Below are 72,089 nucleotides of genomic sequence, written 5' to 3' on the forward strand. Positions count from 1 at the left end.
GCTCTCTTCAAAGGACAATTGTGCTTCCACCATTTTCTCTGACTGCCCAGCCTGTCACACGGTGATGCTAGCTTTCATTTATTTGATTAACACCATCTTTTCAGAAACATTATAATACCCACTGCTATGGTAATTCAATTCAACTTTCTAAAGTAATATACGGATAACATCTCTTAAAATGTGTATACATTTGGGGGGGGGCACCCCTGGTATACTTTGTTGTAAGCTATCAATAGCTCAAAAGAAGGAAGAAGGTTTTCTTGAGTTACAGAAAACAAAACAAAAAGAATCAGTACTGTTTCAAACAAAAAGTCATTAAAATCAGTTCAGTCCCATGTAATTGATTTCTGTTCTGTTCGAAGTTAAGTTAGCAATACTCATAGAAACATCAGGTTTTTAATTAAAGTCCTAGAAGTTTGCTTTGTTTTAGTCTAATGGCATATAATCTCAAAAGTTATCAGAAATCTGTATTCAAGAGAACTTGTCAGTCCTTTCCGTGACTTTCCTTGAAGACGCAACCTTTGGAGTTGTTTTAAAAAAACACTTTTTGATAAGAATCAAAATAAAATATTAACTGCCTATGGATGACAAAAGTTTTAGAATAGCCATAGTTAAAGAGACAATTGACAAAGTTCGTTCTTTTCATTGTTTATAGTTTGGAGGGTCTTTTAAGTGGCTGAGGAGACATTTGGGTTCCTAAGCCTGCAGAGTCTGAGAGAACAGCTGAGGCCTCCAGGCTCCATCTCAAATAGCTGTAGTAATATTGCAATCAACATCTCATACCTCAGAAGATCACCTGTTACCCAGACAATATTCAGCAGGATATATATACTGTTTGGTTGTTTGGTTTGGGTTTGTTTGTTTTTTTCCTTCTTCTTAATGTCAACATTTTTCCTTGACTTTTTAAAAATTTTTTCCCTTTTTGCTCTTTTTTCTTCCTTTTCCCCACTATTCTAGTTTAAATACAATCTTCCATTTTTGCCTTCTTTAACAATTAGAATTTCATTTTTGTCAGTGCTTCTGCCCCTATTATTTTTTTTCCCCACAATTTTATCCCTTAAGGGTTTTTGCTTGTTTGTTTTAGTTTGATTTATAGTATTTTTGTCTTTCCTCTATACCTGGTGGAGGTGGGGTACTGTGTTTGATCCGGTTGGCAAAGAGCTGTTGACCTCAAGGGAACCATCCATCCCAGCACCCAGTTTTTAAGGTTGGGTCACGGTACCCTACTATACACCTATATTACTCCTGTTTCCTTCTTTCAGTTCCTTTCTTCTTCTTGTCGATATTTCCTTTTATTCACCCCCTCTTCTTTCTCTTTTTTTCTTTCTGTTTAAAATCTTTTTTCCCTTCTTGCTCTTCAATCTTCTCATCCTTCTGGTCCTGTACCAAAAGGACTCATTAAAACTTTAGGCTAGAGGCACAGTAACTTAAAGACCAAGAAGAAGTGAAAGGAAAATTAGGCTAAGGAAACAGATACAAGAAAGCCCTCATGAAGAAGAATCAGCAGAAAAATCCTGGCAACCTGAAATATCAGTCCAGAGTAACCCCTTCTAGGGATTGTGAGGTAGCTACAGCAGAGGATTCCACCTATAAATGTTAGAAATGACAGAAGGGGAATTTAAAATACAGATGATGAAAACAATGAAGGAAATCATTGAGAAAGTGGAAAATAACCAAAAGGAAATCCAAAAACAGAATCAAATGAGAGATGAGCGATATGAAGAATATAGAAAGAATGTAGCAGAGCTGAAGGAACTGAAGCAGTCAATTAGGGAACTTAAGGATGCAATAGAAAGTATCAACAACAGATTAGATCAAGCAGAAGAAAGAATCTCAGAGGTAGAGGATAAAGCTCTTGAGATTACTCAGATAGTTAAAAGAGGCAGAAAAGAAGAGTGAGAAAGCAGAATGTTCATTGACAGAATCATGGTACTCTATGAAGCATTCAAATATACAAGTTTATAAAACCTTCAAATATACAAGTTATAAGTATCCCTGAGGGGGGAGAAGAATGCCCCAGAGGAATGGAAGCCATTCTAGAGAATATTATAATTGAAAACCTCCCAAATATCACTAAAGATTTTGACATACTCCTCTCAGAGGGATATCTGTCCCCTGGTCACCTCAATTCAAATAGGGCTTCTCCAAGGCACATTGTGATGAAACTACCTAAAGTCAGGACAAAAGAAAAGATTTTGCAAGCTGCCACGAGTAAGTGCCAACTGACCTACAGGGACAAATCTATCAGGGTGACTGCGGACTTCTCTAATGAAACTTTTCAAGGTGGAAGACAATGGTCATCTATCTTCAATTTCCTTAAACAGAACAATTTCCAGCCCAGAATTCTATATCCTGCTAAGTTAAGCTTTAAAATTGATGGAGAAATCAAATCTTTTATTGATATGCAAACATTGAGGAAATTTGCTACAACAAGACCAGCTTTACAGGAAATACTTTAATCTGTTCTACACACTGACCATCACAATGGACCTTCAGCAAAGTAAACATCCAGAAATTAAAGGACAGAACCTAGTTTCCACAATGATGCAAAAGACAAAACTAAGCAATGGACTTTCACAAAATAAGCTGAATAGAACGCTACCATACTTATCAATTGTCTCAATAAATGTCAATGGCTTGAATTCCCCACTGAAGAGGCATAGATTGGCTGATTGGATTAAAAAACACAAGCCATCCATTTGCTGTCTGCAGGAAAGACACCTTACATCAAAAGACAAATTAAAACTCAGAGTTAAGGCTTGGCAGTCAGTTCTTTAGGCAAACGGAATTCAGAAGAAAAGAGGAGTTGCGATCTTATTTTCAGATACATATGGATTTAAAGCAACCAAAGTCAAAAAAGACAATTATAGTCACTTCATATTGGTCAAGGGAAAATTACAACAAGAAGACATTTCAATTTTAAATATTTATGCACCCAATTTAAATGCTTAGTCTGAGCAATATGATAACACCAAAATAACAGGGGACTTTAACACCCTTCTCTCAGAGCTGGACAGATTCTCTAAACAGAAATTAAAGATATTAGAGATTTAAATGAGACCCTAGAACAACTGTGCTTGATAGATGTATATAAGGCGGCGCCTGTGGCTCAAGGAGTAGGGCGCTGGTCCCATATGCCGGAGGTGGCAGGTTCAAACCCAGCCCCGGACAAAAAACCACACACACAAAAAAAGGATAGATGTATATAGAACACTCCATCCCAAAGATAAAGAGAATATACATTCTTTTCATCGTCCCATGGAACATTCTCCAAAATTGATCATATCCTAGGACACAAAACAAACCTTAACAGAATCAAAAGAATTGAAATTCTACCTTGTATCGTCTCAGATCACAAGGCACTAAAAGTAGAACTCAACTCCAACAAAAACGTTTAACCTCACACAAAGGTATGGAAGTTAAATAACCTTATGCTGAATGACAGTTGGGTGCAGGAAGAAATAAAAAAGGAAATCATTAACTTCCTTAAGCATAATAACAATGAAGACACGAGCTACCATGGCACACAATAATTTAACATAATAACTATAATCATTACTGATAACATACATAGAAACATATCAATATTTTATAATATTGGAACATATATTAATAACATGTATATTATAAGCATAACCCAAAGAAAATTAAACACCATTTCATATTTTGCAATGTCATATATCTCTCATAGATTTTCAGGGCTCCCCAATATTTAAAAAGCTATTTTTAGGTCAAAACAACTGGATTTAGGATTTTGATTTTGGAAAGTTTGCCAGATATCAAAGGCTTGTAACATTTTCTCAAATAGAATCATAAGTTACTCTAATGATCATTAGAGTTTTGCAAGCTGCCAGGAGTAACATAATGATCATTTAAGCAAGATTGACAGTCATCAAAAAGATTTCAAAAGCAATACAGAAAGTTATATATAGTTTGTTTAGTTAGTCAAAATCCTAATAAAGACAACAGTGATGTTATCTTGATAATGCATATAATTTTTGATTCTTTCTTAGGCTAATTACTGAAAAGGAAAATATATTTAGTTTTTATATCATATAAAAATAAGATGTCAAGGTATAAAAACTTAACCTTATGTTTAACAATTAAGGTTTCAGTATTTTATGTTACAAACAACTCAGATGTTTTATGATTTTCTGCTTTAACTTCACATAACATGACTTTAAGATTTTAAATTACCAAAAAGAGTTTGGAAACCAAACATACCTCTAATGTCTTTCCTGGTCCTCCTATAGGAGACTGCAATTCATTTACCACGTGGAAAGTTTAAGATAGGAAACAGGATGCCTTGGAGAATCAAATTCTTCCCAAAATATCCCAGGGTCAAAACTGGGGCAGGTGGTGGGGGAGGAGACTAGGCCTATGGGCTAGACTGTGCCTTAGAGCTACTGGTCTAAGGACTGAGAACATTGCCACTCAGCCAGACCCCAGAATCTAGAGGCTCAAAACCAGAAATATAAGCTCACAGTCAAATGCAACAAAGTTTAAAAATATTACAGAAGCAGCAGATGTATGACCTTAAAACATCCGACCTTTAATAGCAATTTAAAAACTAGTTTTATTTATCAAAGATTACCCACATAGCATGAATAAAAGGCATTTGAGTTCCTTCCTGTTTTCATGATAAATATTTGATTTAAGCACTTAATTTTTTTAAAGCTAATTAATTAGAGCTCTTTTGCATATTTTGGTAATGAAATATTACATACACATGACACACATAGACACACAAACAGACAGACATATAGACAGAACCTGAACTTTTGTCATCTTTTGAATAGATATATATTCAGAATATTAATCTTTTAATTGGCTATTTTATTGCCCTAAGGAGCAATTATTCACTAGGCAATAAATATCGTACCATCATTTGCTCATACCAAGGGAGGAAAAGGTTTTATGTGAAGTTATAGTCAAGACACTTGACCAGGAAAAGTACCCTGAACAAAGGTATTATTTGTCATGTAAACTTAGAATAATGTTAAGAGTTTCTAGTGACACAAGTATTCCCTCTCAGATACTCTTATAAACAGAAATTTCCTTTTTTATAGGTACATAGGTCACTATGAGAGTTTTGATATAGACTGTGTTATGGTCCATTATTTCACTTCTAAGAAACACAGTTGGCAGTGTTCTTTCTGAGTCACCCCTTTCAACTTGCTTGGCTATCAGTGTTGCTGGGAGGGCGTCATTTGTTTCCATCCTTGCAAATATTATGTTTATTTATTTTTGTGTATCTCAAAACTTTTGTAATGACCCATGTATAAATTTCCTTTATGAAGGAGTTTAAAGACATCCAATTAAGGCCACCTGCAATCCCAGTACTTTGGGAGACTGAGGCAGGAGGATTGCTAAACCGGACATAATAGTGAAATAGAGAGGTTACTTAATGTCACTATTAAGAACATGATCTGCTCAGAGTAAAAGAATCTCAAGTGACAGCAGACTTCCCAAGAAGCTATGGTTAAGATCACAAGTAATCAAAAAGACATATTCTTAACCAAGAATTTTCTCTGCTTGCTAATCAGGGGAAAGCCCACTAGTAAGGCAGGTGTATGTAGCCTTCCCAGACTCTGCTCACAGCCTTAGCATGGACCAAAAGCCCTGCAAATAGATTCCATTGCCTGAGATCTTTCACTCCTTGAAGTTCCTGTGGTAGCACTAAGTTAATACTCTTGCAGAAATATTTCTGAAAAAATCAGAGCATATAATTCTATAAACATTCTTTCTTTTTGTATATGGTTTGTAGAATCTCAATCTGACTTAAGAAAATTTACATACTCTTGAGTAAATAAGGAGAATACTCTTGGTAAAAATACTTTTAAAATATTAAAAACAATACCTGGGCATAATGGTACATGCCTATAGTCCCAGGTACCCAGGAGGCTGAGGCAAGAGGATTGCTCAAGCCCAGGAGTTTGAGGTTGCTGTGAGCAACCCAAGGAGATAGAGTGAGACTCTGTCTGAAAAAAAAAGATACAGACATAGATATAGACGTAGACTTAGACGTAGACGTAGATATAGACGTAGACTTAGACATAGACATAGATAAAGATGAGAGAGGCTAAAGGTTGCTTTAGTTGAGAAAAAATATGATCCTGATAAATTAATCCACAGGAGTCAACAATTTATCACTAGTTATTTTTAAAACTGAATTCATTGAATGTTTTTTTTTTGTTGTCAGGCAAAAGAAATGCCAGAATTGAATAAGTATCTGTTTAATAAAGATGTTATTGCCTATACTATGGATAATTTTATATAGCTTTTTAAAAGTATACTCTTTGCATCCCGTTATTTCATACAGAGTGTATTTTAAAACCAAATCTCATCAAGAGTGTGATTTCAGTTTTCAGAATGTATGTCTGCCTTTTGAAGGTTCAAAACGCAGTTGATTTCCTTCTTGACTTTAATCTATTGATTATTTCCCAAGCAATGATTATGACTGTAATTATAACATTACACACTATCTAAAATTTTTTCTCAGTAATGTTTTGGTTCTGAATGATATTGATGGTATTTCCTGAGGAAACTACTACCATATAAAGAAATTATCTAATATCAGAAATATGTTTAGTTCATCAAATCTACTGTACTAAAATGACAATCCATTCTCATTAGACACTTGTAATACATATGTAATTGTAATTTTAAAAAGGACTTTATCCTACTGCTTACCCATCTTCCATGTTACAATATATCTTTTGAATTAAAAACACATTACTTTTAGATAACAGACAATAGTATAGAAGATTTTATAGAAAATTAAAAGATGATGTGTTAGATTTGTCCATAGCTATTCCTTTATTGTCATATTTGAGAATTTCTTTTGTATTGAAATGACAATTAAAAGATTCTCAGAAGCAAAAAGCCTAGGCTGAAAAGATTAAAAGCTATCCGCTGAGATGCTTTCCCCATTGGCTCCTGAACTGGTTTTTCTGTCAATAAAATAGAACAGGTAAGAGCTCAATTTCATTTCAAGAGGAGGAAATAATTGAATCAATACTAAAATATTTTGATACATACCTTTAGGGAAAATAAGTTTTGGAGTCCCTAAAATAGAACAAAGAAAAGGTTCATATTATAAAGTGAAAAGCATTCACCTGATTTTCCGGCTTTTGGAAAGATAATCAACTGGGCAAAATTAGTTTGACTTTTTAATGTAAGAAAACGAAAACTTCTGACCCAATCCAATAGTACTTAAAAATCTTTATGATGCTCCCCTCCCAATAGTGTCCTGTCAACAAATATTTCTAAAACAACTCTCATGTGGAAGGCACAAAAGTTACAAATAGACAAAACTATGAAGTAGCTAACTTTATTTTTGGCATGCCATCACGCCCACTTCAAGTCCCTGAAAAAATGGAATGTCTTGTTGAGTTTTATGTACCCAGAACACTCTATTAACAATCTCATTTCTGTAACTATTCTTGCTCCAAAAACTGCTCCATGTTTTTTCTACATCAAATTCTTCTTCCCATTTTCCCATAGTAATAGGATCCACCAGCTTTTAAAATTTATTTATATTGAGTTTTTATGATACCTTGAGTATGATCCTAGGCTTTGGGTAAAATGGCTATCAGGAAAAAAATTAAGTCCCTTTCATTATATGAAAGTCAAGAGAGAAAAATCTATTAACAATTTTAAAATTGAATAAGTAAGAAAAATGAATAAAATAATAATTTTGGAGAATGATTAATGTGATGAAAAATATAAACCAGGTTAAATGATAGAAAGTAATGAGGAACTTAATTATATTGATAGCTCAAGTGTATGTAGGGTTTATTTTGTTGTGGGCTTATTGCAAAATTTATCCTATTCAATATTCTTATTCACTTCTTGAATTAGCCACGTGACTCTAAGACCCATATATTACATAATATATCACATTGTGTTATATCTCCTGTCTCTCAAACAAAAAAAAAAAAAATCAGGCTGAAGTTTGGATTTTTATAAAGACTGATTAACAAAAAAAATAGAAAAATCACAAATCAAAAGCCATAAAACAAAAATGGAACATAACTACATAAAGAGCACAAATAAAAATATAAGAATTTTTAAAAGTGTGAATAAAACATGGGACTGGGTGCCCTATAAAAAATAGGGCAGCGCTCATGCCTGTAACTCTAGTACTTTGGGAGACTGAGGTGGGTGGAGCTCAGGAGTTCCAGACCAGCCTGAGCAAAAGCAAGACCTCATCTGTTGTGGCGTGAGACTATAGTCCCAGCTACCTGGGAGGCTGAGGCAAGAGGATCACTTGAGCCCAAGATCTTGAGATGGCTGTGAGCTATTACACCATGGCACTCTACCAAGGGCATCAAAGTGAGACTTTGTCTAAAAAAAAAAAAATAATAAAGTGTGAATAAAACAAAATTTGCTAATGTTTCTTCCAAACCTGAACATCCCATAGCCATTACAGAAATTAAGTTAGTGATTAAAATTTATAACACATACTACACACAATTTATGAAACAAAATAGTTTTATAGAGATCGTCTCTGAAACATTCAAAAATGAAATAATCTGAATCTTATAAAAACTGTAACCAAACTGCTTTTAAAAGGAATGTCCCCAAATCCACATTTTGTAATCAGGCTACCACAATCTTGAAGTCAAAAATCATATAAGGAGAAATGAAGATGGAAAATCATAAGTAATTTATAAACCTAAAATTCAACACTAAAAATTATAAGTAAAATGTTCACAAGAAGCTATTTATCTATAAAATAAACCTTGTGGTCAAACTGTAATTATCACAGGAATAAAAGAATGATTGGATTCTAACATTGGACCATCACTTAGCTCTTGGTACCTTTGAAAATATTACAGCATGGCTATGCTGCATTAGAAATATTCTGATATAGTTCACGACATTTAGACATTAAAGGAAAAAAATTAGGATCATTTCAAGAGATGCAGAAAAATACTATAAAAAATTAGTATTCAAGCAAGTAAAAAACTTTTAGCAAAATAAGGAAAAGAGAAAATGTTCATAATCTGGCAATGATGACCAATTAAAATAATCTAAAATAGGGCAGTGCCTGTGGCTCAGTGAGTAGGGCGCTGGCCCCATATACTGAGGGTAGCGGGTACAAGCCCGGCCCCGACCAAACTGCAACAAAAAAATAGCTGGGCCGCAGACGATTGTGGTCCCAGCTACTCAGGAGGCTGAGGCAAGAGAATCACCTAAGCCCAGGAGTTGGAGGTTGCTGTGAGCTGTGACACCACGCATCCTACCGAGGGTGGCAAAGTGAGACTCTGTCTCTAAAAAAAAAAAATACTAAATAAAAAATAAACAATCTAAAATAAATATACATAGTGATGAAATATTGTCTCAAAAGTCAGAAACAATTGAAGAGGCTCTACTGTTATAGCTTATGTTTGACTTTACAATGCAGAATGAATTGTCTATTAATATTAGTAAAAAAAAAAGTGCATAGAAAGATTAGACGAAAGATCAAAACTTGCATTTTTTTTTCTTTTTTTGAGATAGAGTCTTACTCAGTGTCCCTGTGGTTGAGTGCTATGGCGTTATAGCTCACGCAACTTCAAACTTTTGGGCTCAAATTGATCCTCTCGCGTGACCCTCCCACGTAGCTGGAACGATAGGCGCCTGCCACAATGCCTGGCTATTTTTAGAGACAGGGGTCTCACTCTTGCTCCCAGACAGCATGAGACAGATCATGTTTGGGCTTATTGGCCACATGTTATAGAGCAGATTTTTTTATTGAATTGTAACAAGAAGCACTGAGGAATTTAAGAAGAAGAGTGATTTCATCAGACTTTTTGTGTGTAAGAACTGTTTGGAGTGAAGTAAAAAAAGCAGTGGGAGAGAGGTACTAGTTTGGACAAGAAGTGATAGTGGCCTGGATACCGGACGGGAGAGAGAAGTGAAACAAGGGAATGTATCACTGTTATCTTTATATCCCTGTGACTAGGAAACTTTAATTTGCTAATAGGTGGTAAGCACTAAATTTATTTTTAAAACTGATTTAAATTAAATCTGAAATTAGAGAGACCATACTTTTAATCCATTTTTAACTGAAGTATAATTTGAATAGAGAAAAATTTATATCTCATGAATGGAAAGATTAATGAATTATTGCAAAGCGAACACACCTAGGTAACCACAGACTAGGTCCAGAATGTCCTTTCCGTGTCCTCGTCACTAACTCCTATTTGCTCTCCAAAGCTGTCCACTGTCTGACTCAAACATTGATTACTTTTGCCTGATTCTGAACTTAATATAAAGGAATAATTTAAATGCATTCTTTTGGTCTGCTTTCATAGCACCACATTCCTTTTGTTTTTTTACAACTTCCACATTATCCTGTCTGCACCCTTTTCACTTTGGCCTCCACAAAACCTTATACATTTATCCTTTTGAAAGTATCTTTGCTTTGAGAACCAAAAATCTGATGATGGAAGAGACCATGTTAGTCTTAAGTCACAATTAATTTGAACATTGGTCAATGTACCACTTCTGAATGGGTCGCTATTCTAATAACTAATAAAAAGAAAGTTATAAAAACAATACAGATAAGAAACATCTCAACCAATAGTTATTTTGATGCAGCAGCAAACTGGATCACAGTTGTACTTCATTCCTTTCTGCTCTTTTGCTTGAGAGGGAAAATAATCAGGGAAAAAAACAAGGGATCATCTGAATTTAACTACAATAATTTATGGCAAAATTTTTACATAGCAGCAATCAAATCTTATCCATAAATTATAAACTAGTAAAGAGAACTTTTTTAATACAATGAATGCACCGAAACTTTACTGCCCAAATAAAGTGTCATGATTATGTTTCCTTTTTGCTTACTGCAGAGGTTCATTATACATTTATCTCCTGGTGGGCACAGAGAACAAGATGGTCCTTTTTGGTAAGGCCGCATATTTGCATAATTTCCTCTGTAAAAGAGAGAAACATTGGTTAGCAAAATGGCTATAAATTTTTCTAATTTTACACATTTGTTTTATGCAAGTTGTTTTGGCCATTCACTAAGTCATACACATTGAAAAGGAAAAATAACAACTTTTGTCCCAATTTTATGCTAATTTCTTTTGCAAAAAGAAACTATTAAAATTGTTCTTCACAGGAGGAACCTAAACCATGTGCCAGTTATAGTCTTGGATAAGCTACAGAAGACAGATGTGTGTCCCGTGTAATTGCCCATGTGCTAAGCCATCATGTCTTTGTCATAGACATTATAATTATTTCTTCATTTTCTAAAGAGAATAATTAAAATCAAAATTGCAAATGAAAACATGTGTTTTATGGTTTAATTTAAAAATACAAGAATAAGGTGAGGAGGCTCAGGGCTATAATCACAGTACTTTGGGAGGGCAAGGTGGAAAGATCACTTGAGGCCAGGAGTTTGAGACCAACCTGAGCAGCAAGAGAGATGGTGAAAGACTTGGGGCAGAACCCCCCACTCTGCCCGGAGCTCTGACCACCCCAATCAACCGCAAGAGACGTCGCTTGATGCAAAAACGCAAGAGGATTTTTATTCCTGCATGCCGGGGCTTGACCCACAACTCTTTTAGAAGCCGAGGAGTCAAGCCCCGCACAGCAGTTTTTACAAGCTTATAAAGGCAAAAACTACAAAGTAGGTGGGAATAGCAGACACGGCATGGGCTCTAATCATAAAGTAAGAGGGAATAGACATAGCTGGGGCTCTAACCAGATAAGAAGAACTCTGGTTCATTATTCAACTGTCTTAAGATAAGATGAACAGTCAAATATTTGTCTTTAACAATAAACATTTGCTTTAGCTCGGGGAGCTATCTTCTGGAACAGTTATAAAAGGTCACATTCCTATGGTAGGGAGTGAGAGGTGGTCACATTCCTATGGTAGGGAGTGAGAGGTGGTCACATTCCTATGGTAGGGAGTGAGAGGTGGTCACATTCCTATGGTAGGGAGTGAGAGGTGGTCACTTTCTCATGGTAATATTTTCTTTCAATGGTATCTCTACAGAAAAAGAAAAATCTGCAAAGAACAGTCTTTATCTAGTTCTATTTGCTGAAGTATCAAAAAGGCCTACTTTTCAATAATATAAGCCTATACATTTTAATAAGCTTCTTTTTTTAATCTCTGTGTGTGGAAGACTTAAAAAAAGTTTTACTTATCTAGAGTAAACAAAGAAAAACATAGTAACATGGGTGCTATTCCATTAAAGAATATGCCACAATTTATTCATCCATTGGTAGATATTTGGATTGTTCAAGTTTTTGGCTACTATAAATAAATGTGCTATGAACATTTTGAACATTCACGTGTAAGTCTTTACATGAACACAGATCAACAGTGTGTGAGAATTCCAGGTCCTTCATATTGGAATGGCCATCTCTAGCTATTCTAATAGTTGTGTAAGGTGTAATGGTGCTTATTATGGCTTCAATTTGTATTCATAAAGACTAAAGATTAAGAATAGAAAGAGGATATGGGGAAGTAGGAGAAAATTCTGGCTTCCTGGATAAGAATTCTAAAAAGGGCCCTGCAACAAAAAATAAGTTTTGGAAACCTTGTCACTCAGTTGACCAGTTGTCCTGTTCTCCACAAAACACAGTTTCCAGCTTATGACATAAAGTGAAGTAATGGTCACAGCTACAGAACAGTGGGCACAGCAAATGTCACAAACATCACAAGACTAATAGACACCACATACAATTGTCAGGACAGTAGCAGGTAGTAATTATGGCTAAAACAAGAAGGGAAATGGGCACATGTGGCAACTGAGGTAATGTGTGATCAATAAGAAGTAGACATGGGAGACCGATGAAAAACTTCATAGATAATTATAGGAGGAATTAAGATACTTAAACTTGTATACAACCTTTGCACGGCATTTCCTCTCACTTGTGAGAGGGACCCTTTTCCAATCTTTCTGGGAAAGTCTATGCTTCATTTCAAAGAAATTTTGCTTCTTTTTTGTTGTGTTGGAGTCCTAGCTGCTTTGTTTCCACTTTCCTGTGACTTACTTTCATTTTAACTTGGGCAAACTTGCTAGTTCTATTGAGTGACTGGGTAGCTTGTAGGGATTGCAGCAAAACCTGCCCTTTTCCCTTGGTTGGTTGGCTGAAAGATCAACTCACAATTATGGTAGATTAATAAGAGCAAGGTTTATTTCCAAATACCATGTGCATAGGCGGAACTATAGAATGAATACTCAAAGTCTCAGTGATGGTCAGAGGCCTTTATAGATGCCTATTGGAAGGGAAGGGGGAGAATGTGAAAAGCATAGGTGCAGCAAGTGGTTTCTGGGGGGTGGGGGGGTAGATGGGTGAAACAGATTGATTTGTAGATTAATCAGAGAGACAGGTGTGTGCTTCAAATGACCTTGGGGCCAGGTATTAGCATATAATAAGGAAGTCAGCATCCCCTTTAGATTCCCAATCAGGTTACTCAGGTTTCATGTAGATGGAGAAAAGGCCTCTTTCAGTGCTTCCTGATCATGAATGGCCTTTAATTCAAAATATTCTTTATACCAAGGAGTCATATTTTGAGTCAAAATTTCCTTAGCTCCTTCATTCACCTTGTCTGGAACTTCCCTAGATGTTTCACACATTAAGAGCTGAGTTGGTAATCGTGGAGAGAGAGTTAGTAATCTAGTAATAAGATGCTTGAAAAGAGATACAACATCAATTAGGATGAGAAGGAATAAGCAGTAAAGAACAGATCTCAATACATTTTCCCATACCCCATTAAACCAGTCTCCCATTCCTGGGAATAAGTCAGTCCAATAGAATGGTTTGGTTTTGTTAATTTGGTGAAGAATACTAATCTTGTCCTTTAAGAGATGTAGATCAGTCACTATTTCCCCTGATTGATCTACGTAAAAACATTTTTCCCTAAGAACAGCACAAGTTCCTCCTTGTTGAGCTGTCAATGCGTCTAGGATGTGGCCAATTTGAATTACAACAGATGCTGGGTTATTAACTTCTGCTTGAAGTGTTTCCAGTGCCTGCATGGTGCTGTTCAATTCTTGTTCTATTACCATGGACAGATTCGTGATTGGTCTTTCAATTTTAAAAGTTCCAAATGTTGGAAAAAGGATCCTGAGCATTGAAAAAAACTTCGAATTATGATATATAAGAGAATTTCTTATAATGTCACATGTTGTATGTTTATAAGGTACAACTTTATGAGCAAAAGAGCTCAACTTTATAATTTGACTGGCATTTAAAGTGGAGTACTTCATAACAGAGGGTATCAGATAACCAAGTCCACAGTGTCTTGACTATTTGGGTGGGAACCATTTGTATACCTTATTATCATACAAGACAAAAAATACCAGTGTTATTTATAGACAGAGTCACGTTAGAACCTGTGACCTTCCAGCCTGAAGTTTGCTGTGTCTTCTCTTCCATAATGGCACTTTCACATATCCGGTTGTCATGTGTCCCTGTCAATTTGTAGGAACAGAACAGGTTGAGGAATATTTGATATAAAAGCTTTTCACCTGGTCTTGGCAGTTATATGGCTTAATGCTATTGTCTAACCAAGTCAGTCCAGACTTATGGCCTATTCAAATGCAATTATCAGTGCATGGCAGTTTAACAAGGAGAGAGAATGAACTATCTTGAATGGCACAGGCCTGGTCTGTGGGCTATTTATAACATACGGTGATTTGACAAGTATTTTCAATATGAAGGATAGTGTCAGCACCATTTATGATCTTTGTGAGAGGCGCAAGAATGCCATTTGTGGAATCAAACCATAGGGTTTGATCACAATATTGTTCCAAGATATCACCTAGAAAAGGTCTAGCATTATTCTGATTTTCAATGCAGAGGGGAAAATTCTTTTCTGTGACTTTACCTGAGCAAAGATAGTTCTTGAGTTTTCATAGAAGTTTTTTTATATTCAGTTGTCTCACCATCAGGTGAAGCAGTATGTCGTTTTTTCTCTGGCTGTGGATGTTACATAACATGTCCATTTTCCAGGGTCGTTCCACCAGGCACTCATACTAGCAGAGATAAAAATGAATTCAGGTTCCTTTGTATAGTCTAGTTGTTGGAATAACCAGCAATTAGACTGATCAGTTAGTGTGCCCAGGGTTTGAAAGACTGGTGCAAGGGGGTGCTGGGTCTGCACTTGACCTGCTGGAAAAACAGTAAGGGTTAGTATGAGTAAGGCATAATTTGAAAGAAGAGCTATAGTGGAAGATAAAATGGAGAATGGGATAGATTGAGGCAATTTCCATTCAGCTTTTAATGTGCTATATCTGAAAGGGGGGGGGTGTACTTAAAGAAGGAAGTATCTAAAAGAACTATTTGGTTTTAAAAGACAAAAAGGAATGTATAGATAAAAGAATAGGGTTTCTTGATTCATGATCTTGGGAAAACTGTCTACTTCATGAAGCTGTCTACTTCAGGGGCCTGGGAACTGGCCCTGGGAAGCCTTACTTTCAGGTCATGTGTACGGGTCATTTTCTAATTTTCAGTGGAGTTTTGTGTGGTTCATAGGAATCCAGGAGGATATCTTTTTCATTTTCATGCCAGTATAGGTGGTTGGCTAACTGTACTTTATAAAGACATTCCTAGCAAGATGACAGCACATGTCTTCTTCTAAGAACGTTGATATACATGTGATCTCTTGGTCAAACAGGATGGCAATGACTGTCGGTTGGTAGAGGCCATGTTCTATTCATCTGTTGATAATATGCTTTAAGCATATTAGTTAGCATCTCTATGTACCTAGTCACCATATAGAATTGTTCATTTAAATCTCCATGGTATTCAGTCAATATAAAAATATATTTACAAAAAAAAAAAAAAAATATATATATATATATATATATATATTTACAGGTCCCAGTAGGCATGGGATGACAGAATACTGTTTCAAAAGGGGTTAAACCATGTCTTCTAATTGGAGTATTCCAGATTTTATAAAGGCCAAAGGTGATACTTCTGGCTATTTAAGTCCAATATCTTCACAGACTTTTTACAAATCATTTTTATTTTTAGATTTTTACATTTTACTTGCCTTGAGGATCGGGGATGGCATGGATATAAAATTTAAATAAGTATCCTAGAGTCTTTGTAAGCAAGTGATTTAAAATGAGTCCCCTGATTTGACTTAGTCCATAAAGGAGTATTAAAACATGAGATAATCTCAGTTACTAATTTTTTTTAACAACTCTTATAGTAAGTATCAGCATATCTAGTTAAATAACATTTAGAATATCCATTAAACAATAAACAACAGTGAGAAAAGCTTAACTCTGGACGTAAATCTGTAAAATTAATTTGTAGTGTCAAAAATGGATAGTTTGAGTTTTAGGTGGGGCAAGTTCCTCCAGAGATTTACAAACAGTGCACTGGGAAATAATTTGGTTAAAGATATTATAGATCCCAGGGCAATTCTAACCATATATATATCTTCTCCCATTTGGACATATCTCTATATAATGGGAGATAAGTGAAAGTCAAAAAGGTAAAAGAAAAGGGGACTAGGGACTCTATTTTAATATGCAATTTATCTGATATTATAAATTTAATAATGTTTATAAAGAATTTCAACTTGCTATCTTTCAAATATTCCTCTTTTTTCAATTCAGACTTAATCTTAGAATTACTTAATTTATTGTTTTAAGTAATTACTAGCCAGGCAACAACTTTTAGTAGGGTTTTGTCATTTTTGTAAGCTTTTGTTGTTTTTAGGAATCTAATACTTACATATGTAATATGTTTTTAGGAATCTAATACTTACATATATCTCTATAGAAAATAGGAAAATAGGTAAGCATTATCAGAAAGTAGAATACTCAGTTTTTTTGTAAATTAAAAATTCTATTTTTGCTATAAACTTTGTCTTTAGTTTTCAGATTTTTTATGATTAATTTAGGTAATAATTTTCTTACTTAAATATATACTAAAAAGGAATGTATGGAGAAAGCATAGAAATTTTTGTAAATGTATGAAAGTTGAAATTTGCACTTTTCAAACTATAATTAGCTGTTAGTTATTTGGTTTTACTTAATGTAGACACTTGAGGATTTTATCTCAATTTAAGATCATTTAATTATTACATTTTATTTCATTTTAATTATTAGACTATGAAATTCACTGACCCGTCATTATTCTTACAGGGGCATTGTTCAAAAGATTTCTGTTTGTTTGTTTGTTTGTTTGTTTGTTTTATATCAAATGTTTGCTCTTTAATTTTATCAGGAGAATCTTTAGGGCTAGCCATAACATTATACGTTTTTCTTTTAATCTAATTTCTGTATTAATATAATGTAATTATTTCAAATAAGAGATCTCTGAAAGTTTTAAGAAAATTTAGAAGTCTTTTAATATAAATAATCCATTTTTGGCCATTAATCACTATGGTATATTTATTCCAAAAGCAACTCAATACAATGCCTCTTTATAAGGCCCAGTGCCTCTTCATAGAAAAGGCCTTTTCCAAGATTCCTAAAAATTCACTCTCAGAAATAGACTTATGATAGAACAGACAATGACAAAAACTCACTCCTCAGAACTTGACGTGTTCAGTACACACAGTGTGCTGAGAAGAATCTTACATGCCTCGGACTCTCCATCTTAACAGACTGGCTGCCTGATATGTCTTAACAAAACATGTCCCCTGGATGGTGAAGATTGAGGAGAGAATTCCCACTCAATCACAAAGTCAAGCTCAGAGACATAAAACAGGATGAGAGGGAAAGCTCATACTGTTTTTGTTTCAGGTACCCACAACAAAGTTTGTCTTAAAAGACACTGGACTAGTCAGAACCATGTAACTGGTTAGTATGCATGGGTGGTTTGAACGCTGGGCTGGCAGGGAACTAGGCCTACGTTCTGCCCTGTGGTAACCCTCTTTAGACAAAATGACATAGAAAGACAAGTGACAAAACAAAAACAAGCAATAACAACAACAGCATTTAGAATCTATTTCTGAGAGATGGAATCAAATAATATGAATATTCATACACAAAAAAGTACCTAAAAATATACCAATACCAGAGTTGCTTACAAGCCTGGTCATCAACAAAAACGTTTCTCTCATTAATCTTAAATGTGAATGTGGAAAGGTCAAAGATCTTTCACCTGCCCAACCAGATCCCACAAAGAGGAAAACCGGAAGTCCGACTGGTAAGTAAAGCATCTCACCATGGCTGGCTGGACAGAGTTCCAATCTTCCTCCTGTGGCTTTCCAGAGAGAAAAATGGCTTTGACATCCTGCCAACTATGTTAAACTGCAGGGATTGCGGTGAAACCTGCCCTTTTCCCTTGGTTGGTTTACTGAAAGATCAACTCACAATTATGGTAGATTAATAAGAGAAAGGCTTATTTCAAAACACCATGTGCATTGAGGGAACACAAGAATGATTACCTAAAGTCTCAGTGATGGTCAGAGACCTTTATGGATGCTTTTTGGAAGGGAGGGGGGAGAATGTGGAAAGTATAGGTACAGTAAGTGGTTGATAGGGGGACATGTGTAGAAGGGTGGAAATAGATCAATTTGTAGATTAACCTGAGAGACAGGTATGTGCTACAAATGACTTTGGGGCCAGGTCTATTAGCATGTAATAAGGAAGTCAGCAGCTCCTTTTGATTCCCAATCAGGTTTCATGTAGATAGAGGAAAGGCCTCTTTCAATGCTTCCTGATCATGAATGGCCTTTAACTCAAAATATTCTTTATACACAGGAGTCATATTTTGGGGTAAATTTTCCTTAACTCTTTCATTCTCCAGGGTCTCAGAAACCTGTACCACTGATCACTAATGGATGATGTTGAGAATTTTTCATGTGCGAATTTGGTACTTATATGGCTTTGTCAACTTTTTGGCTATGTGTGAGTTTTGAGGGTTTTTTATTATTATTATGGGGGTTTTTTAGAGTCAGAGTCTTACTTTGTCACCCTTGGTAGAGTGCCATGATGTCATAGCTCACAGCAACCTCCAGCTCTTAAGCGTGGGCAATTCTCTTACCTCAGCCTCCTGAGTAGCTGGGACTACAGGCGCCCGTCACAATGCCCAGCTATTTTTTTTGTTGTTGTTGTTGTTGTTACAGTTTGCCCTGGGGCTGGGTTTGAACCCACCACCCTTGGTATATGGGGCCAGCACCCTACTCACTGAGCCACAGGCACCACCTGTGAGTTTTCTTAATATTGAGTTACAAGAATTCTTTCTATGTTCTCAGAAGTCCTTTATTTGATCTATGTTTTGCAAACTTTCTTTCTGTCTGTGGTTTATCTTGTCATTCTCTTACTGTGTCTTTAAATAGAAATTATTATTTTATAAGATCCAATTTATCAATTTCTTCTTTCATGCATCATGGTTGAAAAATCTTTGGCTAACTAGAGGTTGCAGTTTTGTTAATATTTCCCTCTAAAAGTTCTATAGTTTTAGATTTTAAATTTAGATCTATGATCTATTTTGAGTAATTTATTTTTGAATTTTATAGATGCATGTTACTTTTCCCCCCATATGGATAACTAATTGTTTGAACACCATTTGTTGAAACAACCATCTTTTCCCATTGTATTGCCTCGATATATTTGTGAACAATCTTACATGTGGCCAACCATGTATGAGTTTTTTCTGGACTCTGTCTTTTGTTCCACTGATCCATTTGTCTAAATTTTTGTCAATACTACAATGTAGTGATTATGCTATAGTTTTAATAATTCTTGAAAACAGTATTAGTGTACAGATGGGTTAGTCCTTATAATGAAATAGTAGAGATGTTATTAACTCATAGTTTTTTAGTAAGGATGAAAATCTCACTTTCTATCTGCTTTCTTTCTCTGCCTAACACTCTTATTAACAGGTCCCCAGATCCCCACCCTTGTGGATTTCTGTTTACACCAACCACTGAAAAGAGCAGACCGAAAGAGAATGTAAATTCTCTTTTCTTCTCTTTTCTCTTCTCTTCTCTTCTCTTCTCTTCTCTTCTCTTCTCTTCTCTTCTCTTCTCTTCTCTTCTCTTCTCTTCTCTTCTCTTCTTCTTCTCCTCTCCTCTCCTCTCCTCTTCTCTTCTCTCTCTCTCTCTCTTTTTCTCTCTCTCTCTCCCTCTCCTTCTGTCTCTATTTGTTTCTTTCGTTCTTACTTTCATTATTATTGTTGAGAACCAGGGCACACTGATTGCATTTGTTAGGTTAAGTCCCTCTTGTAACTGTGTCCCACATCCAAGAGGTGTGTCACACAGCATGACCTCCCCGCCCGTCTCCCTCCTTCCCTCTTTCTGCTCCCCCCTTCCCCCACCCCCTACCATCAGAATTAAGAACATTGGAATCTTGCTTCTCTGCTCTTTGTGATGCTTTTGTGGTGTTTCAACTCCATCCATGTCGATACAAAAGATGTAAAGTCTCCATCTTTCTTAGTGGCTGAATAATATTCCATGGTATACATGTACCACAGCTTGTTAATTCATTCCTGGGTTGGTGGGAATTTAGGTTGTTTCCATAGTTTGGCAATTATAAATTGAGCTATGATAAACAGTCTAGAGCTAATCTCCTTACGATAAAATTTTTTTCTTCTGGATAGATGCCCAGTAATGGGATTGCAGGATCAAATGGGAGATCTAGTTTGAGTTCTTTAAGGATTCTCCATAAGTCCTTCAAAAGGGGTTGTGTTAGTTTGCAGTCCCACCAGCAGTGTAAAAGTGTTCCCTTCTCTAAATATCCACTGCAGCATCTGAGGCTTTGAGATTTTGTGATGTGGGCTATTCTCACTAGGGTTAGGTGATATCTTAGAGTGGTTTTGATTTACATTTCTCTAATAATTAAGGATGATGAGCATTTTTTCATATGTTTGTTAGCCATTTGTCTGTCTTCTTTAGAGAAGGTTCTATTCATGTCTCTCGCCCATTGATATATGGGATTGTTGGCTTTTTTCATGTGGATTAATTTGAGTTCTCTATAGATCCTAGTTATCAAGCTTTTGTCTGATTCAAAATATGCAAATATCCTTTCCCATTGTGTAGGTTGTCTATTTGCTTTGGTTGTTGTCTCCTTAGCTATACAGAAGCTTTTCAGTTTAATGAAGTCCCATTTGTTTATTTTTGTTGTTGTTGTTGCAATTTCCATTGAAGTCTTCTTCATAAAGCCTTTCCCCAGTCCAATAACTTCAAGTGTTTTCCCCACAGTTTCTTTGAGGATTTTTATTGTTTCATGCCTTATATTTAGATCTTTAATCCATCTTGAATCAATTTTAGTGAGTGGGGAAAGGTGCGGGTCTAGTTTCAGATATTTACATGTGATTACTCAGTTCTTCCAGCACCGTTTATTAAATAGGGATTCTTTCCCTCAGTGTATGTTCTTGTTCAGTTTATCCAAGATTAGGTGGCTGAAAGATGTTCATTTCATTTCATGAATTTCTATTTGGATCCATATGTCTGTCTCTATTTTTGTGCCAATATCATGCTGTTTTGATCACTATGGCCTTACAGTGCAGCCTAAAGTCTGGTAGGCTGATGCCCCTGGCTTTGTTTTTATTACTAAGAATTGCACTGGCTTTATGGGTTGTTTTCTGGTTTCATACAAAAGGAAGAATTAATTTTTCCAATTCTTGAAAGTACGATGTCGGTATCTGAATGGGGATTGCATTGAATCTGTAGATTGCTTTGGGAAGTACAGACATTTTAACAATGTTGATTCTTCCCAGCCATTAGCACAGTATGTTCTTCCATTTGTTAGTATCTTCTGCTATTTCTTTTCTGAGGGCTTCATAATTTTATTTACAGAGGTACTTTACCTCTTTTGTTAGGTAAACTTGTAGGTACTTTATTTTCTTTGAAGCTACTGCAAAGGGAATTGTGTCCTTGATTAGCTTCTCATCTTGGTTGTTATTGGCATATACAGAGGCTACTGATGTGTGGACAATGATTTTATATCCTGAGACATTACTGTATTGTTTGATCACTTCCAGGAGTCTTGGGGTTGAGTCCTTGGGGTTCTCTAAGTATAAGATCATATCATTGGAAAAGAGGGAGAGTTTAACCTTCTCTGCCCCCAATTGGATGGCCTTTATTTCCTTTTCTTTCCTGATTGTATTGGCTAGAACTTCCAGCACTATGCTGAATAGTAGTGGTGATAGAGGACAACCTTGTCTGGTTCAAGTTCTAAGTGGAAAAGCTTTCAGTTTTACTCTATTCAGTATAATATTAGCTGTGGGTTTGTCATAGATGGCTTCAAACAGTTTAAGAAATGTGCCACCTATGCCTATTTTCATCAGAGTTCTAATTAGAAAAGGATACTGAATTTTATCAAATGCTTTTTCTGCATCTATTAAGAGGTTTGTATGGTGTTTGTTTTTGCCTCTGTTTATATGGATATCCAGTTCTCCCAGCACCATTTATTGAATAGGGAGTCTTTCCCTCAAGGTATGTTCTTGCTTGGTTTATCAAAGATTAAGTGGTTGTAAGATGTTAATTTCATTTCCTGGTTTTCTATCCAATTTCAAACGTCTAAGTCTCTATTTTTGTGCCAATGCCATGCTGTCTTGACTACTATGGCTTTGTAGTATAGCCTAAAATCTGGTATAGTGATGCCCCCAGCTTTGTTTTTATTACTAAGAACTGCCTTAGCTATATGGGTTTTTTTTCTGGTTCCATACGAAACGCAGAATCATTTTTTCCAAATCTTGAAAGTATGATGTTGGTATCTTAATAAGCATAGCATTGAATAGATAGATTGCTTTGGGAAGTATAGACATTTTAACAATGTTGATTCTTCCCAGCCATGAGCATGGTATGTTCTTCCATTTGTTAATATCTTCTGCTATTTCCTTTCTGAGGATTTCATAATTTTCTTTATAGAGGTCCTTCACCTCCTTTGCTAGATATATTCCTAGGTATTTCATTTTCTTTGAAGCTAAGGTGAAGGAAGTTGTGTCCTTAATTAGCCTCTCATTTTGACTGTTATTGGCATATACAAAGGCAACTGACTTGTGGACACTGATGTGATATCCTGAGACATTACTGTATTTTTTGATGACTTCCAGGAGTCTTATGGTTGAGTCTTTGGGGTTCTCTAAGTATAAGATAATATCATCAGCAAAAAGGGAGAGTTTGACCTCCTCTTCTCCCATTTGGATACCCTTTATTTCCTTGTCTTGCCTAATTGTATTGCCTAGAACTTACCACACTATGTTGAATAGTAGTGGTGACAGAGAATAACCTTGTCTGGTTCCAGTTCTAAGAGGAAAAGCTTTCAGTTTTACTCCAATCAGTAAAATATTAGCTGTGGGATTGTCATAGATAGCTTTGATCAGTTTCAGAAATGTGCCATGTATGCCTATATTCTTCAGTGTTCTAATTAGAAAAGGATGCTAGATTTTATTGAATGCTTTTTCTGCATCTATTGAGAGGATCATATGGTCTTTATTTTTGCTTCTGTTAATATGGTGGATAATGTTTATGGACTTGCGTATATTAAAACATCCTTGCATCCCTGGGATGATACCTACTTGATCATGATGTATGACTGTTTTAATGATAAGCTGTAATCTATTGGCTAGGATTTTGTTGAGAATTTTTGCATCTGTATTCATTAGTGAAATTGGTCTGAAATTCTCCTTTTTAGTTGGCTCTTTTCCTGGTTTTGATATCAGGGTGATGTTTGCTTTGTAGAACATGTTGGGGAAGATTCCTTCCTCCTCAATTTTTTGGAATAATTTCTGCAGTATGGGAATAAGCTCTTCCTTGAAGGTTTGATAGAATTCTGGTGTGAAGCCATTCATACCAGGGCATTTTTTTGTTGGAAGATTTTTTATTGTTTTTTTAATCTCAGTGCTTGAAATTGGTCATTTCTTGAGCTCTATGTCTTCCTGGCTAAGTCTAGGGAGAGGGTGTGATTCCAAATATTGATCCATTTCCTTCACATTGTTAAATTTCTGGTCATAGACTCTCTGGTAGTATTCAGAGATGATCTCTTGTATCTCTGTGGCATCAGTTGTAATTTCCCCTTTATCATTTCTGATTGAGGTTACTAGAGATTTTACTTTTCTATATCTAGTAAGTCTGGCCAAAGATTTATCTATTTCATTTATTTTTTCAAAAAAAAGACTCCTTGTTTCATTAATTTTCTGAATGATTCTTTTGTTTTCAATTTCATTGATCTCTGATTTAATTTTGAATATTTCTTTTCTTCTGCTGGGTTTAGGCTGAGATTGCTCCTCTTTTTCCAATTCCATAAGATGGCTTGTGAGTTTGTTGTTGGGCTCTCTGTTTTTTGAATGTAGGCATCTAACGTGATAAATTTTCCTCTCAAAACTGCTTTTGCAGTATCCCACAAGTTTGGGATCTTGTGTCTTCATTGTTGTTATGCTCAAGGAAGTTAATGATTTCCTCTTTTATTTCATCCTGCATCCAACTGTCATTCACCACAAGGTTGTTTAATTTACATTCCTTTGTGTGGGGTTGAATGTTTTTGTTGGAGTTGAGTTCTACCCTTAGTGCCTTGTGGTCTGAGAAGATACAAGGTAAAATTTCAATTCTTTTGATTCTATTGAGGTTTGTTTTGTGTCCTAGGATATGACCAATTTTGGAGAATATTCCATGAGGTGATGAGAAGAATGTATATTCTTTAGCTTTGGGATGGATTGTTCTATATTTGTCTATCAAGCACAGTTGTTCTAGGATCTCATATCTTCATTTAATTTCTGTTTAGAGGATCTGTCCAGCTCTGTAAGAGGAGTGTTAAAAGTCTCTGTATTATCGGATATCATATTGTTCAGACTAAGTAGGTTCTGATTCAAGAATCTGGGAGCATTTATACTGGGTGCATAAATACTTAGAATTGAAATGTCTTCTTGTTGTACTTTTACCTTGACCAATATAAAGTGATCATCTTTGTCTTTTACTTACTTTAGTTGCTTTAAATCCACATGTATCTGAAAATAAGATTGCAACTCCTCTTTCCTTCTGAATTCCAGATGCCTGAAAATTTGTCTTCCAAACCTAAATTTGAGTTTTAATTTGTCTTTTGAAGCTAGGTGTGTTTCCTGCAGACAGCAAATGGATGGCTCATGCTTTTTAATCCAGTTAGCCAATCTAGGCCTCTTCAGTGGGGGAATTCAAGCCATTAACATTTATTGAGATAATAAGTGTGGTAGTGTTCTATTCATCTTATTTTGTGAGAATCCATTGCTTAGTTTTATCTTTTGCATCATTGTGGAAGTTAGGTTCTGTCTTTTAATTTCTGAGTTTTCATTTGCCGTTGATCTATTGTGATGGTTGATCCATTGTGTGTAGAACAGGGTGAAGCATTTCCTGTAGAACTGGTCTTGTTGTGGCAAATTTTCTCAATGCTTGTATATCAGAAAATGTTTGATTTCTCCATCAATTTTAAAGATTAGCTGAGCAGGATATAGAATTCTGTGCTGGAAATTGTTCTGTTTAAGTAGATTAAAGGTAGATAAACATTGTCTTCTTGCTTGGAAAGTTTCATTAGAGAAGTCTGCAGTCACCCTGATGGATTTGCCCCTGTAGGTCAACTGGCAGCTTGCAGAATCTTTTCTTTTGTCTAGACTTTGGACAGGTTCATCACAATGTGTCCTGGAGAAGCTTGGTTAGAGTTGAGGTGACCTGGGGTCTGATATCCCACTGAAAGGAGTATGTCAGAATCTTTGGTGATATTTTGGAAATTTTCATTTATAATATTCTCTAGTATGGCTTCCATTTCCCTGGGGCATTCTTCTTCCCCTTCTGAGATACCTATAACTCGTATGTTTGAATGCTTCATAAAGTCCCATAATTCTGTCAGTGAATTTTGTGCTTTCTCTCTCTTCTTTTTTGCCTCTTTAACTATCTGAGTTATCACAAGAGTTTTGTCCTCAACCTCTGAGATTCTTTCTTCTGCATGGTCTAATCTATTGTTGATACTTTCTATTGCATCTTTAAGTTCCCTAATTGACTGCTTCAGTTCCTTCAGCTCTGCTATATCCTTTCTATATTCTCCATTTCATTCATCTCTTATTTTATTCTGTTTTTGGATTTCCTTTTTGTTATTTTCCACTTTATCAGCAGTTTCCTTCATTGTTGCCATCATTTCCTTCATTGTTTTCATCATCCGTATTCTAAATTCCCTTTCTATCATTTCTAACATTTCTTTATAGGTGGAATCCTCTGCAGTAGCTACCTCATGATCCCTTGTGGGTATTGCTCTGGACTGGTTTTTCATGTTGCTAGGATTTTTCTGCTGATTCTTCCTCATGAGTGATTTCTTTTATCTGTTTCCTTGCCCTAATTTTCCTTTCAATTCCTCTTGCTTTAAGTTGCCATGCCTGTGGATTAGGATTGCAATGAGTCCTTTTGGTACAGGACCAGAAGGATGAGAAGATTGAAGAGCAAGAAGGTAAAAAAGAAAGAAAAGAAAAAAGAGAAAGGAGAGGGGGTAGGTAAAATGGAATATTGACAAAAAGAAGAGAGGCACAGAAAGAGAGATAGACAGGAGCAATATAGGTATACAGTAGAGTACTTTGGCCCAAACTTAAAAACCCCCAACCTCTGGGGGTGCCGGTTTGGATGGTTCCCTTGAGGTCAGCAGCTCTTTGCTAGCCTGTTTGGGCACAGTACCCCACCTCCACCAAATACAGAGTAAAGAAAAAAATGCTATAAATCAAACCAAAACAAGCAAACAGAAAGCTTTACAGGATAAAATTTGGGGGAAAACCAATTAATAGGGGTAGAACACTAGCAAAAATGAAGTTCTAATTGTTGAAAAAGGCAACAATGGAAAATTATATTTAAAGTAGAAAAATGAAGAAATAAAAGAAAAAAAGAAAAGAAAAATCTATAGGGAAATGTTGAAATTAAAAACAAAAAATAAAGAACAAAACAAAACCTAAAACAAAGCAGTATATATATCTTGCTTAATATTGTCTGGGCAACAGGTGACCTTCTGGGGTATGAGATGTTAATCACAATGCTGATACAGCTGTATGAGATGGAGACTGGAGGCCTCTGCTGATTTCTCAAACCCCGAGGGTGGAAAGCCTAAATCTCTCCTCAGCCCACTTAAAAGGCACTTTAAACTGCAAACTGTGGCTAAGCAGAAGCTTTCCTGGGAAAGTACTTGTTGCTGGGATCACTCCTGAAGTGGCTATCCACTTAACCAGTGTACCAAAACCGGTCTCACTCTATGCCCCTGAGGGCTAAGGCTGTAAGGCATCTCAGGTCCCCAACTTTAGGCTGCTCAGTCACTAAATTACTTACTCCCACCCAATCCTTGCTCTGTGACCCTGAGGGCAGAGCTCACTGGGTCAGTTCTCCCACAATGGCACCATGCAGCCCATAGCTGAACACTATTAGCTCCATCTGGCTCAGCAGCTCAGTCTGGGGCCCTAGACATCAATCTTCTTCCCCTTCAGGAATCCCTATTATTCATATATTTGAACACTTCATGGAGTCTCATAGTTCTCTAAGTGCCTATTCTGCTTTCTCTCTCTTCTTTTCTGCCTCTTGAACTACTTACTTGGGTTAACATGAAAACTTTATCCTCTAGCTCTGAGGTTCTTTCTTCTCCATGGTCTAACCTATTTGTGATACTTTCTACTACCTCTTTACATTCCCTGATCATCTCCTGACTTTCCTTAAGTTCTCCCATATCTTTTCTATATTCTACATATCTCTCATCTGACTTTTAGTTCTGTCTTTCCATTTTCTCATCCATTCCTTTTATTGTCTTTATCATGCATATTTTAAATTCCCTGTCAAGTCTATTAATTCTTTATAGGTGGAATCTTCTGCAGTAACTGCCCCATGGTCCTTTGGGGGAGTTCCTCTGTTTTGGTTTTTCATGTTGCCCAAATTTTTTTTGTTGGTTCCTCCTCATGCATTGTTTCTTCTTGTTCACCTCCTTGTCCTCCATTTTACTTCTCATTGCCTCCTTTGTTTTAAACAGAAGTCCTTGCTCTTGATAACAGTATGTTGCAACGTGTTGCTGAGACACCAGATGGTGCAGTGTTTTTTTGGTTTTTTTTTTTTTGTTTGTTTGTTTTTTCTTTTTAGGCAACAGAGAACACAGTCTGCAACCTTTATGGTCCTTATTCCAAATGTACCTGCCTTCAGTGATTGCCTGATTGTTTCCTCAGCATTCAGACCCTGCCGGGTTTGGATCTTAAAGCTCACAAGAATCTTGGAGGGGCAGGTATCACAGTGCCCCCTGACTCCAGTTCCAATGGGGTGCAGGCGTCCCTCAGCCTGTCCCAAGAGTGGAGTTCTAATCCATGATGGTGGAATTAAGACAGCCATGCTTTAGGCTCATGCTAAGACTTTCTCACAACCTTCTCACAATGGCAGCCCCCTGGCCACTGAGACCACCAAACCTATGGCATGTCCACTCCAACCAGCATTCAAATCTGGCTCCTGTATACTGTTCAAGTCTGCCCACTCTTACAAGCTTGCCACTCGATGTACAGCTTTCCCCCACAACTGAAAACTCCAGAAAGGCTCCCTCTTGTTTGGGGCCTCTGTGGGAGGCTGGCCAATCCGAGCCAATCACAATCATTTGCCTAATTCATCAGATTTCCACCACTCTGGATTATGCGCTGTATCCAGGTCACCACCTTCTCACTGTGCACCCTGAGTTGACTCTGGATAAAGTCCTCATGTGAGGTATGGCTGGGTTCTCTCTTTTTCCCCAGTCACTCTAGGAGAGCTCACCTGAACAATCCTTCTGATCCACCATCTTGCTCTACCCTTGCTAAATTAATTCTTTCAACATTTCATCACTTCTCTCTTTCAGAATTTGTTTCTATGGCCTCAAGGGTTTCTGAATGCCCATGACAACAATGGAGTAGCAACATCAGGCCTCAGGATTAGAAGCACCTATAAAAATTTTTTCTCCAACCTTGCTGGAGGAAAAACAGATACAACATTCACATACACAATACATTGTGAATTTTGGCTGCAGTTATCTTTTCCTTTGGCCTCCTTAAATTCAGCTAAACTTAACTTTAACTGTGGTCATTCTTTCTTTCTTCTCTTTGGTATGCCAAGCCATCTCCCTGCTCTCTTTTGTTCTCTCTCATTCACCACATTCTTTTCTCTCTCATTCCCTCTTTCCTTCTAAAAGATAAAATAAACTTACACTTTATATCCTAATCTTGGTATACAGAAATTTTTTTTCACCCCTCCCAGAGCACCTACTGAGGTTTCCACCCTAAAAATTAGCCCTTGAAATTCATACTTTTGACAAGTCTAAGTCTTTGCATTTCTATATACATTTTCTGATCAGCTGATCAATTTCAACAATAAAAGGTCTCCTGGGATATTTATTGGGACTGTATTGAATCCACAGATCAATTCAGAAAAAATGATATCTTAACAATACTGAGTCTTCTAATTCATGACCAAGGTATATCTCTAAAACTATTTGTGTCTGTCAATTATGTCATGAATATTATGTAGTTTGCAGTGTACAGGTCTTTCTCCTCTTCTCACAGATTTATCCTTAGAGAATTTACATTTCTGAGGTTGTTACAAATGGCATTGTTATTTTAATTCAATTTCTGATTGTTAAAGTGAGTGAAAATGAGAGTCACACTTAATTGAGGTTTCTTAAGCCAAGATTTTAAAGACAATTCTGGAAAAAGCACAGCCCACAAAATACATGTTGAGGACTTGTTATCAAAAGGAAGTTTTAATACAAAAGACATCCAGTTGGGAAAATGGACAAAGCTGGCTAAAATCCAGCTCTCCAACTTTTTAAGAATGGACCATGTGCCTTGGGGCAGGTTGAGGGAGAAGGTGACACAGCTGTGAAGTCTGCCCAGGGGGCTTCAGAATTCAAATCCTTTGTCTTGCAGAAATCCACCATTTCTAGGAAATAACTCAAAAGGCCAAGTACTCACTTGAGGGAGAGGATTGTAAAAGACATACAGAGGTCACTGAGATTTGTTCATAGAGCCAACATGGTTACAGGCTTTTCACAGAGGAGGTTGAGAACTTCACATTTAAAGGTAAAAGAGAATGCACAGGAAAAAGGCAGGGGTGAGGGAGGTAAGCAGAGAAGTAACTGGTAGTATTCTGGTGAAGTTTTATTTGGTGCTCAGTAAATCGACATAGATAAGATTAATATTGCAAAAGTGGGGTAGAAGAAATAGTCAATGTTGTGATCTTCCCTGGGTGGATAGAAGAGTGACAATATTTCTTCCTAGGTTTGCATCTGTGCAGATAAACCTGTAATGGACATTTCAGAGTTTATTTAAGCTATAGCCCTAAGGTTACAATTGACATACACTCATTTTATAGGGACTGTATATCTTGAAGGGTTTTTATGGCACTCTTAGTTCCATTTCTTCAACTCAGAGCATTTATCAGCCTCTGCCTTCAAGATGTCATGGCCTGAAAAGTCTCTCCAGGTAGCAAGCTGGGACAGTTATAGAGCTAAACTTTTTTGTTTTCTATTTCTCAGAAACAGAAACAGCTCTTTCTTGTATGATAGCCAGTGTCTTGAAATCTGTTGCTTTATGTATTTTGTCTGTTTTCCTTTTGCTGTTATTTCAGGTTGTAAGGTATTTTAGTTCCCATTACTTAGCCAGGAGTGATGTAACAACATCCTCTTATACTTCCAAAAGACCCATAATAAATCTGCTGTGTAAATCTTTCAGATTTATCCCCAGATAATTTACATTTTTGATGCTGTTGAAGAGGATACCCAGGAAAAGTAAGGTCTAAGAGAACAGAGGTCTTCTGAAGGAGCTCCCATTGGATACACTTGCAAGGTCCTCCCCATGGTGACTCAGGCCTTAGGAATTTGTAGAAATTTAACTTCCTGGGACCTGGAAACCAATGCTTGCTTCCACTTCTGTAAAAGCCTGCAGTTCTGTAAAAGCCAGAGCCATTTTTTCTAGTTTGATTCATACTGACCAATGAGAAAGGTACCCATGGGCTGGAACTTTTTGACTGGGGATAAAAAGGAGAAGACTGAGCCAGTTAGGGAGTCCAGCCATTTTGAATTCTTCTGTGATATCTCTCCATTGGCTCAAATAAAGCCTTTCCTCTTTTAAACCCAGTGTTTGGGTGTTCTTTCTCTCCATTGGGCAACACCGTTAGAAATGATATTGTGAAGTTCTATTTGGTTCTTGGTAAATCTACATAATTTGTTTGGATTCCCATACCTGACATATTCAAAGCAACATGGGGCTTTATTGCTTTTGCATCAAATTTTGGTCCTTAAGCCCCTGTTAATTATTTTTCTCTTTTCCTTTCAAATTCAGTGATTAGTCTCCTTAGGAGAAAAGATGGTAATACCTGTATGTCAGCAGTTCTGAATTTCCTCTGGAATTTATAAAATTTGTACTCTGCCGCAAACTTTAAGGCTATTCATTTGTCATCCTTTTTTGCTTCTGAGAGACAACGGAAGAAAATACAGAGAGAGACCAATGCATTTCTATCTCTGCAGAGTAATTTTTGGTATATCTCAGCTCCTTTTCGCCAGTTCTGTATATTTAGTATCTTTCTTTTCATCTTCAGTACAATTTTATTTTCGAATTTTTGTTAAAGAGTTGGGTTATTGTTTTTATGTTCTTTCTTATACAGATCCTCAGGGATTACAGATCTAGAATTCCATTTTTGGAGTCCTCCATTACGCTATGTCATATTTGTAATTATCAGAAAGGCAAATAAAAGTTTTATTGTTCTTTTCTTGAAATATTGTTCTTTCATCATCACTCTCAATCACATTTTCATTACCCTTATTAAATTAAATTACAGAAGCATCTTCCAACTTTTTTGTGTTCCAGTATTTAGACATTATTGTGGCAATGCATATTATGTTATCTCTTTTTTTACTTCCAACCCCTATCTTTTTCACTCTCAAGTTTAAATATCTTCAGTTATAGGACTTCTTTATGTAAGGTAATATTCTATTACTGTCTTCTATTTTTAACTATTTCATTATTTAGCATTGTAGAAGGAGATTTTACTTGCCAAAAAAAAAAAGGCAATCTTAAAAATCTCTAGTTTAAGATTCTGTTTTGAAACAACTTTGAACATTAAATTCAATTTAAAATATTTTAAAACAACTTACGCAGGTCCATAGTTGCATACAAACATTGTACTTGTAGGATGTCCAAGGTTAGGACAAGATGCAGCTGCACAACCAACTTTATCTGATTTGGCCCAAACTACCTATAAGAAAAGCAATTTTAAAATAAAAATACACATAACCATTCTATGTAAACAATGGATGTGGGAATAGGTGTAATCTTTGTTATGCTATCAAAAAAAATATTGTACAGCATTATTTGTTGGTGATTCTTTTCTAATCATTATTATTTAGTTTAAAATGATTATTTTGTGAAGGCTACCTTTATGAGGGCTACTTAACTAGTTTTTCCTCACTGATGATTCTCATAAATCAAAAGGATAATTGAAAACATGGGCAAATCATAATTTCCTCTAGATGATTTATGAAATACGATGGCTATCCAGAAAGTACCCAGCCATTGTCTGTTCTCATTGTGTTAGCACTGGCTGGATACTTTCTGGACATCCCTCATATATTTAAATTTACTCCTCAAGTATTTCATGCAAACAACATTATAATCCACCTATAATGAAAACAATAGCTCCGTTTCATTTTTCTCAGAAAAATTTTACATAATTTAAAATTATATTTTTAATTTTGTGGTTTTAACCATATTCTTACTTTTGTCAAGTCATAAGAGACAAATAAGGATTAAAAAATATATTGATTAATTTTTTAAAATGTCTGCCAAGAAAATGCTGAGTCCTTATTTTTATTTATTTGCCAAGAATAGCAATTATTCAAAAAGAAGACACCTATGGAAACTAGCCATGAAAGGGAGATAAAAAGGTAAGGGACATTCCTAGTCCTTTGTGACAATGAAAGAATAAAACTTTTCTTCATATTCCAAATGAATAAAGAGGAAAATGCTGACTTATTTCACCTGAAAAATAATTCAATGAAATTTAACACAGAATAGATCTTGACACAGAACTAAATTTTCTAAACTCATTTATTTTACAGCTCTGTTAGCAAAACGTATTAACCTATTTCATAAATGATGTATTAGTCGCTTTTTACCAGGGTGTTGATATAGCCAGAGTCAATAGTTTTACAAAAGTAAATTTTAATAGTTCTTTGATTGCTTAAGATACAACAAAGCACAGAAAACTAAGAATTAAGATATGAGCTTTGCTTCTAATCATATGTGGCTTTGCAGAGTGACAGATCAATTTTGAGCTAGTTTAACCATTTAATAAAATGAGATTAAGCTGGACTTTAAAAAGATTCCTTTCCTTTTGAATATTAAAAAAAAATCTAAGAACTATACCACTGTCAAGTTTATATATGTTCAAGAAATCATGTTTAACCCCACTATGACATTCTATTTGCTTGATGTAACAAAATTGAGATCTTTTTTGGCCTTGAGAATGGTAAAAATAAATATTGACTGTATATAGTTCTAAAATGTACAGCTGGGTGGTGCCTGTGGCTGAAAGGAGTAGGGCACTGGCCCCATATGCCGGAGGTGGTAGGTTCAAACCCAGCCCCGGCCAAAAACTGCAAATAAAATGTACAGCTTTTATTAAAGGAACTAGATGTAACATTAATGCAAACATTGACTGTAACTCTAAAACAAATATCAGTGTGTGGTAAATGCAAGAAAATTTTACCTTGTTTTGTTTAAAACATCAAGCAAGATATATTTGTTGAACAAATAAGAAGAATGCACCCATTCCTAATTACTTAAGTTTATGTGTAAGTTAGTCAGTGAAGAGTAAGCTCCCATTTTTGATGCAGCAATGTTAAGGGAGAAGGGACACTTGGGAACAGGTTCCTTTTTCCTCACAACAAAAGAGAAGATAAAGGTGTAGAACTCAGCCTTCATGCCATAGTATTGTAGCTATGGCAGATATTGTATTCTGCTTGTTATCAGGACATCTGACTCTTGATTCATTCTCTGTTACTATTTCCAGAAACAGCCAAAGCATATTTTTTACCCACAATATCTATCTTGATGCCCAGGAGGGTAACCAGACTTAAAGCATCCTATTGTAGAAAAAAGATTGAACAGGAGAGGAATAGGGAAGCTTCTATTCTTTGTTCACTGAACCTCTGATAAAAATGACTTGCTTTAAGACACTATATAGTAATTCAGCTTGTACAAACGGGTAAGTTTGGAGGAGAAAGTGAGCTCTTTCATTGCTTAAACAGGCCTTCCTAGAAGCTCTGTACCATGTCTACAATTAAATCTTGGTTAAAAAGTGAATTCCGCTTTTCACCAAAAAGGAGTAGCAGGGACACATTGACATTTCTATCTGAAACAAACTGGGAAAATTATAATGGTTTTCAAGTTACTGGCCATTAAGCAACAAAGATCAGGCCTCTGAGAATTGGGGATGGGGGGATAAAGCTTTCTAATTGTTGCAGTGCATTGGTCTGAGAGAGTTTCCAGATTATGGCTCAGGGGGTGAAAACTAGAAGCTTGAAGAAACCAAAGGATCTGAAATGAGAGTCTGAGGAGACCAAGAAAGAAGGATTTGGGGGGCAAAGTACTGAAAAGGTGAGAATTCTACAATGGCACAAATGTAGAGATCTGTAGAGGGTTTCATCACAATGGGGTACCCACAGCTCAGTGGTGTAGACATCTGTAGAGGGTTCTCATCACTTATTCAAAAAAGTACTAATCAGAACATCCATGTGAAGAAACTACTCTGCCTGGAAAAGAACCACCAATGAGACTTAGCCAAAGCCAAGAATAGGAACTGCTCCAACTATCCAAATTGGAAAACCCCCTAATTCTCAGGGCATTGAGTAGAGAATGCAGAAAAAACTTGCCTCAGTAGTGAGTGATAATTAGTTAGACTAAACACTGCTTTCATTTTCCCAACATATTTTAAAAGTAGGAACCAAAAGGATCAAGACAATTTCAAGTATTTTAACTCTGCCCCCAGAAGACAAATAAAGGACATTTGTAAGTATACAAATAAATCTAGCACCCGACAAGACAACATTTACAATGTTGGGAATATAATAAAACTTACCCAACACGGTAAGAACATTTGATTAATAATGAAGAGAAAAATCAATCGATTGAAACTAACACAGATGCTAAAATTAGCAGAAAAAACATTAAAATAATTATTATAACTATGTTCAATATGCTTGAAAGGCTGGATGAAAGATCAAACATACTGGATATATACATTGAAAATATTAAAAAAAACACAAATTTTTTTTAATATTGAAAATATTAAAAAAACACAAATTTCTCATGATGAAAACTTTTTTTTTTTTAAATTCATAGCTTTAAATCATAGCTAGAGCCATATGGCATCATAGCTTACAGCAACCTAAAACTCTTGGGCTGAAGCCATTCTCTTGCCTCAGCTTTGTAGCTGGGACTACAGGCGCCCGCCACAAAGCTTGGCTATTGTTGTTGTTGTTGTTGTTGTTGTTGTTGTTGTTTAGCAGGCCTGGTGGGGTTTAAACCTACTAGCCCCAGTGCATGTGGCCAGCACCCTAACCACGGAGCTACGGGTGCCCCATTGTGATGAAACTTTAAAGGTCTAAGATTGAAAATAAACTAAATAGGATTAATAGTAAACATTACAGAAGAAAATATTGGTGAACTTAAAAATATAGTCATAAAACTATCTGAAATTAAATAGAGAAAATTTCAAGAAAAAAGAGACAAGACCATCCATCAACTGCGAGACAACTTTAAGTGGCCGCCTGCGTGAGTAACTAACTGGACTCTGGGATGAGAGACAAGAGAGTAAGATGATGAAGTGTTTCAAGAAACAATGGCCAACACTTTTCTAAATTTGATTTAACTATGGATTCACAGCTTTAAGAAGTCTAGTGAATAACAGCAAAGAAATACGAAAAAAACTATCATAATTATTATAAAATTGGTCAATATCTATGATAAAAGATAAAATTTAAAAGCAGCCAAAGAAAAAGGACACACTACACACGAAGGAATAAATAAGTGGGTTGCAGCAGGTTTCTTGTTGGAAATAATGTGAGTAAAGTGAGGATTGAGTAAACGTTTTTGCAGTACAGAGAAAACAAACTCACTATGCAAAATTCTTTTCCCAATAAAAAAATCATCCAAATGAAAGTGAGTTTTCTAGCAACTCTAAAGAAACTCATAATATACTAAAACATTTGTCCTGCAATTGAAATGTGCACAAATAAGAATTAAACTATAAGATGTCAAATATTTACCTGTGTATAATGGCCACAAACTTCGGAACATGATAGGTTATTAAAGTCATAAAATTTATATTCATCATACCAAGCAGTGACGGCATACTTTGGTGAAAATGAATTTAATCCACCTGACCAAATATTTTCTCCAACATATTCAAAAGCGGCATAGCATTCATATGCTTTATCTAAACAGGTGTTATGTTTAAATGTGCACTTGTTTGCCCATGCTCTAGACATCTTCGCTAAACCTGCATCCCAACTCTGAAAAAAAAAATATAATTTAGTTATACATATTTGTTTGTATTAAAATTATTCTAATAATCATAATCAATTAAATTTTCTTGGTATTTTTTGTGTTCATTTTTTAGTTCTGCTTCAGAAACAATATGGTTCATCATTGTATTTCCAGTAACTAGCATATGCTCTGGTGCATTAGAGATGCTCAACAAATAAATCATACTGTAATTAAAATATGTTAAGGCCATTAATGTCATAATTTAAAGTCTAGTAAATCAGAGGGTCATGAAAATTTATCATAAGAATGAATACTCATGATAATTAAAAAGGAAAAATAGCCGGGCACGGTGGCTCACCCTGTAATCCCAGCACTTGGGAGGCCCAGGCAGGTAGATCGCCTGAGCTCATGGATTCCAGCCCAACCTGAGCCAGAGCAAGACACAGTCTCTAAAACTAGCTGGGCATTGTGGGGGTGCCTGTGGTCCCCGCTACTGTGGAGGCTGAGGCAAGAGAATCACTTGAACTCAAGAGTTTGAGGTTACTGTGAGCTGTGACGCTACAGCACTCTACCAAGGGCAACATAGTGAGACTCTGTCTCAAAAATAAATAAATAGGCTCGACACCCATAGCACAGTGGTTAGGGCGCCAGCCACATACATCAAGGCTGGGGGGTTTGAACCTGGCCCCGGGCCAGCTAAACAACAATGACAACTGTGACAAAAAATAGCCAGGCATTGTGGCAGGTACCTGTAGTCCCACTACTTGGGAAGCGAGCTAAGAGAATCGCTTAAGCCCAAGAGTTGGAGGTGGCTGTGAGCTGTGATGCCATGGCATTCTACCAAGGGCAATAAAATGAGATTCTGTTTCTAAAAAACAAACAAACAAGTAAGTAAGTAAAATAAAAAGGAAAATTACTAGGAATAGAAAGAATTTCTTTAATTTGACTAAATAAATCTACAAAAAATACAACTCTATGTGAAAATTCAGGCAATGAAAATCTCTGCAAGATTGCAACTAAAAAAAGACGTCTGCCCTCATTATTTCTGTATGCCAGTGTACAAAAGATTAGGTGTATCATAAAATATAAGAACTATTAACACATTTGACAAATATATAAAATGTACAAGGATTAGAATTATTCATTATTAACAGATGGCATAAATGGGCACATTAAAATTCAAATGAATACATAAACAAAAGAGTCAGAAATGAGTGAAATTATCCTAAGTTACCAAATACAAGGAAAATATACTAAAATCAATTGTATTTCCACATATACTTACAAATGAATAGCTTCAAAAATAGCAAATGTGCAAATAAATCTAATAAATGATGTACAAGATGTCTACACTGAAAACTATGAAACATCACTGAAAGAAATTTTTAAAGACTTCAACAAATGGTGAGATATAAAACGTTCATGGATCAGAAGATTCAACACTGCAAAGAATGTTAATCTTGAAACTTATTTCTAACAAGAATCCAAGTAGCATTTTTGGTGAAAATTGTTTATAAAATTTATTATTTAATAGATAAAATTTAATAAAATTTATTATTTATTATATAAATTTATAAAATTTATATAGAATTACATAGGACCAAGTATAGTTAAGATAATTTTCTAAAAGTGAAATTGGAAACTTTCTTTACCATATATCAAAATTTATTACAAAGCTACATTACATATCGTGATAGTAACACAAGGATAAACAAATTGCTCTTCTGGACAGAATGGAGTCCAGAAGAGTCCAGAAACAATTTATGACAAAAGTGACAGTCTCAATGTTGTTTTGCTTTGTTTTGTTTTGTTTTGTCTGAGACAGTCTCACTCAGTTGCTCTGGGGTTGAATGCTATGGCATCATAGCTCACAGCAACCTCAAGCTCTTGGGCTCCAGTGATTCTCTTGCCTCAGCCTCCTGAGTAGCTGGTGCCTCCTGCAACGCCAGGCTATTTTATAGAGACAGAGTCTCAGCAATTGCTCAGGCTGTTCTTGAACTCCTGAGCTCACGCAATCCCATCCACCTGCCTCAGCCTCCCGGTGTGCTGATATTACAGGCGTGAGCCACCGCACCTGGCCTCGATGTAGTTGTTATTGCCAAGATTATTTTTAAAAATCTTTTTATTTTGAATTAATCATAAATTCACAAGAAGTTACAAAAATAATATATGGAGATCTTACGTAGACTTCATCTAGTTTCCTCCATAGTAAAGTCTTCTGTAACTATAATATAATATCAAAATAAAGAAATTGACATGGGTCCAATTCACACACCTTTTTAAGATTTCAACAGTTTTGCATGCATTCCTTTGTTTGTATGTAGTTATTACCCAATTTTGTCACATGTACAAATTGAAGTAATCACCTACATGATCAAGATATAGGATTGGTCCATCATCACAATATCGTTCATGCTAACCCTTTAAAGTCACACTCACAAACACACCCTACCATATCACCAATCCTTGGCATCACTAATGTATTCTCCATTTCTATAATTTTGTCATTCCAAGAATGTTATATAAATAGAATGCTACAGGATTGGGTTATATAAATAGGTTATATAAATAGAATCCTATTTTAAGATCTGACTTTTATTTACTGAGCATAATGCTTGAGATCCATCCACATTGCTCCATGTATTCAGAGTTTGATAGTTTTCCCTTCCCCTTCCCTTCCTCTCTCCTTCCCCTTCCCCTCCCCTTCCCTTCCCTTCCCTTCCTTTGTTTGCCCTGGGTAGAGTGCCATCTCAGCAATCTCAAGCTCTGGGGCTCAAGTGATTGGCTTCCCTCAGCTTCCCTAGTAACTGGGACTACAGGGGTTCACCACAACATCCAGCTAGTTTTTCTAATTTTAGTAGAGATGGGAGTCTCGTTCTTGCTCAGGCTGTTCTTGAACTCCTGAGCTCAGGCGATCCACCTGCCTCAGTCTCCCAGAGTGTTAGGATTACAGGTGTGAGCTACGGTGCCTGGTCAATTTATTCCTTTTTATTCCTGGGTAGTGTTCCATAGTATGGATGTACCACACTTGTTTAACTTTCACCTCTTGATGGGAATTTGGATGCTCACAAATTTGGACCATCATAAATAAAGCTGTGAATAGTTTTTTGTGCATTAAGGTTTTCTTTTTCTAGGAAAAAAAGGAAAAGGAAAAAGTGCCCAGGAGTATAGTTGCTAGGTCATATGGTAAGCGCATATTTAGTTTTTTTAAAGAAACTGCCAAACTATTTTCTGGAGTGACTGTACAGTTTTGCATTCCCACCACAAAAGTATGACAGATTCATTTTCTTTACATCCTCACTATTGTCACTATATTTTATTTTGGCTTTTCTAACTGGCCTGTAGTGATGTATCATTGCAGTTTTAATTTGCATTTTCCACTACCCAACAAGGAGCAATTCACAATACTTGGTATCTGGTAACAAATTATCTACACGCAAAGATGAAAGGGGATATGCTGAAAATGAGGAGAAAACTCCATCATGGAACCTGAACCAGAACTGACACAGTTTGTTTTTCCATCAATATTCTTGACTTTTTCCCTGGCATGCATTATGTTACCTGGTATTTTGATCCTTTTGAGTCTTGCTCTTAAGATTTATAGGCAGAATGAGAGCAATGCTTATTTTAGGGATAATTCTCTCTCACTACTAAGGCAGATCCTTCTGAATATTCTACAAAATTCCTAAGATTATAAGGTAACTGTGAATACATTAGGTAATGGACCCTCTGCATTCCTTGGCCTTGGGTAGGTTCCTCACATACATGTGCTGATTATTACTTTGCTCTACCAGAAGTAGACAAAACAACACTAAGAAAATAATGATAACAATAATAATAAAATGAAAAGAACATTAATGAGCTGTGTGACAATTTTACATGGCATAATATACATATAATTTGAATCCTTAATCTCTGAATATACAACAGTCAAAATTTTTGTAATTTAGTAAAATCTGCAGATCTAAGAAGCTCAAGAAACCCAGGAAACATGAACAACACTACACCAAGTCACATCATAATCAAATTGCTCAAAACCACAGATAAAGAGAGATTTTTAATAGCAGATGAGGAACAAATACATATTGTTTACATGATAACAAGGAAACCAACATACTTTGCATTATAAACAATGTGTAAGTAGATAGAAGAGAGTGAAGCAACATCTTTAAAGTTCTGAAGGACCTAGGAAATCAGCCTAGAAATCTACACCCAATGATAATATCTATCAAATCAGCCCAGAAATCTACACCCAATGATAATATCTATCAAATCAGCCTAGAAATCTATACCAAAGGATAATATCTATCAAAAATTAAGGAAAATTGGACCTTTACAGACATAAAAAGCTGACAGAATTCCTTACCAATAGACATACAGTATAAGCAATGTTAAAGAAAATCTTTCATTTTTCATAAAAAAAGACATCAGATGGAAATATGGATTTCCACAGAGAAATGAAGAACATTAAAAAACTAAGGAAGTATAAGTGGGAAAACAATAATGCAAGCAAAAACCAAAACCAAATCCCGATTCTTTAAGACTAACAAAGTTGCTAAATCTCTATCCTCACTGATGAGAAATGGGGAGATAAGACACAAATTACCAATGTCAAAAATGAGACAGAGACATTACTTTAGATCTACAGAGATTAAAAAGATAATAAGAAAATACTATAAATAAATGTATCCAATTAAATTCAACAACTTAGATGAAATGGGCACATTTCTTGAATTACACAAACTATCAAAGCGTAATCAAGAAGAAATAAATTGGCTTCATGCCCATTGCACAGTGGTTACAGCAACAGACACATACACCAAGGCTAGTGAGTTCCAACCCAGCCAGGGGCCAGATAACAACAATGACAACTGCAACAAAAAAAATATCCAGGCGTTATGGTGGGCGCCTGTAGTGCCAGCTACTTGGAAGGCTGAGGCAAGAGAATCACTTAAGCTCAATAGTTGGAGGTTGCTGGGAGCTGTGATTCCATGGCATTCTACCGAGGGCAACATAGTGACAGAGAAGAAGGAAGAAGGAAGAAAGAAGAAGGAGGAGGAGAAGAGGAAGAGGAAGGAGACAAATTACCTAAATAGTCCTATATAGCTATTAAATTGAATTGGATGCTGGTTAAATTTTTTTCACTGTGTTCCTTGGGATTAAATTATTCCTACAATTTTTTTTAAATAAGACAACCATCACATATTCTCTAATAATAAGGCATACCAGGAAATAAGAATCCATGAAAAAAGAGAGACAAAAGAAATAAGTTTAAAGACTTCATTAAATTTTTTAATTCACACTAAAACGATGTCTTGTGAGGCTTTAAAAATATATATTAAATAAATACGTGATACAACAATATTAAGTAAGTGTGGAAGGCGTAAGTGGAGTTTTATGGGAAGATGGCAAAGAGTGAAGAGTAGTAATACTAGCTAGAATTAAATTTTGTTATGTTAAGTATTCTTATTCCAAGTTCTAGATTATCTACTCAAAAATAAGAGTAGAATATTTAACTTCCATACTAGTTGAAGCAAGCAATAAAATGGAATATTTTAAAAATTAGTCCAATAAATCAATGCCATGAAAAAGGGGGGATGGTGGCTGTTTTTTTCTAAGAGACTCAAGAGAGAGAATAACCAAAATAAAGTGGCTTTGCTATTTTTGGACCTTTGATCTTCAAAACTTCAGAAATTCTAATCAAGTTAAACACACTACTGTCAGCCTTTTGATGAATTGCTGGAAGCGCACAGATCAATTGCGTGAGATGTGACATGGCTATTTATTGACTTGTTACTTACTGAATACTCTAACTCAGAAACATGATGTATTTAGTTGGCTTTGGCTTAAAATCTTTCCATAAAGTTCATAGTTTTATAATTTTCTCTGTTTAGAGTGTTAGATTTATTCCTCTATATTTACAATGTGTGATGTTACTGCAAATGGCATCTTTTATAAATTTTATTTTTTATCAATATTGCAGTATTTCCGTTGTTCTACCAATATTTTCAATGTTCTACCTATAACCATAATATTTAATAGAGGTGTTTTATAGATGCCTGTGATAGATTAGATTGACGCTATTAACATGTGCTCCCATACCTCCTTCTCAGGGAGGGTATACACTCCTCCTCTCCTACTCTTCCATGGGCTTTGGCCATATGAATTGATGGACCAGTGGATTCTTAGTAGATGTAACATGACTAAAGCCTTAAATAGTGCTTGAACAATTGGACTTTTTCTCTCTTTTTTTTTTTTTTTTTGCAGTTTTGGCTGGGGCTGGGCTTGAACCCACCACCCCCGGTATATGGGGCCAGTGACTTACTCTTTGAGCCACAGGCGTCACCCAACCATAGGACTTTTTCTCACACACTTCTGTCTTGCCATGAAAAGAAAATGCCCTGGTTAGCTTTCTGGTCTAAGAAGGATAAAAGCCACACTGAAGTGGTGTGCAGGGTCTGGGACTAGTCATGCAGACTAAATCAGTTATTACTTGTTTCACATGCATGCTCCTAATCTACACTTCCATCATTTGGATCACTGTTGTTGCCTTTCTTGCCATTAGCATTTGAAGCAAGGTAAGCCTGGAGAACTACTTTTCCTTTTTAAATGAGGCCACCAATGTCCCATTCATGCTCGTTGGCACTGACACTGTCATTATTCTTTTGGGTACCTTTGTTTGTTTTGCTGTCTGCCACGCTTCTGCTTGGATGCTAAAATTACATGCCATATTTCTGACTCTCATTCTTTTGGTCAAACTGGTCACTGCCATTGTAGGATTGGTATTCAGACATGAGATTATCAACAGCTTTAAGAATAATCATGAGAGGGAGAGGAGAGCAAGATGGCGGCCGAGTAACAGCTTCCTTGCATCTGGGCACCATGAGTCCGGGGAGATAGGACTCCAGGCATCTCTGGCTGGTGGGATCTGCCTATCATCACCCCTGTGAGGATACAGAGAGTCAGCGAGAGACTTCTGGACCCCAAGAGGAGGACTAAAACAGTGGAAAACCGGAAAGTGGTCGCGTGTGTTCAATCGGTCTAACCCCACCCGCAACTGTAAGTTCAGTAGCAGCAAGACGGCAAACCGGAAAGGCCTTACCTGTGAACTGTTTTGGTGTCTTTGGACTTGGCACTCAGTAGAACTGCCTTGGGGAGAGCCTGAGTGGGAATGCGGAGAACTTTGGCCGTTGTCTAGGGTCCTAGTCTGAGCCACTGAGCCAGACGGAGCTAATACTGTTTGGCTGTGGGTCACAGGGAGCCATTGTGAGCGATCTGCCCAGGCAAGCTCCGCCCTCAGGGTCGCAGAGCTAGAATCGGGTGGGAGCCGGTAACCCAGTGACCGAGTAGCCTAAGGGTGGGGTCTGAGCCGCCTTGCAGCCCTAACCCTCAGGGGTAGAGTGAGACCAGTTTTGGCACACTGGGTAAGTGGATAGCCACTTCAGCAGTGATGCCAGTGACAAGCACTTTCCTGGGAAAGCTTCTGCTCAGCAAGTTTACAAGTTCAAAGTGCCTTTTAAGTGGGCTGAAGAGAGATTTAGGGTGTCTACCTGCTGGGGTTTGAGAAATCAGCAGCCTCCAGTCGAATCAGAACTGTGTCTGATATCCCAGAAGACCACGTGTTGCCCGGACAATATTCAACAACATATACATACTGCTTTGTTTTTGGTTGTGTTTTGTTTTTTCTGTTTTTTTGTTTTGTTTTTGTGTTTTTTTGTTTTGGTTGTCTTTTTGTTTATTTTGATGTTGTTTTGTTTTTTAATTTCAACCTTTTCTGAACAGATCATTTTTCCTACTCAATTTTTCTAGTTTAATTATAATTTCCCATTGCTGCCTTTTTTAATAACTAGAACTTCATATTTGATAGTGTTTCTACCACTATTATTTGGTTTTTCACCCAATTTTATCCCATAAAGTTTTCTGTTTGCTTGTTTTGGTTTGATTTATAGCATTTTTGTCTTTCCTCTCTACATGGTGGAGGTGGGGTACTGTGCATGATCAGGTTAGCAAAGAGCTGCTGACCTCAAAAGACCCACCCAACTGGGCACCCCCAGAAGGTGGTTTTTTTTAAAGGTTGTATCAAAGTACCCTACTGTACATCTATATTGCTCTGTCTCCCTCTTTCTGTGCCTCTCTTCTTTTTGTCAATATTCCTTTTACCCACCCCCTCTCCTTTTTCTATTTTTTTTTCTTTTCACTCGGTCCTCCTTTCTTTCATCCCTTTCTTGCTCTTCAACCTTCTCACCCTTCTGGTCCTGTACCAAAAGGACTCATCTAACCCTTAGTCCACAGGCACGAGAACTTCAAGAGCAAGAGGAAGTGAAAGGAAAATTAGGGCAAGGAAACAGATAAAAGAAATCACTCATGAGGAAGAATCAGCAGAAAACTCCAGGCAACATGAAGAACCAGTCCAGAACAACCCCGCCAAGGGACCATGAGGTAGCTACTGCAGAGGATTCCACCTATAAAGAAATGTTAGGAATGACAGAAAGGGAATTTAGAATACAGATGATGAAAACAATGAAGGAAATGATGGAAACAATGAAGGAAACTGCTAATAAAGTGGAAAATAACCAAAAGGAAATACAAAAACAGAATCAAGTAAGAGATGAATGATATGAAGAATATAGAAAGGATATAGTGGAGCTGAAGGAACTGAAGCAGTCAATTAGGGAAAAAGATGCAATGGAAAGTATCAGCAACAGGTTAGACCATGCAGAAGAAAGAATTTCAGAGATAGAGGACAAATTTCTTGAGATAACTCAGATAGTAAAAGAGGCAGAAAACAAGAGAGGGAAAGCAGAACATTCACTGTCAGAATTATGGGACTTTATGAAGCATTCCAACATACGAGTTATAGGAATCCCAGAAGGGGAAGAAGAATGCCCCAGAGGAATGGAAGCCATACTAGAGAATATTATAAAAGAAAATTTCCCAAATATCACCAAAGATTCTGACACACTGCTTTCAGAGGGATATCGGACCCCAGGTCGCCTCAACTCTAACCAAGCTTCTCCAGGACACATTGTGATGAACCTGTCCAAAGTCAAGACAAAGGAAAAGATTCTGCAAGCTGCCAGGAGTAAGCGCCAGTTGACCTACAGGGGCAAATCCATCAGAGTGACCACAGACTTCTCTAATGAACCTTTCCAAGCAAGAAGACAATGGTCATCTACCTTTAATCTACTTAAACAGAACAATTTCCAGCCCAGAATTCTGGAACCTGCTAAGCTAAGCTTAAAAATTGACGGAGAAATCAAATCATTTATGGATATACAAACATTGAGGAAATTTGCCACAACAAGACCAGCTCTACAGGAAATACTTCAACCTGTTCTGCACACTGACCACCACAATGGATCAGCAGCAAAGTAAGAACTCAGAAATTAAAGGACAGAACCTAACCTCCACAATGATGCAAAAGATTAAAGTAAGCAATGGACTCTCACAAAATAAGATGAATAGAATACTACCACACTTATCAATTATCTCAATAAATCTTAAGGCTTGAATTCCCCACTGAAGAGACACAAACTGGCTGACTGGATTAAAAAACACAAGCCATCCATTTGCTGTCTGCAAGAAACACACTTGGCTTCAAAAGACAAATTAAAGCTCCAAGTCAAGGGTTGGAAGACAATTTTTCAGGCAAATGGCATTCAGAAGAAAAGAGGAGTTGCGATCTTATTTTCAGATTCATGTGGATAAAGCAACTAAAGTGAAAAAAGACAAAGATGGTCACTTTATATTGGTCAAGGGAAAAATACAACAAGAAGATGTTTCAATTCTAAATATTTATGCACCCAATTTAAATGCTCCCAGATTCTTGAAACAGACCTTACTCAGTCTGAGCAATATGATATCTGATAATACCATAATAACAGGGGACTTTAACACTTCTCTTACAGAGCTGGACAGAGCCTCTAAACAGAAAATAAACAAAGATATAAGAGATTTAAATGAGACCCTAGAAAAACTGTGCTTGATAGACGCATATAGAAGACTCCATCCCAAAGATAAAGAATATTCATTCTTCTCATCATCCCATGGAACATTCTCCAAAATTGATCATATCCTGGGACACAAAACAAATATCAACAGAATCAAAAGAATTGAAATTTTACCTTGTATCTTCTTAGACCATAAGGCACTAAAGCTGGAACTCAACTCCAACAAAAACGCTCCACCCCACCCAAAGGCATGGAAATTTGTGGAGGGCCCTTATACAATGTATCGATCAGGCACAAAAACAGGATGGCGGAGGCATACTTTAGGAAACCTGCTTGCAGGCTGCGCCCTGGCAACAACCTTGCCGCCCTTGCCCTTTGCGGTCATTGGAGAGATATCTAGGTCAAGAAACTGCAATAACAGGATGTGTCCTAGAGTATATATACAGAGTGCTGTAAACAAGGTTAGAGAGGGTTTTTCCATCCTGCTCTCCCCGGACAAGGTTAGAGCTTTTCCATCCTGCTCTCCCCGGACAAGGTTAGAGAGAGAGCTTTTTCATCCTGCTCTCCCCGGACAAGGTTAGGGGCTTTTCCATCCTGCTCTCCCCGGACAAGCTGCTTGCCCCCGATAAGAAACCTGCTGAAAGCTGTCTGCGTTGGTGTGTTCGTCCCTGCTGGTCGGCGGCCGAGCGACACCGACAGAAATTAAACAATCTTCTGTTGAATAACAGATGGGTGAAGGAAGAAATAAAATAGGAAATCATTAACTTCCTTGAGCATAACACAATGAACACACAAGCTACCAAAACCTGTGGGATACTGCAAAAGCAGTTTTGAGAGGAAAATTCATCGCTTTAGATGCCTACATTCGAAAAACAGAAAGAGAGCGCATCAACAATCTCATAAGCCATCTTATGGAATTGGAAAAAGAAGAACAATCTAAGCCTAAACTCAGTAGAAGAAAAGAAATATCCAAAATCAAATCAGAGATCAATGAAATTGAAAACAAAAGAATCATTCAGAAAATTAATGAAACAAGGAGTTGGTTTTTTGAAAAAATAAATAAAATAGATAAACCATTGGCCGTACTAACAAGAGATAGAAAAGTAAAATCTCTAGTAACCTCAATCAGAAATGATAAAGGGGAAATAACAACTGATCCCACAGAGATACAAGAGATCATCTCTGAATACTACCAGAAACTCTATGCCCAGAAATTTGACAATGTGAAGGAAATGGATCAATATTTGGAATCACATCCTCTCCCTAGACTTACCCAGGAAGAAATAGAGCTCCTGAACAGACCAATTTCAAGCACTGAGATCAAAGAAACAATAAAAAAATCTTCCAAACAAAATATGCCCTTGTCCAGACGGCTTCACACCAGAATTCTATCAAACCTTCAAGGAAGAGCTTATTCCCATACTGCAGAAATTATTCCAAAAAATTGAGGAAGAAGGAATCCTCCCCAACACATTCTGTGAAGCAAACATCACCCTGATACCAAAACCAGGTAAAGACGCAAACAAAAAGGAGAATTCCAGACCAATCTCACTCACGAATACAGATGCAAAAATTCTCAACAAAATCCTAGCCAATAGATTACAGCTTATCATCAAAAAAGTCATTCATCATGATCAAGTAGGCTTCATCCCAGGGATGCAAGGCTGGTTTAACATATGCAAGTCCATAAACGTTATCCACCATATTAACAGAGGCAAAAATAAAGATCACATGATCCTCTCAATAGATGCAGAAAAAGCATTTGATAAAATCCAGCATCCTTTTCTAATTAGAACACTGAAGAGTATAGGCATAGGTGGCACATTTCTAAAACTGATTCAAGCTATCTATGACAAACCCACAGTTAATATTTTACTGAATGGAGTAAAACTGAAAGCTTTTCCTCTTAGAACAGGAACCAGACAAGGCTGTCCTCTGTCACCTTTACTATTCAACATAGTGCTGGAAGTTCTAGCCAATGCAATTAGGCAAGACAAGGAAATAAAGGGAATCCAAATGGGAGCAGAGGAGGTCAAACTCTCCCTCTTTGCTGATGACATGATCTTATACTTAGAGAACCCTGAAGACTCAACCACAAGACTCCTAGAAGTCATCAAAAAATACAGTAATGTCTCAGGATATAAAATCAATGTCCACAAGTCAGTAGCCTTTGTATACACCAATAACAGTCAAGATGAGAAGCTAATTAAGGACACAACTCCCTTCACCATAGTTTCAAAGAAAATGAAATACCTAGGAATATACCTAATGAAGGAGGTGAAGGACCTCTATAAAGAAAATTATGAAATCCTCAGAAAGGAAATAGCAGAGGATATTAACAAATGGAAGAACATACCATGCTCAATGGATTGGAAGAATCAACATTGTTAAAATGTCTATACTTCCCAAAGCAATCTACCTATTCAATGCAATTCCTATCAAAATACCAACATCATACTTTCAAGATTTGGAGAAAATGATTCTGCGTTTTGTATGGAACTGGAAAGAACCACGTATATCTAAGGCAGTTCTTAGTAATAAAAATAAAGCTGGGGGCATCAACATACCAGATTTTAGTCTGTACTACAAAGCCGTAGTGGTCAAGACAGCATGGTACTGGCACAAAAACAGAGACATAGACACTTGGAATAGAATTGAAAACCAAGAAATGAAACTAACATCTTACAACCACCTAATCTTCGATAAACCAAACAAGAACATACCTTGGGGGAAAGACTCCCTATTCAATAAATGGTGTTGGGAGAAGTAGATGTCTACATGTAAAAGACTGAAACTGGACCCACACCTTACCCCACTCACAAAAATTGATTCAAAATGGATAAAGGACTTAAATTTAAGGCATGAAACAATAAAAATCCTCAAAGAAAGCATAGGGAAAACACTGAAAGATATTGGTCTGGGGAAATACTTCATGAAGAAGACTGCCATGGCAATTGCAACAACAACAAAAATAAACAAATGGGACTTCATTAAACTGAAAAGCTTCTGTACAGCTAAGGAGACAATAACCAAAGCAAAGAGACAACCTACACAATGGGAAAGGATATTTGCATATTTTCAATCAGACAAAAGCTTGATAACTAGGATCTATAGAGAACTCAAATTAATCCACATGAAAAAAGCCAACAATCCCATATATCAATGGGCAAGAGACATGAATAGAACCTTCTCTAAAGAAGACAGATGAATGGCTAACAAACACATGAAAAAATGTTCATCATCTCTATATATTAGAGAAATGCAAATCAAAAAAACCCTGAGATATCATCTAACCCCAGTGAGAATGGCCCACATCACAAAATCTCAAAACTGCAAATGCTGGCGTGGATGTGGAGAGAAGGGAACACTTTTACACTGCTGGTGGGACTGCAAACTACTACAACCTTTCTGGAAGGTAATATGGAGAAACCTCAAAGCACTCAAGCTAGACCTCCCATTTGATCCTGCAATCCCATTACTGGGCATCTACCCAGAGGGAAAAAAATCCTTTTATCCTAAGGACACTTGTACTAGACTGTTTACTGCAGCTCAATTTACAATCGCCAAAATGTGGAAACAGTCGAAATGCCCACCAACCCAGGAATGGATTAACAAGCTGTTGTATATGTACACCATGGAATACTATTCAGCTATTAAAAAAAATGGAGACTTCACATCCTTTGTATTAACCTGGATGGAAGTGGAAGACATTATTCTTAGTAAAGCATCACAAGAATGGAGAAGCATGAATCCTATGTGCTCAATTTTGATATGAGGACAATTAATGACAATTAAGATTATGGGGGGGAGGAAAAGCAGAAAGAGGGACGGAGGGAGGGGAGTGGGGCCTTGGTGTGTGTCACACTTTATGGGGGCAAGACATGATTGCAAGAGGGACTTTACCTAACAATTGCAATCAGTGTAACCTGGCTTATTGTAACCTCAATGGATCCCCAACAATAAAAAAATAAATAAAAAAAGAAAAATGTATATCTGAAAAAAAAAATGAGTGACAATCCAAATAAAAAAAAAAAAAGAATAATCATGAGAAAACTTTGAAGCAATATAACTCTATAGGAGATTAAAGAAGCATTGCAATAGACAAGATCCAAAATACCTTGCATTGTTGTGGTGTCTCCAATTATAGAGATTGCATAGCTACTAATTATTACTCAGAAAAAGGATTTCCCAAGAGTTGCTATAAACTTGAAAATTATTCTCCGCAGAGAGACACAGATAAAGTAAATAATGAGGTTGTTTTATAAAGGTGATAATCATTATAGAGTCAGAAATGGGAGTCATTGCAGGAATTTCCTTCGGAGTCTCTCCCTTCCAGCTGATGGGACTCTTTCTAGCCCACTGTCTCTTTCGTGCCATAACAAATAACCAGTATGCGATAGTGTAACTATCCTATCTGTGGTTTATTCCTCTCCAACTTTAAGGACATTTAGAGGCCCCCCACACCTTGAACTGCAAGATGGCCTGGATGGAAGACTGATGACTCTACTTATCAATAGACAAAAAAAAAAAAAAAAAGACAGAGAGAGAGAAAGAAAAAAACTACACCAATAGGCTGATTCAATCAAGATACTTGTTCAGTATATTCTAAGTCCGCCTTCTGACCCATTCATGTTAGTTGGTGAAACCCTGTATCATTCTGAAACACTGGAAGAGCTACTAAATTGTAAATGAATTTTTTAAAAAAGCCACAGTGAAAATACCTACAGACCTGTATTGTTAAGTAGAGACACTTCTGTGTGAACTTAAACTATTTCTTGTTATATGCCACTGAGTTATGGTGGATGGTTTCTTATACAGTAATAGTTCATTGAAACAGCACATTATACCAAAGTAATGAAGTAATTCTCTTCTTATAGTTTCCTGGGTTTTTTTTTTTTTAATGAATTGAGGTTGAGTTTGATCAAATAGTTGTCCTGAATACGTTGAAGTGATCATACATTTTTCTCATTTAACCTATTAATTGTGGAAAATTATCAACAGCAATTATAATGACTGAAACCTAAATCAAAGATTTCACAGTTTCTTCATGATCTGCGGGTTTTCCCTTTATGATATTTCTAATTATGATCTTGATCATGATAGTTAATTTTCAAATCATAACCCAACTTTTATTCCTAAGATAAATCTCATATTATTCTTTATATAGATTGTTGGAGTCAATCAGTTATTTGTTATTTAGTTGAACATTTTTATATCTACATTGGCCTATAATTTTCTAATCTTGTAACATTCTGCCTAGCTTTGGTATCACGGTAAAACTGGACTCATAAACCAAATTCCAAAAGGTTCCCATTTTTAATTTTGTGAAGGGATTTGTATTAGATTAGTATTGTCTTTCCCTTAGAATTGACCAGTAAAGCCATCAAGTCTGGATTTTCTGTGTAAGAATATTTGAAATTATAATTTAAATTTATGGAACTGGTATAAGAGTATTCAGATTGATGAAGGTATATATGAGCATTTACAGTCATGAATTAGTTAAATATCCCTATTAAAAATTTTATGTTAGGTTAAAAATCTGTCTCTAATCCAGTATTTTTTAATTTGTACAAGACATAAGATTCAACAGAGGAAAAATAATGTAAATTATAAATCAAAAATATAAAAACAGCAAATTTTATTAGATCAAATTCAATATTTTATTTTATATTTATAAAAGATGTAGTATAGAATGTAACATTTATGAGACTCTAAGTGATAAAAAACATGGCATCTCAGATAGTAGTTTCACTGATGTATACATACTTTAAAAACTGTTGTACATTAAAACTAATGAATTTTATGCACTTAGTCTTTAGTCATCCTTCAATAAGCAAAATATCACAAATACAATGTCAGTTTTTATAAAGTTCTGTTTCTCATGGGCCAGGTGGATGGCTCACACCTATAATCCCAGCATTCTGGGAGGTGAGGCAGGTGGATTGCCTGAGCTCACTAGTTGGAGATCAACCTGAACAAGAGCTAAGACTCCATGTCTGAAAATAGCGGAGCATTGTGGCGGGCACCTGTAGTTCCAGGTACTTAGGAGGCTGAGGCAAGAGAATCGCTTGAGCCCAAGAGTTTGAGGTTGCCGTGAGCTATGACTCCAGGATGCTCTACTAAGGACGACAAAGTGGGAGAAGAAAAGAAAAGAAAAAGAAAAAGAAAAGAAAGGAAAGGAAAGAAAAAAGAAAGAAAAGAAGAAAAAAATAAATTAAAAAAAATTTGTTTTTCGAGAAATTCGTCCATTTATATCTATGCTGTCAAATTTACTGGTATAAAGGTTTTCATATATCCTCTAGCCACTGAATCATAGATGGTTTTGTTAAGTAATATTTCCTTTTCCATTCCTAAAGTTCATTTCCGAGGTTTTTTTGTTTCTGTTTTTGTTTTTTTCCTGCTCACACGCAGCACTTTATTAGAACACTCGCCAGGTCTGGCAGAGGGAAGCTGGGATGAACAGAAGCAGCGCCCATCTTCCCATCTCGGGGGATTTTCTGGTCATCGGGTGCTGCTCCACGCAGGTTTAGAGCTCACACCACCACGGACAAACTCACCCAGACAGCAGCGCTGCCACTGCCAGGTAGCCAGTGTAGGAGGGACCCCCAGGACAGCAGGGCTTCCAAGTGGATGGGAAAGCGACGTGTATGCCCACACATGCGCACACCATCAGGTCCACCAGGACCTTCTCAGTGTTCCACGCAGTGTCGTCGTGGCACGGCGGTGACCAGGTGATGAACTTGGGGTCAGTCGTGAGCGCAGCGGCTTTCCGCAGAAAGGCAAAGAGCGAGTGCGCCTTGGCACCATTCACCTTGTACTTTTTTTCTGGAAGGAGTGAAGTTGGGCTGCAACCCACCGCCAGATGAGGGTACATGAGGGAATTCAGACTCCGTTCTTTCTTGGTGTTCTCCTGATGCGCATACTAGTTGCACGTGATGCCGAGCACCACCTGGCTTCAGGACCCAAGGCGCCGCAGCAGCTTGTTCTTGGGGGTACGTCAGAGAGACGCCCGTTCTGCAAGAGAAGCACCTTGCCCCGCAGGGAGCCCAGACTCACGGGCCGCCCCCAGGCCAGCAGGCCGCAAGCGGAGCAGCCCCTAGGTGTGGGCGTCGGAGAAGCCAGGGAAGGACTTGGGACCTGGCCAGCTGGGAGGCCCAGGCGTGCCTCCTTTAACTGCTGGCAGTAGACCTTCATTAATTTTTTTTTTTTTTGCTGCTAGAATATCAATTTTATTAATATATAATTTCAAAAACAACCTTTGACATTATTTTGTTCTCTATCGTACATGCTTTCTTTTCTAATAAATTTTGTTCATCTTTTTTACTTTTGCTTTAAACTTCTTGAATTGGAAGTATAGATCTTGATTTTTAACTTTATTTCTGGTGATACTTCTTGTCTGAAAATCTACCTTGTCAGATATAAATATAGCTATTCTACCTTAATTATTTAGAGTTAGCATAATATATTTTTCCATTCTTTTACTTTGATCCTGTGTATGACCTATTTCTGTTACAAAAACCATTAATCCAGTTTGATAAGCTCTACTTTTAACTGAAGGGTTTAGCTACTCATGTTTAATATAATTCTAACATGGTAAACTTTTAGTCTGCCATTTGCTATTTTCTGTTTATCCCTTCAGTCCTTTGTTCTTTTATTCCTTGTTCCTGACTTTCTTACAAAAATGAATCAAGGACATTTTTAGTATTCTACTTATTTAATTTTTAGGTCTATCTCTTTTTATCTTTTAGTTCATTCTAAATTGTGCATTCTTAACTTCTCCAGGAGCTTTCAACAGAATAATTCTATTTACCCCTTACTTCATCTTTGTGTTTTGATCGTAATATATTTTGCTTCTACTTCATTATAAACCCCACAATATATTATTACATTTTTAAGTAGCCAATACTATAAAAGAAATATGGGAAAAAATTATTATACATCACCCCACAATTACTGTTTTATCATACAATATGCAATAAAATTCTTTCAAAATAGGTCACCAGCATCACTACTAATATCAGAATTTATGAATTCAGTTTAAAATTTATTTCTAGGGTGGTGCCTGTGGCTCAAGGAGTAGGGCACCGGTCCCATATGCCGGAGGTGGTGGGTTCAAACCTAGCCCCGGCCAAAAACCAAAAAAAAAAAATTTATTTCTAGGTTCGGCGCCCAGAACTTAGTGGTTACTGCACTGGCCACATGCACCAGGGCTGGTGTTGTTTAAGCTGGCCAGGGCCTACTTAAACAACAATGATAAAAATAACGAGGAAAAAAAAAAAAGCCAGGCATTGTGGCAGGCGCCTGTAGTTTCAGCTACTTGGGAGGCTGAGGCAGGAAGATTACTTAATCCCAAGAGTCTGAGGTTGCTGTCAGCTGTGATGCCACAGCTGTCTAACGAGGGCAATATAGTAAGATTCTGTCTCAAAAAAAAAAAAAAAAATACAATAAAATTTATTTCTAGTTCATTCATGCCTTGGACCCTGATAAGCTGTTGAAAAGATTAAGGTATCAACATATTTTAAATATATTGATATTTATATTCAATATCAATAAATTAAATATATTAAAAATTATCATAATTTTTATAATATAAAATATATTAAAATATTTTAATATTTAATAAATATTATAAATATTTAACATTTCTTGTCTGAAAATCTACCTTGTATAGATATCTATAAATATAAATATTTATAAGTATGTTAAAATATTTTAATATTTATAGATATTTTAAAATTATTAATATTTTAATATTTAATTTAAATTTTATTTGATTTAAATATTTGATTTAATATTAATATTTAATTTAAAATAAATATTAAAATATTTTAACACCTCTGCATTAAAGAAGTAAGTTTATTTTTGTTTTATTTTTTAACCTGTTGGAAACTCCTTTCCTCCCAAAATATCATTTTCCCATACAGTCAAATAGCGCAATTCTAAACTTATTTTAGTGGCTGAGTTGGAATTTTATAATTCCATTTTATTTTCTGTCAGGTAGAAAGGAAGAAAGTTGAAATAGATATGAGTTACAATGCGCCTACATCCACGTGGCCCTAAAACTATCAAAATTTATATTCATAATGATGTCTTTAGAAGCAAGAAAAAGTTACAATGCAACAGAAATTTCCAGTAATACAATTCACAGTCAAGAATTTGTTAAAAATTTTGTAAATCCAAGGGTGGTGCCTGTGGCTCAAGGAGTAGGGCGCCAGTCCCATATGCTGGAGGTGGTGGGTTCAAACCCAGCCCTGGCCAAAAAAAAAAAAAAAATTTGTAAATCCTATGGATTATTTTAATAACGCAGTGCTCTTTATGCTTATTCTTTAATAAAACTCTTTTGCTTTATCGTCTGATATTGTTCAAGTACTGATTTAATTATTCACATCTTTGTAGAGCTTTTCTTTTTCCCCAGATGAACACCACAAGAGTGTTTTAACTTTGGGTTCTTATGATATAAAAATAAGAAAACAAGAGAATCTCTAACCTGTGCTATTTCTTTGATATCTAGTATCTTAGTTGCACGGGATGGGAAGCGCTAGTCAAAAAGTAGGGGAGGGGAGCGAGGATCAACAACCCTGTGCGTATAAACCTTAGTGCCAGAAAACCAAACAACTTCCAAACACCACCCCACCCGCCTTCCGCCCTCACCCCCACGCATTCTTTCTCCTGCCTGGCACTAAGTCCTAGGCAACCACAGCTTCAGGTTTCCTTTCTCCTTCACTTCTAGTACTACCTTGGAGGACACAATCCAGCCAAAGTGTCATTTTGTAAGTAAAATCCATGCATAAAGTCCAGACTGAAATAGCGTGAATAAGACCATTAAGATGTGGTCCAGGTACCTTAGGATGAACCAGAGATCTAAGAGCCCGGCGGGTGCTTTCTCACCATGTATTTCATGTCTGCGGCAGGGGGGTTGACATCGCTACGCCATTCGTTGTGAGCCCTGACACATTGGTCTATAAACCTTGGGTCGGTGATGGACGGGATTTTGGACGATTTACTGGCTACCAGACACAGACCTAAGGTCCATAAGCAATACAGTTTCCTCTTCACAGCCATGGAGGAGCGTGGAGGCGGCCCTGACTGCACGGACCGGTAACGGCCCGAGCAATCCGACTGCTCCGGCCCTGGGACCGCGCTCGCCCTTGCTCCGGCTCGAGCCCGGCGCGGAATGGCCAGCCGGCCGTGGCAGTGCCGCCCTGGGGCCGCGACCTGCGGCAGGACTCGCCTACCCCAAACGTTGGCTGCAGAGGAAAACCCTGGGTCGCCTCTACTGCAGGGAGTTTGAACCAAATGCTTTCTGAGGCTCCAGTCCTCAATCACTGCAGAGCCCGTCTGGGGTGGGGAGGGAGAATCCGAATTGCAACAGGCAGGCGGCGCAGCGTTAGGGAAAGAACAAGTACAGGGCGCCCACCAGGGGCCAGGCCTGTGCCAAGCACTCTGTGCTGGAGTCGCAGATTCGCGTCCGTGTACAGCTCACATTGCCCCTTTCCTCAGACAGGGAGGAGAACAGGCTATTGGTACACTCGGTGACACATCGTGATCCCAAATCATTATGTTACCAAACATTTAATAATTTGCCTCTGTTTTCTCATCTGAAGAGACCGACTTGACTAGACAGATAAAAAATAGACGCATGGAAAGGTGTAGGCAAGTACTTCTTGACAAAACCTCCCCTTGTTGGTAATTCCACTACACTTGCCCTTTGGTGACTAGTAGGTCTGCTTGATTAGAATGGATACAGTACATCTGATTATTTTACCTATACTGCAGTATAAATCAGCTTCATTTGGCTTAATTTCTTAGAACCTTTACATCAGTTATACTTATTAATATTCAATAATAAACCAGCATCTTTTACATGACATTAAATGACTTTTTTTATTTTTTTGAGACAGAGTCTCACTCTGTTGCCCTGGGTAGAGTGCCATGATGTCACAGCTCACAGCAATCTCCAACTCCTGGGCATAGGTGATTCTCTTGCCTCAGCCTCCCAAGCACTATAGGTGCGTGACACAACACCCAGTTAGTTTTTCTATTTTTAGTAGAGATGGGGTCTCATCCTTGCTCAGGCTGGTCTCCAAGTCCTGAGCTCAGGAAATCCACCTGCCTTGGCATTCCAGAGGGCTAGGATTACTGGCACCACGCCCAGCCATGAATTCATTTTCTAAAATGGTACTTAGAGCTACAAATATCATTACATGGATGGTTAACTACAAGTAAGAAGAACATGAAAAGTTGTTCAACCCTCTGATAGTCAAGGAAATTCAGGTCAACATAATAACATACCTTTTTACCTCTATTAGAGAGCCATTGAGAGTACTCATTCAAAACATCAACCTTACAAAGGAGCTAGTGCCAGGGGATATTATAGCCCCAGTATTCTCAATATGCCATGCTAAGGTACAGCCTCTGCCCTAAAAGTAGGGGCTGGGTAGAACAAGGGAGCTCCTGACCTTTTTTTTTTTGCTGCCAGGTTTATCTGGCCGCTGCCCAAAAGGAAGGCAATACCCAGAGACAGAAGGGTTTATAGAAGAGAGTTTATTCCACATTGCGCTAAGTGGGGAGATGGGAGAAATTTCTCAAATCTGCCTCCCTGAGAATTGGGGAGATAAAATTTTTAAAGACAGTTTGCTGGGTAGAGGATTAGGCAATCAGGATCTGTCAATTGGCTGAGTTCAGTGCAGAACCATCAGTCCCTCAGCAACCAGCCTGTGTGAGTGAGTCAGTTCACTGGACCAGGTTCTTGGGTAGGGGAGTCACAAGTGCAGTTGAGTACGTTCCTTGGTCTGGGTTGTCAGTGTCAGTGGGTCAGTCAGTCTACTGGAAGGCAGGACCTAGAAGATATCTTAGAAACCACTTTTAGGTTTCCAAATGCTGGTATTATCTACGGAGAAACTCAAGAAATCCTTACAGCCACCAGCTGTGCACTCCAGAGTAGCAACCATACAAAAGCAAACAAAGAGACAGTGGCTGGTTATCATTATAATTTTTAGCTAAGCCTGTTCCTTCACAAAATTTTGGGCTCTTACTCTAGTTCTTGCCTTTACTCATTCATCAATCTGTAAGGATGGTTTCAATGCCCTCCCCCAGGCCTTTACCCAACTTCATTCCTGAGGTGTGGAGAAGAGAAAGGACTGACAACCACTCTGGCTTCTTCAGCCTGGCACAGGACATAGCCAGGGAGGTGCCCAGGGCAAAAACATTGAAACCATTTGGCAGTCATGTGCAAATATTTACGAGTGCTAGGTTTCAAGTCTAAGGTTTACATGACAAGAACATTGCTACTCTTATTTCCAGCTTTAGCACAGTAATTAAGTGAACTGTGGACTGCAAGATACATAATACTCAGCTTCAAGAGCCCCTGTAGAACTGATCTGAAGTTCTGGGTAATCCAAATGAATATTCTTGAAAACCGATTTGGTATGAGTCATGGAGAGCCCCATTGTAGCCACACAGCTTGTTGGGAAATTTTTCTATTTGAATTTTAACTTTTTCAGAGGTATGGTAGGTAGTGTTCAATAATGTACAGATTCCCTCTTCTGTGGCCAACAGGAAATACAGCACTGCCTGACTATCTAGGAGTACACATACTTATGTGCCAGCCAGCCCAAACTATGTCATAGAAATATATTTGGGGATAAATATTACTAAATCCTTTCAGTCCCCACTTTGAAATTAAAAGGTTTTACATATTAAACCCAATGTCTTAGGACGAAGAAGCAGAGGAAAAACTCAAATTGGAGCAAATCTGAATATATCATTCTATATCTTTAGCCAGGCTCTTAGTTGTCTGAACAGATCATTTCATTAAACAGCTATGGCTCTCATTCCAAGAGCTGGCACTGCAGACAAACCTAGAATCTAATGTAGATTAACCCTAGTTCCTTATTTCTGAGCCTTACCTTTTGCTCTCCAATTCTTTATTTTTATTAAAGGCAAATCACGGTAGGGTCAATTTATTAACCAAAATAAACTTTATTCTCATTATACTTGGCTCGATTATTTGCAGAAAGTGCAGTAAAAGTAATTTCTAGCCATGTAGGTATTTCCCCCTTTTTTTAAGGATAAAATTAGTTTTTATTTATAATCTTATAGTAAAAAGGGAAGACTTAACTTGCAAGACAATTCTTTGGCAGGATGTACAACATACTTCTTATTTTCATGGAATGGAATCAAACATGGACCAAGACTCCAGAGTATACATTAGAAATCAGCAAATGCTGGGGACAGTAGGACAACGACAAGAAATGTGGCCTACACACGCAAAACCCTTCCTGGGATATGTTGACAACAGCCAGAGCCAGGGCTGGATCAGACAATGGAGACAGGTTCCAGGGCAAGGAAGAGTCTGCATTGGCGTGTGGGTGTATCCAGGTATATCGCTCTTGGTATTTACATACATAATCAGTAGTCTCCATTTCTTAGAAATATACACGAAAAGAAAGGAAGATTTGATCATTGCTTTATGAATCTGTTGCTTTGTGATATCAACATCGTCAGCATAGGGATAATTCACTCAGATTCAAATTTCAGTAGCATAAAGTAAATATCAAAACATCATCACTGGCCCTCAATACCTCTACCCCACTCCATACTCCCTCCCTGTCCCACCCCCAAATAACCACACCCTGGGAGGCTGCTATGTCACTGCCACCGTCTCCCATACACACCCCTGGAGTATCACAGGTCCCTCTGTCAGCCTGGCGCTGCCGGCTTACCCAGCTGGCTGAGAAGCAGGAATGAAACACGCCAAAGACTGCGCTGCAAATCTCTCCCCACGGTCCTTATACACCACAAACGTCTTGAGGGATCTGGTCTTTTAATAGGGATCTGGTCTTTTAAAATACATTATGAGCTGAAAGGAGGATGGGATAAATAGCTTTTTTGAAAAAGACAAGAAAAAAAAATCCTTCAAAAAAGGAGAAGGGGTAAATCTGATTACTCCAGTGCGGTTGTCTTCTCAAAGTACAGCAGTTCACAGATTCACAAAGTCCATCTAACAGAGGGAGCGTGGGCGAGAGGGACAGGTGGGGCGGGGCAGGCATCCTCCAGACACCTGCCCAGCGGCCTGGAGGAGCTGGTGGGGGCAGGACGCTCTGTGCTCAGAGGGCCGGCCCTCTGTCCTCCACAGAAAAAGCTGCCACATTGGGCTGTTTGGTTTAAACATTCCTGGTGGGGACAGAGATTCCCTGAAGGGAATACATTAAAAAAAAAAAAAAAAAAAAAAAAAGGTGGAAAGGGGGAAAGAGAACGAGAGCTGTTGTCCAAGAGCTTCTGCGTAAAAATAAGTATTTTTTTAGAAAGGGAGAAAGAGGAAAATGCAGAGATTATGAGCTGAAAGGAGGATGGGACGATGGAGACGGATTTATTGCTGGTTTGCCCCGAGGGGCTTAGCGACCTCCATCCGGAGTTTCTTCCCGTTTGGGCTCTTCGGGCTCCGACTCCGAGCTGGAGTCCCAGCCCCTATCCGAGGCAGAGACCGCGCTGCCCTTGGCGCTGGTGTACAGGCTGCTGTCTGACGAGGGTAGCTGGTCTGCTTTGGGCACTTGACCTCGCCCTCTGCAGTGCACGGCCTCGGGGCTGCAGCAGAGCGTCCTGCCGCTCCAGCTGGGCAGTACCCTGCCGGCGTGGGTGGAGAGCCAGCGGGTCCTCCGCACGTGCTGCTACGCTCCGTGGCCGTGGTAGGCTTTGGGCCGGGATGCCGTCTCTCCCACAAACTGTGAACGCTGGCTTTAACGTGGTCCCTGCGTCTTCATTTCAGGGCATGAGGATGAGCCGTTTGTCAGCGTTGCTCTCCACCTCAATGTCATGGATGTCATCCTTATGGCTCATTTCCTGTGGCCCAGGGAGCGGCCACTACAGCAGTGACGGGGAGGGGAGGGGAGGGGAGAGGGAAGTCATCTGCAACCAGAAGCTGAGAACTCCCTTCCCCCCTCCACACACACACACCCGGTTGCTCTCACTCACACTGTCACACACAACACAGGAAGAGCCACCTCCTCACTGCAGCATCCGGTTTTTCTTTTTTTTTAACTTGGTTTTGCTAGAACTTTTTCATAAGGAATCTCAGGTTACACTTGAAAACCTCTCAAGTCAAGCCAAGGGTATATCTGTGCCATCAGCTACCTGTATGTATTGGGTAAATGTCTCTTTTCTGGACGTGCCAACAAAACTTGGGATTCCTGGACCACAGATCAGGAAATGTTATTGATAAGGTAGCTGGCCAGTTTTTCAATGGTTTTTTAAATCAGCCTTATAAAGTCAACCTTAATTCCTTAATGGAGTCTGGGTACTTCTGAAAATATGCCATTCTAGTTAAAGCCTTGGTAAAATAACTAGTATTTTCTCATTATAGATGAATACAGTTCTTATTGAACTTATGTAAATAACTACATTGCTATAATTAAGATTAACTTAAAAATATTTTTCAAATTCTGTAGAAATCAAATAGATAAATAAATGCTCCTAAATTTTGCTTACAAAAGTACACGGGGTGCCAAAAAATGTATACACATTTTAAGAAAGGACAAAACTGTATTAAAATTGTAATACTCAATATAGACCAATAACAAAAGATGAATGCAAGTCACCTTTGACTTCTGCAATTACAAAAGGTGCTCAAAAAGTTACCATCAGCGTTCAGACACTTCTGATTACAGCAAATTACTGCTTGAGCAACGTTGACCAAAATGTCTACTTTATCTTTCCGTCTGCTGTTTTAATTTCCTCCTGAAGTACTTCTACTATAGCCGGTTTTCTAAGGTACACCACATCCTTTGAGGTTGTGTAAGTCAGGAGAATGTGGGGAGACTTAGCATGGGTATCTCTTTGCCCTAGCCATTGTCCTGGCAAATTCTCATTGAAGTAAGCTCTCCCGTCTTAGTGCGTATACTAATGGTGGGATGAAACTTTCCATTTTGCTGTTTGAAGAATGTGTCATATGCTTGTTCTGCTAACTGTTTCATGTGCACAATGTTTGATAGACTTCTGTGGTGAGTGTTCAAACTGTTCCAATACCATAGCAGGACTGGCTGCTGGGCGAGGACCTCCTGGATCTTCCCTTGTGTACATCACCCACAGCACCCACAGCACCCACAGTACCATGAGTCTCAAACTTATCACAAATGAGTGCAACTGTGAAGCACCTTGGAGGTTCTGTTGCACACTCATGATTCCACTGTTGTATTTCCACAGTGTTCTCAGATTTCAAATACCACTCCAATGTAGTCATGCACTCTTCAAAGGACAATTGTGCTTCCACCATTTTCTTTGACTGCCCAGCCTGTCACACGGTGATACTAGCATTCATTTGATTAACACCATCTTTTCAGCAAACATCATAATACACATCGCTATGGTAATTCAACTTTCCAAAGTAATATATTGATAACATCTCTTAAAATGTGTATACATTTGGGGGGCACTCCTGGTATACTTTGTTGTAAGCTATCAATAGCTCAAAAGAAGGAAGAAGGTTTTCTTGAGTTACAGAAAACAAAACAAAAAGAATCAGTACCATTTCAAATAAAAAGTCATTAAAATCAGTTTTGTCCTATGTGACTGATTTCTGTTCTGTTTGAGGTTAAGTTAGCAATACTCGTAGAAACATCAGTTTTAATTAAAGTCCTAGAAGTTTGCTTTGTTTTGGTCTAATGGCATATAATCTCAAAAGTTATCAGAAATCTGTATTCAAGAGAACTTGTCAGTCCTTTCCATGACTTTGCTTGAAGAAGCAAACTTTGGAGTTGTTTAAAAAAACAAATTTTTTGGTAAGAATCAAAATAAAATAATAACTGCCTATGGATGACAAAAGTTTTGGAATTGTTAAAGAGACAACTGACAAAGTTTTTTTTTGTGTGGCATATCACAATTTAACATAATAACTATAATCATTACTGATAACATACACTGAGACATCAATATTTTACAATATTAAAACACTTATTAATAACACATATATACAAACATAACCCAAAGAAAATTAAACACCATTTCATATTTGGCAATGTTTCCTGTATAGTTTTAATATATCAAATAAGCCTAATATGTCTCTTTTAGATTTTCAGTAGCCCCAATATTTAAAAAGCTAGTTTGAGGTCAAAAAGACTGGATGTAGGATTTTGATTTTGGACAGTTTGCCAGATATCAAAGGTTTGTAAATTTTTTTCAAATAGAATCACAAGTTGCTATAAAATAATGATCATTTAAGCAAGATTGACAGTCATCGAAAAGACTCCAAAAGCAATACAGAAAGTTGTATATAGTTTGTTTAGTTAGTCAAAAATCCTAATAAAACAACAGTGATGTTATCTTGATAATGCATAAAATCTTTGATTCTTTTTAGGCCAATTACTTAAAAATTAAATATATTTAGTTTGTTATATCACATACAAATAAGATGTCAAGGTATACAAACTTCAACTTATATTTAACAATTAATGTTTCAGTATTTTGTCTCACAAATGACTCTAACATTTTATGATTATCCTCTTTAACTTCATTTAACATGACTTTAAGATTTTTAAATTACCGAAAAGAGTTTTGAAACCACAACATAGGCACCATCTCTAATGTCTTTCCTGGTCCTCCTAGGTCTCACACAGCCACATCAAAGATGTTCTCAATTCATTTACCAGGTGGAAAGTTCAAGATAGAAAACAGGATGCCTTGGAGAATCAAATTCTTCCCAGAATATCCCCAGGTCAAAACTGGGGTGGCAGTCGGGGGGTTGAGAGGGGAGAAGAGGCCCATGGGCTAGATTGTGCCTTATAGGTGCTGGTCTAGGCACTGAGAACATGGCCACTCAGCCAGACCCTAGAATCTAGAGGCTCAAAACCAGAAATATAAGCTTACAGTCAAATGCAACTAAGTTTAAAAATATTACAGAAGCAGCAGATGTATAACCTTAAAACATCTGATCTTTAATAGCAATTTAAAAACTAGTTTTATTTATCTATGATTACCCACATAACATGAATGAAAAGGCATTTGAGTTCTTTCCTGCTTTCATAAAAATTATTTGATTTAAGCACTTTTTTTAATATTAGAGCTCTTTTGCATATTTTGGTAATGAAATATTATATACACATGACATAGACACACAAACAAACAGACCAGAACTTTTGTCATCTTTTGAATATATATATCCATCCATATATATATATATTCATTCAGAATATCTTTTTTAATTGGCTATTTTATTGCCCTAAGCAGCAATTGTTAGTAACTAGGCAATGATTTGACTTCTAAAATGATGATTTTAGGTGAAACAGGGCAGAAAACTTGTATTTTGTAAGTACAGAGCTAAAACTTGAGGCCTAAATATTGTACCATCATTTGCTCATACCAAAGGGAGGAAAAGGTTATATGTAAAGTTACAATCAAGACAAGATGACCAGGAAAAGTACCCTGAACCAAGGTATTATTTGTCATGTAAACTTAGAATAATGTTAAGAGTTCCTGGTGACTCAAGTATTCCCTCTCAGATAGTCTTATAAACAGAAATTTCCTTTTTTACAGATACATAGGTCACTATGAAAGTTTGATATAGACTGTTAGGTCCATTATTTTACTCCAAGAAACAGTTGACAGAGTCCTTTCTGAGTCACCCATGCAACTTTCAATTTGCTTGGCTAACAGTGTTGCTGGGAGGGAGTCATTTGTTTCCATCCTTGCGAATATTATGTTTCTTTATTTTTGTGTATCTCAAAACTTTTGTAATGACCTACGTATAAATTTCCTTTATGAAAGAGTTTCCAGATATCCAATTAAGTGCCACCTGCAATCCCAGTACTTTGGGAGACTGAGGCAGGAGGATTGCTAAACCGCTTAATAATCAAATCTAATCTGATCGTAGATCTAATCTGATTCCAAACTCAGTACAGGTTCTCTCTTAACTTTTAAACCAACTAGGACTGAGAATTTGCTCAAACTCGTAGAGCTTAAAACACAAATCTGTGGAGCTTCAGAATCTGAGAGAGAACTTACCCATGAGCCACAATAATGGGCACAACCCTGGCAGGTACTTTGCTTATGCCTATGGTGCTCTGGGGGCTTCTAGAAACTCTATTTCAGAATCCACTTCTGACAAATTGATTTTAACAGGGTTTAACCAAGCAAAGAGTACAGAAGGATGAAAGTAAACAGCCAACTCTAGTCATGACAAACACATGAAATTTGTGCTTTCAAACATTTTAACTAAAGAACTCTTCTAAGTGAAACCAGTAAGATGTAACCAAAGTTTTTAATTAATCAAGAAATTGGCTCAGCACTAGTAGCACAGTGGTTGTGGCACCGGCCACATGCACGGAGGCTGGCAGGTTCAAACCCAGCCCAGGCCAGCTAAACAACAATGATAACTGCAACAAAAAAATAGCTAGGCATCATGGCAGGTGCCTACAGTCCCAGCTACTTGGGAGGCCGAGGCAAGAGAATCGCTTAAGCCCAAGAGTTTGAGGTTGCTGTAAGCTATGACACTACAGCACTCTATCAAGGGCAACATAGTGAAACGCTGTCTAAATAAATAAATAAAACAAAGTAAAATAAAATAAAATAATCAAGGAAAAAAGAACTTTCTCCAAGGAGGTGAAAAATAGTTTTTATGAAATCCAAAAAGTCACAAAAATGGCTCAAAGAAAGGAGAATTTCACTAGCCATAAACCTGATATGCCCCACATGTCTGCCTAGCGTTATTTTCTAGGGTCTCAGCTTCTTAGCTGAATATTCATACAAAAATGTCTGAAAACTCCATACATCCCCACAAAGTACAGGTGTGTGCTGAAGAAAAGAGGGTCAATGAAACTGTGTAAGCTATATAAATGCCACACCAAAACAAGCTCATTCCCTACCCAAGAATCAAATGTAAGCTGCTGAGAACTTTAACCAGTAGGCTATGAAGCAAACTGGCTTCTGCCATTATTACCATACCATTCAAAGCATTTTCCTTTGGTCTAGGTCAGATATTTGTTCTTTGTTTTTTTCAAGAGAAACTTTAAGGCTAGCCACAAAATTATAACATTTTCTTTTAGTTCTGATCTTTTCATAAATATAAATGAGAGAATATTTTGGAATAAGAGATCTCTGAAATCTATTTTTTTTAAATTGAGAAGTCTTTAAAGGATCTATTTTTGGCCATTAATTTTTAATGATGAAACTTAAGAGTATTTTTCTAGACAGACTCCCTTATGCTCTGTCCAGTCATAAAGAAGTCTTCCCAAGACAAGATTCTTCCTCTAATACAGAAAAAAAGCCAACCAAAACCCAAGAAGGAGACGAAACACTTCCAGAGAGGCCAAACAACCCAAAGAAGAAAGGGAGTGTTGTGCATGCTTCAAATACTCACCAGGACATCTTCTAGTTCCAGAAACCATTTCTCTACTGTAAAGAGGATCAAGCACCATGGGTCTACAATGTCTGACCAGGAGGGATGGTGCTTGAGAGGGCCCTTAGTCCAAAAGAACTGAGCAGCTACTAGGGCATGTCTCTAGGTCTGCCCCACTGGTAAGAGACCATCAAGTGTGGGCAGGTGCCTATGAGGGCAATCCTGGATAAACCCCAATTTGTTGCCACCCAACCAGGTTCATCTTCCTGCTGCCCATGAGGAAGCCAATACATAGAGACAGCAGGGTCTATAGCAGAGAAAGAGTTTATGGCAAATAGTGCTAAGTGGGGAGATGAGAGGAATTTCTCAAATCCTCCCCCCTGAAAATTTGGGAGATATGGGGTTTTAAAGACAGTTTGGTGGGCAGAGGATTGAGCACTCAGGGTCTCTTAATTGGCTGAGTTTGAGGCAGAACCATTAGTCCCTGGGTGGGTGAGCCCCAGACCCAATTCACTGGGGTGCAGGACCAGATTCTCGGTTGAAGAGGAGTCACAGGACCAGTTGAGTCAGTTCCTTGGTCAGCAGATCCCCTGAAATGTGGGACCTGGAAAATCATCTTAGAACAAGGGTGGCCAACCCTTTTTCTTTTCTGTTGCACATTGGAAGAATAAGAGTTGTCTTGAGCCATACATTAAATACACAAATCCTAGGAAAGCTGATAAGCAAAAGAAAAGATTCATCATACTTTTCCTGATACCTGACACCACAGATAAGCAAAACAGTCCTCAGACAATCTGCATACAGCCTGCAGGCTGTAGGTTGAGCACTTCTGTCTTAGAAACTACTTTTAGGGGCCATGCCTGTGGCTCAGTGAGTAGGGCATTGGCCCATATACCTGAGGGTAGCAGGTTCAAACCCAGTCCCGACCAAATAGCAACAAAAAAATAGTCAGACGTTGTGGCAGGTGCCTGTAGTCCCAGCTACTCAGGAGGCTGAGGCAAAAGAATTGCCTAAGCCCTAGTGCTGGAGGTTTCTGTGAGCTGTGATGTCATAGCACTCTACCGAGGGCAACAAAGTAAGACTCTGTCTCTTAAAAAAAAAAAAAAAAGAAAGAAAGAAAAAAAGAAACTTTTAGATTTCCAAATGGTGGTGTTAGCTACTGAGAAAGTTAATAAATCTTTACAACCACCAGCTGTGCACTCCAAAGTAGCATCATAAAGAAGCATGCAAGGGGACAGTGACTATAATCAAGCAAATAAGGGGACTATGGCTGATCAGTATCATTATTTTTAGCTAAACCTGTTCCTTCATAGAGTTTGGGGGCCCTTACTCTATCTAGTTCTCCCCTTGCACTCCATCGATTTGCAAGGGTGACTTAATTTTTATCACATTTGCCTAGAATTTAGCCTCTGCAACATGTAACTGGAAAGGAATGAGAAGTGCTGGTGTCCTGGGAGCCAGGCCGAGAAAGAGCCCTGTGTTCTCTCTGAACTGGAACAGAGTTGCCACAGTGGGCCAGGAGTAGGAGGGAGGGAGGGAGCAGGCTATAGTTTGAATGCCACAGCCTTCAGCATTCTTAGAGTTTTCGTATATTTTCTTGAATAAATATTTTATCATTTGCTGTATGCGTTTAGGACAATTTCCAAGGACTTTAAGTGTATATTTTTTTCTTTTTGGTTTTCACACGTTTACTTGTTTCAGTAGGAAGTGGTTGCCTTTTCAGAAGTGGAATCCCAACAAAGCTTTATATTCTACCAGTTCCTATACCCACCTTAGATTTGCTGAATTGGAATCTAGAGGACTGAGGCTAGGAGAGTAAAAGGCACACATCAGGATATTTTTAAAGCTTTTTAAGTGATTGTGATGCACAGCCAGTTTGGGGAACCACTGGCCTAGAAGTTCACATGCATTAGTTGGGCCTAAAACTTTCAAAGTAGACCATAAGTACAAGGGAGAAAAACTTAAGTGTATTAAATGTATACTGTGTCCTTGGTACTCAATATCTATTATGTCATTTTTGATCCTTTTAGACTGAACTGACATTCAGCTGATACTCCAGTGATCATGTCTGGCATTCATTCTGATTGGTCAGTGCTCATACCATGACAGCTATTAAATATTTTGAACTTCGACTGGGCACAGTTGACTCATGCCTATAATCCTAGCACTCTGAGAGGCTGAGGTTGGAAGATTGCTTAAGCTCAGGAGTTAAAGACTAGGCTGAGCAAGAGCAAGACCCCATCTTTAAAAGAAAAAAAAGACAGAGAGAGAGAAATTAGCCAAGTGTTGTGGTGGGTGCCTGTACTCCCCAGCTACTCGGGAGGCTGAGGCTAGAGGATTGCTTGAACCCAGGAGTTTGAGGTTGCTATGAGCTAGGCTGATACCACAGTGCTCTAGCTTGGGCAAAAAAGTGAGATTCTGTCTTAAAAAGTACATTTTGAAATTCACCTGTGCTTTTAAGATGAGAAAAAACTGAGTCTCAAAGAGATGAAATTATATGCCTTAGCTCAGTAACTAGTAAGGAGAAGGGTCAAGATTTAACTCTGGCCCTCATTTCTTTAAAACGCTTGTCATGAAATTTTACAGTCTTTCAGATATGTCCCTTAAAGTTTGCTGTTCTCAGTGACCCCAAGATCCCTTCAGGAGGTAATGGGCCTGTAAGAAGAAAGCCATGGAGTCTCCTGAAGAATTATCTGATACAACAGAGGAAGAGTCTTCCCAGAAACTCCAAGCCACCATCCTTCAAGCCTTCCTGCGCTGGAGGCTCAAGACCAAGGAGATTTGAGGCACTAGGACACAAAACTACTTCATTCACACTAAACAAACTGAGAACATCTTGATCCAGGTTTCCTTCTCTCAGGGGCTAGGCAGCATGTGGCATTACCCTTACCTGTGTCAGCAGAATGGAGAAGGTAGGCCAAGCCTTGAGTATAAGGGAGGGCTTTTAAGGCTGAGAGCCTAGACTCCTGAGTCCTGGGGGAGGAAAAAGCTGGGGTTGGGCACATAGAGTCCCAGGGGATAATGGGAAGGGGGCCAGGACTCCTGGGAAGAATGTACGTGTTTGTGGTGATAAATATGATTATTTCTGTATATTGGATTTTATTTCTGTGACTTTCCTAAATGCAATTATTTACTCTAGCAGTTTTTTTGTTGTTGATTTTTTAGGACTTTCTACATATACACTTAAGACAATTGTATTTAAAGACAGTTTTACTTCCTCCTGGCCAGTTTCTCTGCTTTTTATATCTTTTTCTTGCCTTCTTTCACTGACTAGGAATTTTGCTGTAATATTGAACAAAATGGTGAAAATGGTTTTCCTTTCCTTGTTTTCAGTATTAGGGGAAATTGGTCAATATTTCCCCATTGAGTATGATGTTAGCTATGGCTTTTTGTTATTGTTGTTAATATCCTTAACACATCTCTCTCTCCTCTCTCTGTCTCTCTCGGTCTCCATCTCCCCCACCCCTTTCCTCTCTCTCTCTTTCCTCACTCCTCCTTGGTGTTTTCCTGCAACATCCCCCCCTTACCAATAAAGACCTTTTGTACAAGACTTGGTGGTCTATGAGATCTCTGCCGATCGAGTGCCCCCCCCCTTTCATCTGGTGTCAGAAGTGGGATGTAATTAGGGAACACTCCCAAGGGTAGCTTCCACCTCTTCCACGGGATTTTAGCTCCTGGGAGCTCCCTATCCTCCTCTCGCACTCCCGGTGCTCACCACCGCATCGGCTTGTGTCCGTTGGCCAAAGTGCCCTAACCAGCACCCAACACCGACCCCATCCAGACTTGGGGCAAAAGATGACTTCATGACTCAACCACCTGAATCCTACTACAAATGTGATGGAGAAGGCCACTGGGTAATCCGTTGCCCAATCCCAAACCTCTACCACAGCCATTCCTCTCTGCAAAAAAAAAGGGTGACTGGAAGGCTGACTACCCCTTGGCTCAGAGAGGACATGGGGCCAGCCAACCTACAGCACCTACAAGCAAACTTGGGAGTTGCCTCTTCTGAAGACTAAAGGGACCCTGGCTTTTCTCACCCGACAAAGATTACCTCTATGGAGCCAAGAGTACCCCTGATGGTGGCAGGTACTCAGTTGGCACTCCAAACCTACAACAAGAGAAACTGTTCTTTGTGAATGAATTATGCTACTCCGAACCACAAGACTTTCCTAAACACCACTTCTAAACAACCACGTCTAAAAGAACAGTCTGAAAAGCAAAAACTTACATCCTCCCAATGGAAAAAAAAAAAAAATCATAATTGTCCTCTACTTGGCCAATTGAAACTATGAGCCCCTCTCAGCAGGAAGAAACTATAGAAGAGAGAACTCTACGTCCCTAGCCCAAGGCCAACCCCCTATTATCAATAAATCAAGAAGGGAGGAATGTTAGATAATTGCCCCAAAGAAAGCCCCTCCCAACTTATGGCCTGCCCCTAACGCCTCTTCCGGCCAGGGCAGTAACACCTTATTGGCTATTCTACCCTCCCATCACCATTCTAAGACTTCCCCTAACCGAACGTATATAACTCTCTCTTGCACGCATGCTCTCTCCCTCTCTCCTCTCTCTCTGTCTCTCTTGGTCTCCGTCTCTGCCCCGCCCCTTCCTCTCTCTCTCTTTTCTCCCCCCTCTCTCTTTCTTTCCTCACTCCTCCTTGGTGTTGTCCTGCAACATCCCCCCCTCACCAAAAAAGACCTTTCATACAAGCCTTGGTGGTTGGTCTATGAGATCTCTGCTGGTCGAGTGCCCCCCCTTTCATCTGGTGTCAGATGTGGGATGTAATTAGGGGACACTCCCAAGGGTAGCTTCCACCTCTTCCATGGGATTTTAGCTCCTGGGAACTCCCTATCCTCCTCTCGCACTCCCGGCTCTCACCACTGAATCAGCTTGTGTCCATTAGCCAAAGTGCCCTAACCAGCACCCAACACCGACCCCATCCAGACTTGGGGCAAAAGACGACTTCATGACTCAACCACCTAAATCATACTACGAATGCGATGGAGAAGGCGCCACTGGGTAATACGTTGCCGGATCCCAAACCTCTACCACGGCCATTCCTCTCTGCAAAAAAAAAGGGTGACTGGAAGGCTGACTGGCCCTTGGCTCAGAGAGGACATGGGGCCAGCCAACCTACAGCACCTACAAGCAAACTTGGGAGTTTCCTCTTCTGAAGACTAAATCTTCTCACCCGACGAGGATTACCTCTCCGGAGCCAAGAGTAACCCTGATGGTGGCAGGTACTCAGTTGGTACTCCAAACCTACAACAAGAGAAACTGTTCTTCGTGAATGAACTATGCTATCCGAACCACAAGACTTTCCCAAACACTTCTAAACAACCATGGCTAAAGGAATAGTCTGAAAAGCAAAAACTTACATCCTCCCAATGGAAAAAAAAAAAAAAATCATAATC

The 72,089-nt window shown here is 37.7% G+C and overlaps 1 protein-coding gene and 1 pseudogene across 2 annotated transcripts; one reads left to right on the top strand and one right to left on the bottom strand.

Annotated features, from left to right (window-relative positions):
• Nucleotides 1-6,861: 6,861 nt before the first annotated feature.
• On the bottom strand, nucleotides 6,862-56,414 carry GLIPR1L1 (GLIPR1 like 1). Of its 2 annotated transcripts, XM_053602894.1 has the most exons (6): nucleotides 56,241-56,414; nucleotides 36,183-36,428; nucleotides 32,010-32,110; nucleotides 10,840-10,928; nucleotides 7,042-7,068; nucleotides 6,862-6,953 (listed from the first exon to the last, which is right to left on the bottom strand). In XM_053602894.1, the coding sequence occupies exons 1-6, from the start codon at nucleotides 56,412-56,414 to the stop codon at nucleotides 6,862-6,864; spliced, it is 729 nt and encodes a 242-aa protein (XP_053458869.1). The 2 variants fall into 2 exon arrangements, with proteins under 2 accessions (XP_053458869.1, XP_053458870.1); XM_053602895.1 differs by lacking the exon at nucleotides 7,042-7,068.
• On the top strand, nucleotides 43,113-50,757 carry LOC128594254 (tetraspanin-6-like; annotated as a pseudogene).
• Nucleotides 56,415-72,089: the final 15,675 nt, after the last annotated feature.

This window comes from Nycticebus coucang, chromosome 9 (assembly GCF_027406575.1).
Source record: "Nycticebus coucang isolate mNycCou1 chromosome 9, mNycCou1.pri, whole genome shotgun sequence".
In the NCBI taxonomy this organism is placed as follows: Eukaryota; Metazoa; Chordata; class Mammalia; order Primates; family Lorisidae; genus Nycticebus; species Nycticebus coucang.

Bases quoted from the DNA above. Each gene is read 5' to 3' on its own strand.
- GLIPR1L1 (XM_053602894.1), bottom strand. From the start codon at position 56,414: ATGGCTGTGAAGAGGAAACTGTATTGCTTATGGACCTTAGGTCTGTGT. The intron at 10,929-32,009 runs GTAAGTTGTTTT...TCTCTTTTACAG, and splicing joins GTATGCAACTATGGACCTGC to AGGAAATTATGCAAATATGC. The intron at 6,954-7,041 runs GTATGTATCAAA...TTTTATTGACAG, and splicing joins AAAACTTATTTTCCCTAAAG to AAAAACCAGTTCAGGAGCCA.